Raw genomic sequence first — 72089 nt, 5'->3', positions numbered from 1 at the left:
TCGATTCATCGCTGACCGTTGCTCCGTTTTCGACACCTCCCGTATCATCGTGTTCCTTGCGTCGTCCCGAGTTCACCGATATCCTTCTTATCTCCGTTGTCGGCGGCGTGTGAGGGGGTGAGGAATATCAAGTTTCTCAAGTTTTGAAATCGAGGTCTCTGTCGTTCACCGTTGTGAACTGAGTTTGGTAAGTGTCTTAAAACCCCTTAAAATGCATTTACGAATTTTTTTAAAACTTTTCCGACCCACTATAGCCTCGCACGCGCTCTCACGCGCCACTCCTGCGCGTGGGGAAAGTCCATCGCCTGGTGGACTTCTTAGAAATGGGCCTATCCAACCCGACCCACTGACCCGACCTGCCTTCTTAACCCAGTCCAATGTTGACCGTTAACCGTTGAATTTGACCAAAAAGTCATAATTTTTGAAAAATCATATTTTATGTTTTTCGACGTCCTGAGTCCGATTTCGAAGTTCGTTTTACCAAATTCTGACCCCGAAAGATCTGAACCGAGCTTGTTAACCAAAAAATGCTTAGTATTTTTAGTATTTTTCCTTATTTATTTGAGATTTGTTTATGGAATTGATCCAATAAGATATTTTTTATGAAGGTACTCGTGTTTCACCTGAATGAGGGTTAGTTAGGTCTGATGTTTCCCATCCGTTAGACCCGCTCGATCTACGTCCAACGAGAGTTACCCGTAGGTTTCCGTAAATTATTTAAATAAAGGTTAATATTATTCATGTTATGATTCTTGTATGGATTTTTTGATACGTATGATATAGCGCTACCGTTGATCGTGATCGAAAAACTCAGTGGTAGGCTTCCATAGCAGACTAATCAGATCGATACAGGTGTGTTTCCTGTTAGTGTTACATTATTGTTTTCAACTATCTGTTATGATAATATTGAATCTTTTTACGAGACAATACATGATTTTCTGAACACTGTTTATATAATATCTGATTTACTGCATATTTCTGATATGATCTCTGGATTACTGTATTTTTGTATCTGATTTTTGAAAATGAAATATTTTCATGTTTTAATGGGTTAAGCTACCATTTTTATTCAACTACTTACATGTTATTTCTGTCATTGGGAGTTTTATTGGAGGAAGTATCTCAGGCCTAGTCTAGGACTTGTGAGACCTTACTGCTTTTCGCAGGCTTCTCGGCTTTGTGCTCATGGTAAGTCCTTACTGTAGGCTCCTCTACTTTGCGCTCAGGGTAAGTCCTTACTGCAGGCTCTTATGCTTTGTGCTCAGGGTAAGTCCTTACAGAAGGCTCCTCTGTTTTGTGCACAGGGTAAGTCCTTACTGCATGCTTCTTTGCTTTGTGTACAAGGTAAGTCCTTACTGGGTGTATGGTTCTGGGAACCTACACATTCAGATGATCGGACGTGGGTAGTGTTCATGTTTTTAAAACATGTTTGATAAACTGATTTTACTGAAATATTCTATATGTATATTTTTATACACTGTAAGGAGCACACTGAGCTTTTTAGCCCATTCCGTATATTTTAACATTTTCAGATAATAACAGACTATGCTAGTAGACTTGGTATCAGGAGGACCAACTTCTCCTAATTTTGTACCACTATATATTTCTATATACATTCCTGTTATATTTTGGTGACATGTGTATTACTACTATCTTGATATATATTTATTATATGTATTTTGTTCCATAAATGTTTTATACGATTTTTTGTTATATTTTGATACGTATATGTTTTATACAGTTTTCTGACATATGTATACATATATGTTTATCATATGAATATTCCTTATGGATTTTAACGTTGTTTTAAATATGAAAAAAAATGAATGCTATATGTGACTGCCTAGATTTAGGCCTAACGTCTAGGCGGGTCTGGTGGTTATACTTTGTGGTATCAGAGCCTCCGGTTTTAAACACTCAGACTGTGGATGAGTCCAAAAATCTAGAGTTTCAAGATATTTAAAAAAAAGCATGTCACCTTATTTTATTAGTTTAAATATATTTGAGGTTCCTAATGCTAGTATAACTTAGGTTCAAATTCTTTCTGTAGAGCCTTGTAGATTTACTCGATGAGTGCAACTAGAGGTTGTAGGCCAGGTCGTGGCCGTGGTCGAGGATGAGTGACTTGACCTTTTGTTTCAATAGACGATTCCATGTCACCTCGAGATCATTCTGTCCCTCATATAAATACGTCTATTTCTAGAGATGACCCAGTTACTTTTGTGAGAGACCCTCCCGTCACTGAGGATGAAGACACTGATATGGATGAGGATGCCATTAATAGAGCTGTCTTTCGCAAGTTCAGGAGAGTTGTTAGAGTCCATGGTAATATGTTTGTTGTTGAGATTTCGAAGTCTTTAGTAGTTGCTGGAGTAGGTCATTTCGAAGGCATTACTGGTAGACCTCCGACTGACGTTGAGTATTGGTTAGAGGATACAGAGAGGATTAAAGATGAGATGGATTTGAGGCCTAAGCAAAAGTTAAAGGGGGCCCTAGCTATACTAAAAAGAGAGAGTTTTCGATGGTGGCAATCAATTTCTAGTAGTATTCTGGGAAATCAGTTGACTTGGGATCTTTTCAAGGTATGTTTTCAGAGTTGCTACATCAGAGAGAGATATCTACAAAGGTGACGCTAGAAGTTTCAGAATTTGGAGCAGGGTGATATGTCTATTATGAATTATGAGATTGAGTTTATCAGAAGAAGTTGTTATGCTACTGGACTTATTGACACTGAATCAAATATGTGCTTAAAGTTCGAGAATGAACTCAGGTATGCGATTAGGAGTAGAGTTGCTACTCACCAGGAAAGGAACTTTGATGCCTTGGTTGAGATAGCCAAGACCGCCGAGGAGTGGGTACGAAGCACAAGAGAGATCGAGATTGAGACCGATTCAGGAGGCCTTCTAGTTCCATTGATTCTTCTACACACCCCAGCAAGAGAGGAAGGGGCAAGTCTTTTCATAGAGGCGGTACGAGTATCAGGCATGTGGCATCAGGTTCTTCAGTTGTTTCGCTTTCTAGACATGATGGTTCTTCTGGGTCTCATCCTTTGTAGTCAAGTGATCATTGTGGGAAATGTCATTTTGAGGAATGCAGAAGGAAATTGGGTACATGTTTTAGATGTGGTTCTGGTGACCATATCTTGAGGGATTATCCAAAGCCAGCTCCTACAGTTCAGGCACTAGCTTGTACTCCTACTAATACTCAGAGTACATTTCAGACTCCTACAGGGGGTCGTAGTTAGGAGAGAGCATCGGGATCGACTAGTAGAGATTGAGCTTCTCAAAGTAGGGGTCCAACCAGATCTGAGGCCATACAGCCTGCGTTGGTTTACGCTGCTAGACGTCGATAGGATCACGATGAGCCTGATGTGATTGTAGGTACTGTTACTATTCTTTCAGTTCCCTACTTTGCATTGTTTGATAATGGTTCTACCCATTCCTATGTTTCGCATTCCATTTATGAGGATCTTAATATCCATGTTTAGAATATTGAGAATTTGGTGATAGTTTAAAGTCTTGTATGTCAGTTCATAGAGTTAGATCGTATTTTTAGAGGGTGTCTTATAGAGATCCATGGGGAGATTTTTCTGGCCGACCTGATGGAGTAACCTTTGGAGGAGTTTGACTTGATTCTTGGCATGGATTGGTTAAATAGGCATCGAGTTAATCTCGATTGTGAGACTAAGAGAGTTGTTCTAAAGACTTCGGATAACCGAAAATTGTGATGATTAGGAAGGGTTCCGAGGCTTTTCTAGCCTATATTCTGGACACTTGGAGTTTCTAATATGATATTGAAGGCATCAAGATTGTTAATGAATTTATTGATGTTTTTCCTGGATAGTTGTCTGGATTGCCGCCATATAGAGAAGTTGAGTTTGAGATTGAAGTCTATTTCGATTCCACCCCGATTTCGATGACTCCTCACCGTATGGCTCCCAAGGAGCTTAAGGAACTGAAAGTCCAAATTCAGGAGTTGTTGGATAAAGGATTTATTCGACCTAGTGTATCACTATGGGGAGCCCCAATTCTATTTGTCAAGAAGAAAGATGGGACATTGAGACTTTGTATTGATTATAGGAAACTGAAGAAGCTCGCGACTAAAAACAAATTTCCTCTTCTCAGGATCGATGATCTATTTGACCAATTTCGAGGGGCTTCTATCTTTTCAAATATAGACTTGAGACCTAGTTATTACCAACTCAAGGTGAAACATTTTGACGTCCCAACTCAGTATGGGCATTACGAGTTTTTTGTGATGTCATTTGGGTTAACTAATGCCCCTGCTGCTTTTATGGATATGATGAATTGGGTGTTTTGACCCCATCTGGACCAGTTTGTGGTTGTGTTTATTGGCGACACACTGGTGTATTCTCGAACTGAAGTAAAACATGATGAGCAATTAAGGATTCTGCTGCAGACTCTGAGAACTGAATTTGAGATAGCTTCACTAGTTGGAGCTATTAAAGGACTATGATTGTGAGATAGAGTATCATCCAGAGAAGACTAATATGGTGGCCGACGCCTTGAGCCGTAAGGCGATATCTGATCTGAGAGCCTTGTTTGCCAGCTTGAGTTTATTTGATGACGACAGTCTGTTAGCAGAGTTGAGAGTTAAACCCACTTTGGCCAAGGAGATTAAGGCCAAACAGCTCCTTGATAGCTCCTTGTTTCCTATTATTAAACAAATTGAGCAGTGATAGAGTTCAGAGTATACTTTGGATTAGGATGGTATTTTTTGCTTTCACGGTCGTTACTGCGTCCCTAAAGATGATGAGTTGAAACGGGATATTCTTCAGGAGGCTCGTAGTAGCTCTTATGCTATGCAACCTGGCGGGGATAAAATGTACAAGAATCTTACGGAGCGATACTTTTAGACTGATATGAAGAATAATATTTCAGATTTTATGGCGAGGTGTCTGACTTGTCAGCAGGTTAAGGTAGAGCACCAACATCCATCTGGATTGTTATAGTCAATTAAGATTCCTAAGTGGAAATGGGAGTGTATTACGATGGACTTCGTTACTGGTCTTCCTATGAATCCTTCCAAAAAGGATTTTGTTTGGGTGATTATTGATCGACTCACCAAGTCAGCTCACTTTATCCCTGTTCGGGTTAATTATTCTTTGGACAAGCTGACTAGATTGTACATTTCTAAGATCCTTAGACTTCATGGTGTTCCGTTGTCTATCATATCTATCCGAGATCCGAGGTTCACTTCCAGGTTCTGAAAGGCTTTGCACGAGGCTCTGGGTACTCATTTGAATTTTAGTACAATTTTCACCCATAAACTAATGGTCAGTCTGAGTGAGTGATCTAGGTACTGGAGAATATGTTACGGGGTTGTGTGATTTACTTCCGTGGAAGTTAGGAATATTTCTTGTCCTTAGTCGAGTTTGCTTACAATAATTGTTACGAGGCAAGTATTCGCATGGCATCGTACGGGGCTCTATATGGACGTAGATGTCGTACTCCTATATGTTGGACAAAGTTGGATGATAAAAAGACTTTGGGTCCTGAGTTAGTTCATGAGACTGAGGATACTTTTCGATTGATCTGTGATCGCTTGAGAGAGGCAATTGATAGGAAGAAATCATACGCAAATCAATGACAGAAGGATATCGAGTTTGAGGTTAGGGATCAGGTCTTTTTAAAAGTATCTCTGGGAATAAAGTGTTGAGATTTGGACATAAGGGTAAATTGAGCCCAAGATTTATTGGGTCATATCGTATTTTGAAGAAAGTTAGACTTGTTGCTTATCAGCTTGAGTTGCCTCCCAAGCTCAGTCAGATTCATGATGTTTTTCCTGTATCCATGTTGAGGTGATACCGTCCAGATCCAGGTCACATTACTCAAGTTGATGAGGTAGAGTTAAGACCTGAATTGTATTATGAGGAGGAGCCCGTTCATATATTAGATCGAGATGAGAGAGTACTTCGGAATAGACATATTCCAATGGTCAAAGTTCAATAGAGTAACTGCGGACCGTCAGAAGTTACGTGGGAGACACTGGAGTCAATGGTGGCGCAATATCCGCATATGTTTACATCCGGTAAATTTCGAGGATGAAATTTATTTTAAGGGAGGAGAGTTGTCGCACCCCAAAATAGGGCCTAAAATGCTCTTAAAATTTTTTTGAGGACTAAATTGAATTTTTATTACATTTGGGGACCAAAGTGAAATTTTGATTAAAATTATCTTAAAGAGGGAGGCTCTACGGCATGATTTTGCCATTTTCTTTTTAAGTGTTTATATAACCCCATATCTGGAAAAAATAAATTATTTTTCTCTCTATTTAATATTTTCCTTTTTTAGAAATAAAACTTTGATCGTCGATTCGTCGCTGACCGTTGCTTCGTTTTCGACACCGCCCGCATCATCGTGTTCCTTGCGTCGTCCCGAGTCCACCGATATCCTTCTTATCTCCGTTGTCACCGGCATTGTAATGGGTGAGGAATATCAAGTTTTCAACTTCAAAATCGAGATCTCCGTCGTGAACCAGTTTGGCAAGTGTCTCAAAACCCCTTAAAATGCACTTACAAATTATTTTAGAATTTTTCAGACCCCCTACAGCCCTGCACGAGCGCAGCGCGTGGGGAAAGTCCACCTCCTGGTGGACTGCTTAGAAATGGGTCGATCCGACCTGACCCGTTCCGACCCAACTCGCTGACCCGGCTCGCCTGCCTGGCTCGATTTAACTCGGTCCAACGTTGACTGTTGACTTTTGACTTTGACCAAAAAGTCAAATTTTTTTAAATTTATATTTTATGTTTTTTAACATCCGGAATCCGATTCCGAAGTCTGTTTTGCCAAATTCTAACCCGAAAGCTCCAAATCGAGCTCGTTAACCCAAAAATGCTAAGTAATTTTAGCATTTTTGCTTATTTATTTGAGATTTGTTTATGGAATTGATCCAATAAGATTTTTTATGAAGGTACTCATGTTTCACCTGACCGAGGGTCAGTTAGGTCCGATGTTTCCTGTCCGTCAGATCCGCTTGATCTGTATTCTACAAGAGTTGCCCGTAGGTTTCTATAAATTATTTAAATAAAGGTTAATATTATTCATATTAGGATTCTGATAATGGATTTTTCGATTCGTAGGATCTAGCGCTGCCGCTGATTGTGATCGAAAAACTCAGTGGTAGGCTTCCCTATCAGGCTACTCAAATCGAAACATGTGTATTTCCTGTTGGTGTTACATTACTGTTTTCAACTATCTATCTGAACTGTTTGAGATTTCTGATAATATTGAATATTTTTACGAGACAATACCTAATTTTCTGAACATGGTTTATCTGATATCTGATTTACTGTATATTTCTGATATGATCTCTAGATTACCGTATTTTCGTATCTGATTTTTTAAAATGAAATATTTTCATGTTTTAATGAATCAAACTACCATTTTCATTCGACTACTTACATGTTATTTATATCATTGGGGGTTTTATTGGAGGAAGTATCTCAATCCTAGTCTATGACTTGTAAGACCTTATCGTTTTCCGCAAGTTCCTCGACTTTATGCTCAGGGTAAATCCTTACTGCAGGCTCCTCTGCTTTGTGCTCAGGGTAAGTCCTTACTGTATGCTCCTTTGGTTTGTGCTCAGGGTAAATCCTTATTGCAGGCTCCTCTTCTTTGTGCACATGATAAATCCTTACTGCAGGCTCCTCTGCTTTGTGCACAGGGTAAGTCCTTACTGGGTGTACATGTGGGTGTATGATTCTGGGTAACCTACATATTCTGGTGATCGAATGGGGGTAGTGTTCATATTCTTAAAACATGTTTGATAAACGGATTTTACTGAAATATTTTATTTGTGTGTTTTTATATACCAAAAGGAGCACACTGAGCTTTTTAGCTCATTCCGTAAATTTTAACCTTTTCAGATAATAGCATACTAGGCTAGCATACTTGGCATCAGGAGGACCGACTTCTCCTAATTTTGTACCACTGTATATTTATATATACCTTTTTGTTATATTTTGGTAACATGTGTTTTGCTATCGTCTTGATATATCTGTATTAACGGTATTTTGTTCCATAAATGTTTTATACAGTTTTCTGCGGTATTTTGATATGTATATGTTTTATATAGTTTTTTGACATATGTATACATATATGTTTATCAAATGAATCTTTCTTATTGATTTTAACGTTGTTTTAAATATGAAAAAAATTTATGATTGCGATATGTGACCGCCTAGATTTGGGTCTAACATCCAGGTCGGGTCTAGGGTTACATACACCACCTTTGCCTTCTTCGATACCCTAAAGAAACTTACTTATAATCTCTCAATTTCTAAGAATACTCGTTTTGGGATAACCGTTGATTGCATCGTGTAAATTGAGAGAGCTGCTAAAACTTATTTCGCAAGCGTAATCCTCCCAGCTAGAGAAAGAGATTTCATTATCCAACCACTCAATAATTTCTTAACCATTTGGACCAAGTATTGATAGGACGATGTCTTACTACGACCATGTAACAAAGGAACTCCAATGTAATTTCTCATATCTGTCACCACACTAAAACCAAACTCGTTCCTTAGTTGATCTTTAACCTCCAGATTTACGTTCTTAGAAAAGAACATTGTGGTTTTCCCCCATTCACATTTTAGCCCGATGCAATATAGAACTTTGACAGTACTGAACGAATCACTCTTCCATGTTCCGAGGACGCCATCGCGAAGAGAAGCATATCGTCCCCAAAAAATAAATGCGATATTCCAGGTCCAGACTTTGATGTTATAAATGGTTGTAAATGACCTAGATTGACCTCAACTCTAATTACATGCGCCAATCTTTCCATATAAAGCACAAATAAATACAGTGATATTAGATCACCCTGACAGATACCCGTGAAGGCGTAAAGGCTTCAATTTGCCCTCCATTCCATAATATACGAGTGCGCATATGTGAAACACACCTCATAATCACCCTTATTAGAGTTCTCGGGATACCAATATCGAATAAAGTGTCTTCTAGAAATGCCCACTCCAATCGATCATAAGATTTTGCTAAATTGATCTTAATAGCCATCCAACCGTTACGACCCTGTTTACCCTTCATTGAATGTATAACCTCCTGCGTGAGAACTATATTATCCACAATCGATCATCCTACACAAAGCATGTCTAGTTTTCAGATACCCACTGAGGAAGAAACAACTTTAAGTGGTTCGCTATTATCTTCGTAATGGCCTTATAAACTACGTTGCACAAGCTTATTGGTATTGTCACACCCTTAGAACTTCGACGCCTAGAAACGTGCAGCCTTAGTCGCCTTCTTACTGATTGCGGCTAAGTAAGCCTGAAAATATCCCAAGCAAGGATGCTTAGAACCTCGACGGAAGCTAGACAAGAGAACTAGCACAAGAAGGAAGATAAGAAAGCTTTGAGAGAAGAATGCTCTTATGATTTCTCAAAGTGAAGGAGTGAGTAAAAATGAGGAGGGGAGGCCTCTATTTATAGCTAAAGCTCTCCTCAATGAACGTCTAAGATCTAATTACATCGACGGTCTAGATTGATTCCTACCTACCAAAAACAAGTGGGCATTATCTATACAAATTTAAATGCCACTAAAGTCTTTGTGGCTTCTAGAAGGTCCAAACCACCATTTGGGCTGCTCTTCATGGGTTAGCCTCAGTTGTGGGCTCTTGGTGTGTGACATTCTCCCCCACTCGTTCCGGTGACGCCCTCGTCACTTGTTTGGCATGGAATTGGTCTATATGGGTTTTGAATTGCCAAAGTCTCTCGGCATGTTCCCAACTCCCTTCGCACTCGGGTTGTCCCTTCTATAGGACAAAGTACTCGTGCCTCGGGCGGTGTCCTGGCCGTCGAATAACTCTATCCGCCTGTATATCTTGGATCTTCTTGTCATAAGAGATCGCAACTCCGACTGGCGCTCGGTGTGACCTGCCTTTATCTGGATCCTCTACATCCTGATGGTACGGCTTGAGTAGGCTAACATGGATAACGGGATACGCTCGGATGATTGGAGGCAACTCCAATTTATAGGCCATGGTGCCTACCCGCTTCACGACTCGGAACGGACCCTTGTATCATCGCACAAGCCCCTTGTGGACATCCGCATGGCGTAAAATATTGGCCAATTTTGCAATGATAAGGTCGCCAACTTCAAAGTTCACGTCCCTTCATTTTCGGTTTGCCCACTTCTTGGTCCGCTTTCCCGCCTTGTGCAAACAAGCCTGGGCTAAGTCGTGTTGCTCGTGCCACTCCTTGGAAACGTTGTGTGCTGATGGATTGGGCCCTTCATACTTGGTAACAACCGTGTTAGGTGTCAACGGTTGTTTCCCGGTCACGATCTCGAACGGACTTTGGTTTGTCGCCTCGCTCCGTTGCAAGTTGTAGGAAAATTGGGCCACATCCAACAACTTTGGCCAGTCTCGTTAGTTGGCACTCACGTAGTGCCTCAGATAGATCTCTAACAGAGCATTCACTCGCTCAGTTTGCCCATCGGTTTATGGATGAACTGCAGTGGAAAAGTTCAAGCTCGATCCCATCAGTTTGAACAACTCCATCCAGAACCTCCCTGTGAACCGCGTGTCTCGATCACTAATGATGGTTTTCGGCATTCCCCAATATTTCACCACATGCTTGAGAAAAAGTCGAGCCGCCTCCAAGACTGGAAAAACTTTAGATGCCGGTATGAACGTCGCATACTTTGAAAACCTGTCAACCACAACCATTATACTTGAAAGTCCATCAGTTTTGGGCAAACCTATGATAAAATCCATGGAAATACTCTCCCATGGACGCTCCAGAATGGGCAATGGTTGCAGCAGTCCCGCCGGTTTCTTTGCCTCGATTTTATCTTGCTGACACACAAGACAAGTCTTCACATAGGCCTGCACATCTTCAGCCATGTGCGGCCAATAGTATTGCTCTGAAAGTAATGCCAAAGTCCGATCAACTCCTAGATGTCCCGCCCACTTGGAATCATGGTATTCCTTCATGAGCTCCCTGTGTAACTTCCTATATCGAGGTACAAAGAGTCGATTTCCTCGATAATATAGTAGTTCACACTCGAGCTAAAACTCTCGGGTTCTCCCCTCTTTAGCTCCCTCAATAATTCACTCGGCCGCAGGATCATGGGGCAAACCTTCTTTGATCCTTTCGAGCAAGGTACCTTCCACAGTCTCGATGACGTACCTCCGACTTAAGCCATCTGCAACACAATTCACCTTTCTTGGCTTGTACTCCATGGAAAAGTCAAACTTCGCAAGAAACTCTTGCCAACGAGCCTGTTTGGGAGAAAACTTCTTCTGGGTGAGGAAGTAACTATTGGCAATATTGTCCGTGAACACCACGAACTTGGACCCGAGCAAGTAATGTCGCCATGTGCGCAAACAGTGCACAACTACGATCATCTCTTTTTCATGAACCGAGTACCTCCTCTCGGTCTCATTGAGCTTTCAGCTCTCGTATGTAACCGGATGTCCCTCTTGCATGAGGACTCTACCAATGGCAATATCGGACGTATCAGTGAATACTACAAAAGGCTTGGTGTAGTCGGCCAACAGTAACACGAGCTCATTTACCATGGCCTCCTTGAGCTTTTCAAAAGCATCCTAGCATTTCGTGCTCCATTCCCATGCCTTGTCCTTTCTAAGTAGCTCGGTCAGAGGCGTGGCAATCTTGGAATAGACCTTAACGAACCGTCGGTAGTAGTTGGCTAATCCTAAGAATGATCGCAATTTAGTTACATTGGTGGGTGGCTTCCACTCATCTATTGCCCGGATCTTGTCTTTGTCCATCTGGAGCTTGCCTCCTCCAACGACATGGCCTAGGAACGACACTTCTTTCTGGGCGAACGAGCACTTTTCCTCTTTAACATAGAGTTCATTTTCTCGTAAGACTTGGAACACCCTTCTCAAGTGTTCAACATGTTCCTCTAAGGTCTTACTATACACCACAATATCGTCAAGGTAAACTACAATGAAATAATCTAGAAAGGGTTGTAGTACCTTGTTCATTAATGTGCAGAAGGTGGCCGGAGCATTCGTGAGGCCAAAGGGCATCATAAGGTATTCGTTAGAACCATACCTGGTCACATAAGCTATCTTCGGTTCATCTCCCTTGGCTATCCTGACTTGGTAATAGCCTGATCGTAAATCTAGCTTAGTGAACCACCTTGCACCACCAAGCTGATCGAACAAGTCTGCAATGAGGAGAATGGGATACTTGTTCTTTACCGTGAGCTTATTTAAAGCTCGGTAATCTATGCACATTCATAGAGAACCATCGTGCTTCTTTTGAAATAGTACCAGTGCACCATAGGGGGACTTGGATGGTCGGATGTATCTGACATCGAGGAGATCCTTCAATTGTCTGTGCATCTCCTCTAACTCGGGTAGAGCCATTCAGTAAGGGGCCCGAGCGGGTGGCTTCGCATTCTCCACAAGCTCAACCTTGTGATCCACTTCCCCTTTTGGAGGCAACTTTTTGGGTAACTCGACAGGCATCATATCTTTGAATTCTGCCAAGACATGACTTACCATGTCGGGAACTTCCTTGGTCATGGTTGGTTCGTCACACACCAAGGCAGCTAAGAAGGTCGGTTCTTCTTTGCGTACCGCCTTCGAGAATTGGATTACGGATAAAATTTTGGCCCCTACTCTGGGCCCTCGGCTTACTGGAACAATGCATTGTTGCTTTGGATCCAGGATGCACAAGCAATCGAAAAAAGGCACTGGAAAAGCATTTATTCGGTCCATGAAACTTAACCCAAGAACAAATTCGAAGTCATCAAGAGGGATTACCTTGATGGCTTCTTTTCCGGACCAACCTCCAACGGTTAGCTCGATTCCTTTTACGACCCCCACAGTCGGAACTTCTTCAGAATTCACGGTTTTGATGGAACCACTTGCCTTCTCCACATAAAGGCCAAGTCTCTTGGCAATTTGTTCGAACATGAACAACTCTGAGGCACCGGTGTCCACTAGTGCAGTCATCTTTTGGCCTACCACGGTGATGTCTACGTACATCAGTCCCTTCTTCTTGTGCCCCTTCTTGACCTCCATGGTGCTAAGGATGGAGCCAAGCTTGAGAGTCTCACTCTCTACCCCATAATTCTACTTGATGGCAGCAACTTTCACAAGTTGAGGACAATCTCATTTCATGTGATTTCCTCCACAAGTAAAGCACGCTAATTCCCCCTTCTTCTCCCAAGGATTGAAGAGCTTTTTGGGTCGATCATTTGGCTTCCCATGATTTCTCGTTGGTTTGTGAAAGTTTCCTTTGGTCTTCTCTCCCCCACTATTACCTTTAGGTTTCGACCTGGATTGGAGAGAGTCGTTCTTCTTTACTTCAAACGAGGCAATGGCCTCGACTGCATCTAATGCCTTAGAGAGTTCAGTCACTCCCCTCCTTTGGATCTCCATGTTGGCCCAACATTGTAGTCCATCCATGAATGCGAAGTACCCTTCTGACTCTCCCAAGTCTGGGATTTGCATCTTGATCTCCGTGAAGTTTTTGACATACTCCAAGATGGACCGATCATGCTTTAATTGCTTCAATTTTGCTCGATCCTCGAGCACAGCATTCTTCGGATAGAAATGCTCCTTGAGTTCTCCCATGAACTCCTCCCACGTCCCGATTGGTTTCGTAATCTCGGAACACCTACGACTCCACCATAACATAGCAACATCGGTAAGATAATTGGAAGCAACATTTACCTTGGTGGTATCATCCCCGATACCCATGCCACGGAAGAATTGCTCCTTGCCCCAAATGAAATTCTCCACATCTTGGGCATTTCGACTCCCCTTGTACTCCTTTGACTTAGGGACGTCGATCCTGGGTCTTGGTGCTTGTGCCTCCCCAGTCACTCCATTCAACACGGCAGCCTTGTAGATGAGCAGCTCGCTCTTGAGCTCCTTTACCTCCCGCATTATTTTGGCCCTCATGGCCAAGTACATACTCTCGAGGCCTCTGGTACGCTCGTCTACGTTCTCCGTCAACTCGCTGATGAGTGCTTGGGTTTCTTCACGGAGTACATCCTCTACGGACTCCACCTTCTCCAAGAGAGATTCAACTGAGTCTTGAGTCTCTTAGACTTCATTATATTGGTCTTCTAACCTACCGACCCTTTGCTCGAACGAGGCCACCATATTCTTCGAGTTTGCTTACTTCTTCGGTACGACAACACGAGTCACTTCACTTGCTGAGTTCTCATCTTGGTTGTGTTGTGCCATTTCTCGTAGAACTAGCTCTGATACCACTTGTCACGCCCTTAGAACTTTGACGCCTCGTAACGTGCGGCCTTAGTCACCTTCTTAGTGATTGCGGCTAAGTAAGCCTGAAAATATCCCAAGTAAGGATGCTTAGAACCTCGACGGAAGCTAGACAAGAGAACTAGCACAAGAAGGAATATAAGAAAGCTTTGAGAGAAGAATGCTCTTATGATTTCTCAAAGTGAAGAAATGAGTACAAATGAGGAGGGGAGGCCTCTATTTATAGCTAAAGCTCCCCTCAATGATAGACTAAGATCTAATTACATCGACGGTCTAGATTGATTCCTACCTACCAAAAACAAGTGGGCATTATCTATACAAATTTAAATGCCACTAAAGTCTTTGTGGCTTCTAGAAGGTCCAAACCACCATTTGGGCTGCTCTTCATGGGCTAACCTCGGTTGTGGGCTCTTGGTGTGTGACAGTATGAATTGACTCATCGTCTTTGGCGCTGAAAACATCGGTATTAATACAAAAAGCATTTGATTGAGCTCATCATGCCATTGATCTCTTTCAAAAATTCCACGAATATACTCACATACCGCCTCACCCACTATATGCCAATTTCTCTGATAAAAAGCTGCTTGTATCCAGTGTAACAAAAAATAATGAAACATTACTATACCCCAACTAAATATCCTCACATACCGCCATTTACCTTCTCAACTTTTATTTTATCATCAGATCAGCTGTTAAAATCCAATCATGCATGTCACGTGTAACAAAAATAATAAAACATTAAAAATCTTAAAAAGTAAAAAAAATAATAAAGAGAATTCATTTAAAAAAAACTTTTTGATATTTTAGGAATATTTTATATTGTATATTTTTAATGTTTTATGTTTTTTTCTACTTTTTTAGAACAAAATTTTATTTTATAAAATCTATTTGGTATGATTATATCCAACTAAATATCCTCTGTAAACAATCTTTGTGTCTCACAACCATCGAAGGACCCTAAAAATACCTTACCCTTCGGTACCAAGGAAATTCTTGTGGACATAAATGGAACGTTTCTTGAAAAAAGGGTCTCGAAGAACTCAATTTCAAGAAGTCGTGACCTCTAAGAGGCCTCAGTGACTTACTAAAATCACATTCACCGTCACTTAATCGTATTCACTTAGTCTATTAATTTACGATAATCATTATGATCCTATAGGCATTAAGAACTATTTATAAAATCTCTCGATCGGGATCGAGAGATGGGATGCGACCTCAATGAAACCACCTCACTTTAAATCTTCCTTGCTCGACCTCTTTATGGAGATAGAGCACCCTAACACCGACTAATGATTGATCTATCACCGGATACGACTGATCATCCAAACCATAAGGGTGAACCACTAATAATCACCATAATCCATTTGATCCCATCGAAGTTGTTTACTAACAATTCTAGATGAGTCCGATTTGCTCAGAATCGTTCAGTTTTCTTATCTTCCATTTCCATGATTCTTAGGTAGCTGTTGTAGAATAGTTGAAGTGTTTGTTGTTTGTTTTTTCTTGTTACTTATTGTGATGGCTTTGATATTTTCTATGAAAAAAAACGTTTTGGTTTCACTTTTTGATTTGGAATGGATTAGAATTTGGAAGTTTGCAAAGAAACGACTTAAATTGGTTCTTCTTTGTTTTGGAACTTTTTAGTTGTCATTATAACAGTATGTGGTAATATGAGTGGGAGAACTCTATTGTTGTCAATTGAAGGAAAGGATCACATCTAAAATAAGAAAGATGAATTTTGTAACTCAGTTACTGATCTCAAGTACGAGTTCTTCTCCAAGTTGCTTGATAAAATTCGGTCCGCGCTTAATTCTGAGATCACTTTCCTTATCGACCTTTCCAAAACCTCAAGCTTGATTAAAAGTACTCGAATGATCACATATTCTTTTCTACTTCTCATAACTGATAATAAAATACAAAATAAAACTATGTTATGGTCGGATTTGGGGTGCAAATGTCAAATCTATATATTGGAGAGATGGTAAAATGCATCAATTGTTATTGAAGTAATGCAAACAAATTACAACGCAAGGATATTGTTTATATACAACACACACAGCTCATAACCGTACTAAAATAGAATAACCAATCCTAACAGCTCAGCAACTTCCAAACTTCCTCTTAATAGCTATTGTCAGCGTGGCATGGTAACAGGACTTGCTTCTTTCCTCATTCTGCTAATATTCACCCTACTTCTTCTCGTCATCCAAACTAGACTTGATGAACACATATCTTGGATCGAAACTCTTTAAATGCAGTTCTTACCATTGGCTTAGTGAATCCATCGGCTATTTGATGCATGGTTGGAACGTAGTTAACGGTTAGCTGGTCCGCTGGAACTTTCTCACGCACAAAATGGACATCAAGATCAACATGCTTAGATTGAGCATGGTATACTGGGTTTGCATTCATAGCCACAACACTGGTGTTGTCGCACCAGACAACTGGTTTATGGTTCTGATGAATGCCAAGGTCAGATAGAAGTGCTTGAATCCATGTTATGTCAGTAGTTGTGTCTGCTATACTCTTTTATTCAGCCTCCATTGTTGATCGGGAGACTGTTCTTTGTTTTTTAGCACCAAGTAACAAGAGACTTGCCAAGAAATACCCCGTATCTAGTGATAGGCCGCCTGTCATCAATGATGGTGCCCCAATCTACATCAACAAAGGCAGTTATGTCTGATCCATGACCAGCTGGTGAAAACATGAGTCCAAAATTGAGTGTTGATGATAGATACCGCAGTACTCATTTTACTGCAACAAAGTGAGTCTCTCTTTGTGCATACATATATTGAGCAACATGTCCCACACTGAATGAGATATCAGGTCTTGTATGGAAAGTATACAAGAGTGAGCCAACTATACTCCTGTATTCTCTGGTATTCTGAACTAGTTCACCCTCTTCATGAGAAAGTTTATGAGACACCACCATTGGCGTAGCACAACTTGTTGCATTAGACATTCCAGTTTTTTTCCAACAGTTTCAAAACATATTTTCTTTGGCTTAACATGACCTAGTTGTTGAGACATTTGACCTCAATCCCTAGGAAGAAGCTTAACTCCCTAAGGTCCTTTAGTGATAAACGGTCCTGTAACATCGACATAACCTTTTGTATAGCATTAGGATCCTGTCCTGTAATTACTATATCATCTACATATACAAGGGCATAGACATAGCTACCATTTGCATGTTGTACAAATAAGGATGAGTCTGCTTGAGATACTATAAATCCCATCTGTAGTAGGTTGTCCTTAAGTTTAGAATGCCAATTGCGAGGTGTCTGTTGAAGACCATAAAACGCCTTTTCCAGCTTGTACACAAGCGGTTGACCAATTTCATCATTTTGCTTAAATCTAGGGGGTTGTTTCATGTACACCTCCTCACTTAAATCTCCATTGAGGAAGGCATTATTGATATCGACATGTCTAAGTTTCCATCCATTAGAGACTATTATAGCTAGTATTATGTTGAATGTTGAAAATCAAAATACAGGACTGAAAGTGTCCTTGAAGTCCTAGCCTAGAATCTGTGAGAACCCTTTACCTACCAAGCGTGCTTTATACATGTTTACTGATCCATCAGGGTTATGCTAAACACAAAAAAAGCCATTTACACCCCACAGTCATCATATCCTTTGAAAGTTTGACTAAAGTCCACGTGCCATTATTGATCAAGGCATTGTATTCATTGTGTACTACTGCAGCCCAATGAGGGGATTGAAGAGCATCATGAATTGTAGTGGGAAGCTTATCATCCAAGGTAGTTGAATACACCTTAGGTTTGAAAATTCCACAATGACTGTGTGTCATTATATGATGAACAAGAGTTTAGAGAGTATTATCAACAGTTTCAGAGGGCTCAAGAACATTAGAGGGTTCAGGAATATTAACATCTGGCTCAAAAGCATCACCTTGTATATCATCAACTGGTGTACTGCCAGCATCTGCATCCATATCTACACCTCCATCAAGTGCAGCTTCTTCTGACTCAGTAGTATTAGAAGTATGTTGCAAAGTGTCTTCAAGAATGTGATGAGATCCATTGTTGTCCATCTCGACTTCATTGGGAACTACTGCACCATTATCTTCTTCATTGGGAACCATTGCACCATCTTATTCTTAATGTACTACAATTGTACTAGGTAAGTGATGTGGAGATTGAGAGCACGAGTTCCTGACTGTTGTGACAATTCGCAGTGACTGGGTATTTGAACTGGAGTTGGCTGCTGAATTCAAGGAATCAAAATTACTTTTCCCTACAAATGGAAATACAGATTCGTTAAACACAACATGACAAGAAACATATACTCGTCCATCAGATGCCAAGCATTGGAACCCTTTGTGCTGAGGGCTAACTCCCAGATAAGTGCACACCTATGATCTGAATTACATTTTGTTCTTTTGAAACATCCTCAGGTGAGGAAAGCACCGACAGCTAAAAATCTTCATCATAGTGTACTCAGGTTTCTTCCTAAAGAGCTTTTCAAATGGTGAAGCATTTTGTAGGACTTTGGTAGGCAGCCGATTAATTAGATATATTGCATAAGTAACTGCATATGACCAATACTTTATTGGTAAACAGGCTTGAGCTAACAACACCAATGCCAGCTCAACAATGTGACGATGTTTTCTCTCTACTATACCATTTTGCTCAGAGGTGTATGGACATGTGAGTCTGTGCACAATGCCATCTCGAGCCAGTAAGGGTGAAACACTACGAAACGCACCACCCCAATCTGTCTGTAGTGCTTTAATGGTACTGCCAAAGTTTTTGGCTACCAATTTCTAAAATAATTAGAACACTAGATATGTTTCATCTTTATGTTTCAAGAGATAAATCCAGGTATAACTTGTAAATGAATCCACAAATAAGATATAAAACTTAAATCCATTTCAAGACACATGTGGAGGTCCCCATAAGTCTGAGTATACAAGTTCAAACGAGGAAGTTACCATTGTATTCGATTCATTATAAGGTAGTTTGTGGCTTTTGCCCAAACGGCATACCACACATTCTTTATTTATATGAGGATGAACTTTAAAACCTAGTTCAGAAGATATTCTTGATAGAGTCTCAGCTACTGGATGGCCAAGTTAACGACGCCATAGCTCATCCAATGGAGTTGATTCCAATTTGGCATTTGCTTGTGTTACATTAAATTCTGGTGGTTCGTTATTCATGGCAAATGAATATAAGCCATCAGTCTCATCTCCTTGAAGCAACAATCTTCCAGTAACTTCATCTCGAACACAACATCGATTGGTATGAAATTTAATGAAAATGTCGTTATCCCTAGTAGGTTTCAAAACCAAAAGTAGATTCTTTTTTATTTGTGGCACATGCAACAAATCATTCAAAACAAATACACATGAGGAAACATTTATGTGAGCATGGCCAACCAAGGCAACATCAAGAGGCATATCATTCCCTATTAAAAGCTTACCTGAACCATGATACTCAGAGGAATTCAACACCTTATTAGCATCAGCGATAACATGATGCGTGGTGCGTGGCTCCTGTATCAACCACCCAGCTCTCAGATTGCATAGCAGCAGCATGTGCTTGTGGCTGATCACCTACAATCGAAACATTTCTTTTCTTGGCACAACACTCATAGCCTTCATCAGTGGATGAAATTGTAAAGCTGCCAGAAGAAGGGGTAGCTTTGTATTCAGATGGATATTGGCCTTGCTGAATAGAAGGAACACATGAGAAGTATTTATCATATCTATTCCAACATCGATCAACCAGGTGGCCAATCTTTACACGTAGTTGGCACTGAACCATGGACCTACCACGACCTCTACCACTGGATCGAGAGTTATAAGAATAACCAGCCCTCTAATTAGAGCTATTGGTCACCATTGAAGTATTTCTTACTTCACCCTGTGCAACATTCGCAGCCATGGGCAACATTTCAAGCTGATCATCAAAACTGGCTAGTTGAGTTTCTGCGTCAATTAGCATAATAGAAATACTGTCTAATGACAGAGTATCCCTCATGGACATGATGATTTCCATGAAAGGCTGGTATTCTCGAGGAAGTCCTTTCAAAATGCTAGCTATTTGTTCAACTTGAGGAACGGTACTACCACAAGAGGCTAGAGCATCGTATACCTCCTTTACACGCGTAAGGTAAGCTCACATGTTGTCACCTCCATTATTTAAGGATTGAAGTTTGTAGTGAAGGCTCATAACTGCCATTGTTGAATAGTTTGAAAAGAAATGAAGGACAGTGTTCCAAACAGTTACTGTCGTTTCAGCGCCTACAAGTTGAGAAATGAGATGTGGGTTGATCGTGGACAGTAACCACAAGGCTAGAGCACTGTCTTAATGATAGGGAAGCGGTGGCGGATTGATGAATGTTGCTCTTGTTGAAGAATCAAACCTAGAAAAGATCTAAGACTCGATCAAGAACAATAATGGATGAATGGGGAAGGTGGCGGTAATAGATAGGGTTCTTTAGGGTTTCTTTTTGGTGCTGGAAATAAGATAAGAAATAAGATTAAAACAAGATAAAGAAAAGATAAAGGAATTGCAAATAAAATAAGATAACCAAGAAATCAAAAGATCTCCCTTATGAAGGTGAACGGTAAAGATGATCGATGACATGGATAGATATGTGGAAATCGATGGATAATGTCCTATCGAGCCCTCCTAGTCACAATGAAAAGGAAAACACAATAATATGGCTCTAACCAACCCTCCTAGTCGCGATGAAAAGGCAAATTGGAGTGTGAAGATTAATCTCCCTCACAAGAACTTGAAAGAACTCAAGGAGAAGAAGCTTCGAAGGCACAAGGCAATCAGCACTTGCAAAAACGAACTTCCGTTGTATTATTAATCAAAGAAATCTTGAATTACAAAGTTTAATGAAGCCTCCTTTATATAGGGGTTGAGTTCTAAAGGTCCTAAATAACTAATGAATAAAATAATAATAAACTAAACATATCTTAACTCTAATTCCTAATAAAATAATAAATCTAATCCTAAAAGATAATGCATCATCCTATATTAATTTATATTACAAATAATCAATAAAAATATTGAAAATTCGTAATATTTACAAAATCCCGTATAGGATTTTCTGCATGCACCGTCTTCAGTAAAATAACAATATCTTGAGTTCCCGATATCAAATTGATGCGATTCAAGAACCGTTGGAAAGATAAGAGACAGAAGGTCGTATCTCCATAAGACATCTTGACTAAATAAGATCAGGATCCAATTCAAAAAGTCATTGTAAGTCTGCTTCTGTTCTGATCATCTTTTCCAATGCTTGGACGAGTGGATCATTTGGAAGAGTTATTACTTCTTCCTTTGATATGAGCCTTGTGATGCATGTATCATCCTCCCTTTCTTCAAAAAGATTTGACCTCGAATCTGAAACATTAAAGGGAGCAACATTAGAATCGTTTAATGATTCATTCACATTATACTTACCGAATAGATATGCTTTGAATCTTCGAGACTTTGTTCTTCTAATAGGTTCAAGTAGAAACATTAGTCCAAAGAAGCATGTATTATGGAGTCTGGTGCATGTATCATTCCCCCACTCAAAAGGATTCGTCCTCGAATCTGAAAATCCAAGAGAAAGAGACTTAGATGTGTTGAAAGGAAAACTTGTGAAACATTTACCAGGATCAATGTGATGTGTCTTTATGCGTTTCAGTCGAGGTTTCTTCTTTGTAGGAACTGATTTCTTGTAGTCTTGAAATCCTCTTTTGCATACAAGTCTTGTAATCTGATGCTTAGGTTGAAATTCAACATGGTGTCAACCACTGTTTGATTTCTGTATGATTTCTTCAGATAATTTCTCCATGGTTTTATTCGTGTGTGGTGAGAATGAATGTTTAAAAACCATGCCAACTGGTTTGTTAAAGTAATTCCTTAAGTCTCCTAAGTGTGGTTCATGAATTAATAATTTTCGGCATGAGATTTTTGGATTGTAGAACCTGTTTAGTTGGAAAGGAAACTCATATACAAGATAAAACTCATTAAAAGTACTTTTAAAAGTATGGGTAGAAATATCAAAAATATCTGAGTTATCGTGATATACATCTTTTATATGTTCAATTCTTGGAATAGTAGCATGCTTAAGAGTATACCTTCGTGGTAGTGCATCGTCTAATGTGTTTTGCTTACCTCGGTCAGCTACGCACTTAAAGGAGTTGTGTTTAGTATGGATGACAACTTCACGAGCCTTACCTTGTAAGAAGGAGAAGAAATATGTTACAATGTCATTAAAATGAGTAATAAAATACTTACCTTTGGACTCCCGTAAATCGTTACTCTTCATTGATATGGCACAGTGATTAGGGCTTTCAGGTGGTAACCCGTCAAGAGGGTCACTTAATATTATTCGACAACTCTTGGCTATGGAAAATGGTGTGGGCCAGTCTCGTGTTGCTTTTACTGTTTCATCGTTTACATGGATTTCCTGTGCACGAACTATAAAGCCTGTAGAGTTGTTCAAATCATGTTTCATCATTAAGATGGCGTCACGACTAAGGCTTTCCTGGATGTAGCCTTTTTGTAACAAATCCAACTCTTTGGTTTCTTCGAGATTGTATGTTTGACGAGGTATGATTGAACCTTGAATTAGATTGGTTTGGCATTGCTTTCCTCTTTTCAGTGGTAGTTCGTTAGGTAGATCACCTAACACTTCTCGAAAATCCTGTAAAAGAGATGAAAACACACTAGGAAAATCCTTGTTAATGTTAGAAATCGAAACAATTGATTCCCTAAAGCGAACAAGGATGCAAGGCTATTTGTAAAGAAGGTTCTCTCTCAATTGTTTTATGCTTGAGTCACTCTTTTCTTCTCACATTTAGGTTCACTCACCTCCCATGGGTCATTATTCTTTTGGCTTTTATAACTAGTGACCTCTTTTGCTTTTGCCTCTTTCTCAATTTTTTCTTTTTTTGCTTTCCGTACCTCCTCACAAATTATCATTTGATCTTTAGGGACTGGAAGTGTGTCATTCTTTGCTGGTCGTTATTTCTCCTTGTTAGGGTTGTCATCTCTTGGCTTTTTTAGCAAAGATGGAGTAGAAGATGAGGAAGGATTTGAAGGATTACCTTGGTAAGATGATGAAGTACCTTGGTAATGTTCATTGAATCGAGATCTCCTTTGGATTTGTGCTTCGATTGTCATTGCTTTCTTTAGTGTGTCTTCAAGGTTTTCGTACCCTTGTAGATCAAGAAGATCAATGATGTTTGAGTTTAAGCCGACGATGAATCTTGACACGGTGACCTCTTTTTTTTCGGTTATGTTAGCCCTATTGAGTAAGGACTGCATCTCCTTATAGTACTCTTCAACTGAACTTCTACCTTGTCGAAGTCGGTCTAGTCGTAGTTTAACTTCTCGTGTATAATGTGTCGATAGGAATTGCTTCCTCATGGTTTGTTTGAGGTCGATCCAAGAAGTGATTGTTGGAATTTGGAAGTTCTGGATCTTTTTCCTTGTTTGCATCCACCAAGTTCGAGCATATTCTTCGAATTGTGTGGTGATGAGGTGAACTTGTTTAGCTTGGGGCCAGTCATGGTATGTGAACATGAGATCAACTTTTCCTTCCCATTCAATGTACCTGTCTGGATCATTGTCTCCTTTGAAAGATGGGATCGTGAACTTTGGTTTTGCAAAGAGTTTGGGTGCTTGAAAACGTGGTTGTTCTCGCCCGGGTACCAAAAGTTCAGCATTGTTTGGTCTTCGATTCTGGTTTGGTAGATCAAGTTGTGGTATTTGTCGTTCTCTCACGATTTCATCAAATCTTTCAACTTGAGTCGTGAGTCGGGTAAGTGTGGCTAAGATAACCGTAAGTGTCTTGTTGTTATTGTCGCCCATCCTGAAATCATAACACTCAAAATAAAATTTTAAAGTAAAATAAAAATAAAATGAAGAAAATTCAACAAAGCAAGAAACCTCACAAGTCACTCCAAGAAAGTAACACAACGAGAGGCAAGTAAGCCGATCTTATACTCTTTAAAACTCACTTTACCAAGTAGTCTTCCACAGTTCGTATCGGAGTTTGATTACTAGCAAAGGCGATAAGAAAAAACTTAAAAGTTCTAAGAGGCCAAACAAGGGTTAGACTCCAAGAGAACGAGAATGCAAAGAATGAAGAAGTATGCAAACTCTTTAGTCCTACCAGAAACCTGGAAACGTTGGATCAACTTGAGCAACGTTTTTGAGGGGGTTATCGGTGTCCAAATATTTTGGGAAAATTCTTGAATGTCTTTCGATGCGTCAAGCAACCACCTGTAAAATTTCAGAACCAAATACCTTCAGTAGTATCCAGTGTACTCTGTTGAACGGTGATTCCTCAAACAATCTGTTTTTCTTGATCACTTTGTTCGAAAGTGTTCTTGATCTCCAAATATTCTGATTTTTTGTGTAAATGATCTTCAATATATGAAGTTGCAATCTGAAACGATGTATCTTTTCTGGACTAGCTCCGTTGGGATACCTTGACGGTTTTGTGTGCAAGAACAAACAAGATTTCTTGCTTATTTCCAATAATCGGCCCAAATCTGATACCAATTGATAGGGAAGCGGTGGCGGATTGATGAACGTTGCTCTTGTTGAAGAATCAAACCTAGAAAAGATCTAAGACTCGATGAAGAACAATAAGGGATGAATGGGGAAGGTGGTGGTAATAGATAGGGTTCTTTAGGGTTTCTTTTTGGTGCTGCAAACAAGATAAGAAATAAGAATAAAACAAGATAAAGAAAAGATAAAGGAATTGCGCAAATAAAATAAGATAACCAAGAAATCAAAAGATCTCTCTTATGAAGGTGAACGGTAAAGATGATTGATGACGTGGATGGATATGTAGAAAATCGATGGATAATGTCCTATCGAGCCCTCCTAGTCGCAATGAAAAGGCAAATTGGAGTGTGAAGATTAATCTCCCTCACAAGAACTTGAAAGAACTCAAGGAGAAGAAGCTTCGAAGGCACAAGGCAATCAACACTTGCAAAAACGAACTCTCGTTGTATTATTAATCAAAGAAATCTTGAATTAAAAAGTTTAATGAAGCCTCCTTTATATAGGGGTTGAGTTCTAAAGGTCCTAAATAACTAATGAATAAAATAATAATAAACTAAACATATCTTAACTCTAATTCCTAATAAAATAATAATAACTAAAGATAATATTTTTAACCCAACCTTAATTCCTAATAAAATAATAAATCTACTCCTAAAAGATAATTCATCATCCTATATTAATTTATATTACAAATAATCAATAAAAATATTGAAAATTCGTAATATTTACAAAATCCCGTATTAATCTCGTATAGGATTTTCTGCATGCACCATCTTCAGTAAAATAACCATATCTTGAGTTCCCGATATCAAATTGATGCGATTCAAGAACTGTTGGAAAGATAAGAGACAGAAGGTCGTATATCCAGAAGAAATCTTGAGTAAATAAGGTCAGGATCCCATTCAAAAAGTCATTGTAAGTATGCTTCTGTTCTGATCTTCTTTTCCAATGCTTGGACGAGTGGATCATTTGGAAGAGTTATTACTTCTTCCTTTGATATGAGGCTTGTGATGCATGTATCACTTAAGCCACAAAGTCTTCATATTCGTCATTGACATGAATTGTGCCATCATCATCAACCACTGTCTCTGGTGGAGTTGTTGCTGCTCCTGTAAGCAACCGTTCCAGCTGATGACTTCTGACGGTGAGCAAAATCTGCTGTTTCCAAAGAATAAAATTCATTTCATCTAGAACTAAATTTACCTTCTTATTGGTAAATGATTTCGAACCCATGGTGAACTCCATGAAGAACAGCTCAAGCAGTAGAAGTTGATCTTGAAACCCCAAGATCAATGGCGAATGATACCATATTGGAGAGATGGTAAAATGCAGCAATTGTTATTGAAGTAATGCACACAAATTACAACGCAAGTGTTTTTATACAACACACACAGCTCATAACCGTACTACTTCAGAATAACCAATCCTAACAGCTCAACAACTTCCTAACTTCCTCTTAACAGCTATTGCCAGCGTAGCATGGTAGCAGGACTTGCTTTTTTCCTCATTCTGCTAATATTATGTGTCTCATTTTTTTTCTTCTTTATGGTTTTTGATCATATATGTATATTGTTAATAACTCATACACGGGAAAAAATATCAATATGATATTAACATACAAAATGCACAAGAGATAAATTTAATGTGATTCAATTTTGTCTACCTCTATAAATTAGAAGAATAATAATCTACTATAAATGTAGAGATCATGAAGGTAAAAAATATATGATATCTTATATATCCTAAAATCATGTGTTTATACCAAAACTTTGAGTATATCAAATTATTCTCTCAATATTCCTACAAAACTCAACTCTGCAATATAAATGGCAAAAGTTGTAGAGATTACAAATTGATTATATCTTTCCAAAATAACTCTCTCTCGTAATTCTAAAGGTAGGACTTCATATTTATAAAGTTAAATAATTGATCACCAAGAAACCTCATTTCATAAGACTTAATTCCAAAAATAAGTATTTACTTATTAAATAAACTTAAATACCAAATAATTTTCGACCATTAGAATTACATTAAAATATAACTTAATTATTAAGTAGAATTTGGGTCATGATAAATGTAGTGATCATCGTTGCTGGTTCATTTTCTCACGTAAAACAGAATACTATGAGAAACAATTTGGCATGTTGAGATCTTTTGAGGAAGTTGACTCTCTAGAGTCACCTAATGCCATTGATGAAATCAGTGGTAGAGCCACAATTTGGTCAGATTTTCTTTTATTAATTATTTATTTTATTGATGGTGTCCATTCTATAATTTTATTTGTGCCCACCCCATTAAAAAATTTTGTGTTGCTAACATATGTGTGCATATCCTCAAAAATATTTCTGAATTCGCCACTGGATGAAACATAAGAGCTTGCAGAACAATCCCAACATGAAAGAGCAACGAACATTTCAAACTGTGCAAATGCCTTTTTTTTTCTTGCTTCTAAGGTCATAACCTTCCTCATTTCTTATACATTTCCAAATTATTTAGGTATTTATTTTTTCATATTCCTCTGTGATGGCCTTCAAAACATACATATTGATCGTTTGATAGTGTTGGTCTGTCTATTTCAGCTGAATTTGCTGCTCTTGTTTTGTTTTCTATTGATCAAACCCATGTCGGATATACTCACATTCGAATCTAAATAACATAGATTTGTTCCATTAACAAGTTAGGCTAGCTCATTTTTAGACCTTCGACAGCCTTAACTTGAATAATGTCATTGATGAAATCAGTGGCAGAGCCATAGTTTGGTCTGATTTTCTTCAATTAATTATTTATTTTAATGATGGTGTCCACTCTAGAATTTTATTTGTGTCCATTCCATTAAAATTTTTGTGTTGCTAACATATGTGTGCCTATCCTAAAAAATATTTTTGAATTCGCCACTGGATGAAACATAAAAGCTTGCAGAAGAATCCCAACATGAAAGAGCAACGAACATTTCAAACTGTGCAAATGCCTTTTTTCTTGCTTCTAAGGTCACAACCTTCCTCATTTCTTATACATTTCCAAATTATTTAGGGATTTATTTGTTCATATTCCTTTGTGATGGCCTTCAAAACATACTTATTGATCGTTTTATAATGTTGGTCTATCTATTTCAGCTGAATTTGTAGCTCTTGTTTTGTTTTCTATTGATCAAAGCCATGTCGAGTATACTCACATTCGAATCCAAATAACATAGATTTGTTCCATTAACAATTTAGGCTAGTTCATTTTTAGGCCTTCAACAACCTTAACCTAAATATGCACCTACAGATATATGTGACCATAAAGAATGGATCCCTAGACATGTTGCATCACCACTAAATTAATTGCTAGATCTTTTACAGGGGTATATTGTAACTTCCTAGACCCAACTTATATGATATGACTAGATCTAATGGATTACAATAAATTTTTTCAAAACATTTTTCAATAGTTTAAAACCATATTATTACTAAAAACATAAATATCATAGATAATGCAAAATACTAAACAACAATAATAAAATATGTCATAAAACAAGTATTTAAAAATATAGGCATATGTCACCGAAAATAAAGGTAGTTCGAAAGATAAAAATATTACAACAAAATATTTTGTATGAAATGTGCTAATCCTCTAAGTGTCAGGTCCGAGATGTCTATCCAAAAGTATCTAAAAGGGAAAAAGTTTGAGGGAGTGAGCTAGGGAGCTCAGTGTGTTCCAACAATGCAAAAATAAAACATACATATATGTTTAATAATCAATTTAATACCAAAGTATGAAAACGACAATAAGATTTTTAGCTAAAACATAGAATTACCCTCCAATCGTACATTGTATGCATTTTCCCAAAACTGCATCCATAAGGGTTTACCATAGGCCCAGTGGGCATAGGAGCCAACCTAAGGGAGCACCTTGAGTCTATAAGGTCTTACCTTAGCTAAAGCATAGGAACCCACCTGATGGGAGTTCCCTAAGGTCCATAAAGACTTACCCAATGCACAAGTAGATGAGCCACCCTAAGGGTGTGTCTTAGGGTCTATAAGGTATTACCACTAGGTCCATTGGGCCTAGGAGCCCACCCAAGGGCCAGCTTAGGTCCATAAGGAATTATTAGCTAGATCAGAGTTGAACCTGCAGAGACTTCATATTTATTTTTCAGTTTTGGACAGTAAATAGTAGTATCATAAAATCAGAATTCTGACATATTTATTTTTAGTCAAAATAATAATCAAAGAACGTATAACAAACAAGCATGATTTAAAATTCAGTAAATCAGGAACCAGACTTTAAATCACATAAATAAATAGACAACCAAATCATATAAGAGATTTCAAATTAGAGAAAAAAATCATGTGCACATGATATTTTAGACACATTTAAAACAAATATATAGCGAACAAGGAACACACCTTGCTGAAAGAGTCAGTTCGGGAGATCTACTTAGCACCGGCTTCACTATATTTTTCAACGGTATGTGAACCTAGGTCATATCAGAACAGAGTTACTATCGGATTAAAATTTTTAACGGGTTATTAAAAAGGTTTTCGGATCTATATTGGTAATCACACTCACGCAGACTCGATGAACAACTTTGAGTTCAAGCTTCTAACATTTTCCTTATGATCCAGAACATCAAAAATTACTAACTCGTATCAAAATAATTTTCCTTGCCATAAAAATAACTTATTAGAATTTAAATAATAATTTGGAAACCCAATTTTCATAATGGAAGACTTACAGAGCTATTTTTAAATTTAATCACTAAATTTAGGGATTAAACCGAATTAATTTGCACTATTGGGCCATAAATTAAAACTAACTGAAACTAGGAGACAAGGCCAAGTTCTTACCAAACTTGGAGGAGTGACTTTGTAATTTCCCCATTTTTTTTCTTCTACCACCCAAAACCACGTGATATTACTGTTAAAATATTACCCAATTTTTCAGGGGTTATCTCAGGAAAGACGGACTAACATACGGCTAAGAAATGACTTGACCAAAAATATAATAAGATACTTAACAAATTCGGTTTAGCGCTACCTGAAATATTGAGTAATAATAATGTTGTAGGTGGAAAACATGAAGAAATATTAAAAAAATGATGAAAACCAGTTAAAAGTAGACATGTATCGATACCTTTATAAGTATATGTATAAAAGAATCAATACTTTAGTAATTTAAAAGAATTCCAATAAAAGTGCCTATAAAGTATCGTTACCTTACACACATATATCGATACATGACAATATAACAGGTTGAAATTTGATAAATTTGGTTTCAATTTGACAAAACAAGTAACAAATTTGACAAAATCAATTGGAAATTGACAAATCCGGTTTTAATTTGAGAAAATCGGTAAAGCGTTACCGGAATTATTGAAATTTGTATCGATACGTTTATAAGTATATGTATCAAAGTATCGGTACTGTAGGAATTTAAAAGAAATGAAAAAAGGAAAATGTCTCAAAAGTATGGATACTTTACACACATGTATCGATACATGACAATATAACAAGTTGAAGTTTGACAAAATCGGTTTCAATTTGACAAAATTGATAAAGTGATACCGGAATGGTTGACGTTAGTATGGATACTTTTATAAGTATATTCACCAAAGTATCGGTATTTTAGGAATTTAAAAGAACTGCAATAATAGAGCCTATAAAGTATCGATATCTTAGACACATGTATTGATACATGACAATATAACGTGTTGAAATTTGACATAACCAGTTTCAATATGACAAAATTGGTAAAGCGCTACCGGATATGTTGACGGTATCGAAACTTTTATAAGTATATATATCATAGTATCGGTACTTTATGAAATGAAAAGAAAAGAAAAAAAATGAAAACATCTCGAAAATATCAATAACTTACACAAAAATATCGAGACTTGGGTAATAGTATTGATTAAATATAAATAACATAACTGGTTAAAATATAAAAGGCATTGCTAACAGATAAATTATAGAAGACAACCGTAATTTTTGAAATCGAAACGTATTAGTTGCTGCAAAATAGAAGCAATACATTTTCCAGACCCTAGTTTTTTAGTATTATAGTATTCAAAAATAGGGATTAGGTTTATGAGTTTGGGGTTTTCAAAGTAAAGAAGGATTTAGGACCGATTACATGTAGAAAGTGATATTCCAGGTAGAAAATAAATATCGATATTTTTATATAATATTATAGGTAGAAATTGATACTATAGGTTGTATAAATGTACCGATACATGTAGTAGAGAATATTATCATCCCTTTGAAAGAAACCGGTCACTATAGGATTAGTTATCGATACTTCTATATTGAATAAATTGTATGTAACTTGTATTTGATTTGATTTGAGTTAATTTAATGCTTGAATGTTCATAAACTGATATATGAAGGAAAACTGAAGCCAATGGATCTTGCAATTGTTGTTCGGGAAGATGACATTGACATAGAGCCCGAGAGTATCAACAATGAAGTAAATCGAAAGCAACCACTGGGTGGACATATGTACTTCTAGTAAGTATCAATGTATTTGTGTAATTATTGTTGAAATGGTAATTGAATTAAAATATTTAAGAACTTTAAATTGATTACAAATTTCAAATCATGATAGTATGACTGAATGCCAAAGGATGAAAGAAACTGGTAATTACAACATCGGTTCGATATGTAAATTGAAATTGACATTAAGTATTATTTAGTGTTAATTTATTGATTGCGAAACGTTTATGCTTAATTTCAGGTGAAACATGAGGTGTTGGGGAAATGTAAGTCGATGAGTGATGCTAAGAAGGAACCGTATGTGACATTGTCCAAAAAGGATAGACAACAATATAAAGCTTGGAGGAAAGCACATAAAAAGAAGGTATTCATTAAACTTATAAATAGTGTGATAAATGATATATAAAAACACTAACATTAGATATTTTTTTAAATGTAGGAAGTGTTGACAAGGTGCAGCATAAAAAGAGTGAACTCCATAATTGAACACCTGAAGGAGAAGAATAAAGTTCATGTGCTAGAAGAAATGAATTTTGGATCTTTGATCAGAGTGAGGGATCGACCAATTCGGAGGGAATTGTGTCAATCTTTGATGGAGGAATTTGATGTAGAAAAATATAGAGTTTGATATGGTGATTATTCATTTCCTTTTGGGGTCCCATGTTTTGTACCCGTAATGGGGCTAGAAGATAAAGGCAATAATGTTGAAGAAGTTATTAAGTCGAAGAACTGTAAAGCACTTTGTGAAGAAATATGATTTAAAGCCCAACGTGACATATATTGGACTTGAGGAGGAAATTAAAAGCATAGCTTATGACGGTGATAACCTGAAGGCCCGAGTACTATTGTACTTTGTCGAAATCCACGAGCAATGACAATATCAAGTTGACTTGCAATGAAAGGTTGAAAGGTGAATTGAATTGGGTTGAATATGTCCATGAAAGATTGATTGAATCAATAATTAGCTTTCTGAAGGTTTGAATCCAAACATACCTTAAAGGGCGCATAGCAATCTTAGAGGTGAATGAGTTGAAGGATGTGTTGGGTTAGAAAACTTTTAAGTATAGTTATTATAGAAAATGATAAATTTCATTATAAATACAGGTTGTATTGTTTGATTTTTGGTCTGATTGTGCAAGTATGTTGGCATTCCAAAGAACCAGAGTGGTACGCATCCGTGCATTAGAGAAAGAAGAAGTAGTTCGAGTGATGACAAAATTGAAGTTGAAAAGACCAAGCAAGCAAGAAAGGGTAATAAAAGTAATTATATAATATTAAGAATATAAAAATGTATTAATATTGTAATTTAATTTTAAAGGTTATTGGCAAGGAGAAAAATGAGGAAGATGATGAAGAATAGAAGAAATAAGAAAAAGTAGAAGATAAGGTAGTGGGGGGATAATGGTCAGGGTAGTGCAAGTAAATTTGACATTTTGATGTTTGAGTTGAGGAAGCTAAAAGAGTCGTTTCTGATTGTTTACAAAGACAATCCAGAATCGAAGAGGCAATTGATAACCTTAAGGGGAAGTGGGAGAGTGGTGAAATAAGTGGTGGAATTGAGGGTGGATTTAAGGGGGTGGTGGGAGAGGTTGAAAAAATTGGTGAAGAGGAAAAATATGGGCTGAAATAAAAGATATAAAGAGTTATGTGGAGAAAAAATTATGATGAATTTAATAAATATGAAGAATAAAAGTTGGATGTAGTGCGGAGGAATGATGTTAATGTTATGCAGACACTGGAGAATGTAATCGATACTGACCTGGATTCAGAATATGCTGCACCTAAGAAGAAGAAACAGAAGGTAAGATGAATAAAAGAAAATTAAATTTTATTTTTATTATTGTTTTGTGGCTAATATTTGTAATCAAAATTGTAGGTTGAAAAAGTGAAAATACAAAAAAGAAATTGGTGCATTTGAAAGTAGAATGTGTGAATATGCATGGAATAGTGGGTTACCATTGAGGTCAGTAATATATATTACTTTGTGAGTGATATTTAAATATTTCATGACAAAACATTAATCCAAATTTATTATACAAGTATATTGTAATCGAATTGGGAAATCAATTTGCCACAGTATCCTACGTTGCAACGTTAAAACATATGGCATGGGTTAGCGGTCTAGCAAGTAGAAAGTATAATTTGTTAAAACCTAGTGAATATGTTGTAATTTTGTAATTAATTTTGTTAGGTTAGTGATTTGGTTAATTGAGTGTTGGGTAACGATTTAAAGAAGATACCGGGGAAGTGGAAGATTGCATACCTTCCATACAATTTTACGATGAGTTAAATTAATAAATGTTGAAAATTAGTGTTATGGATGGTAAATTAATAATGATTTTCGAGGAAATGCAGACAATGGTGTTAGAACGCAAGCCAAGTGTTGATGATGTTGCATGCTTTTGGGAATGTATATTGAAAGACTATTCGAAATTAACCAATTGTAAAACGATAAGATACCATATGATTTGTAAATGATGTTTTGTATTTAAATATTTATAAAGAAATGTTTTATTTTGTTCAATTGAGTGTGACATTTATTGTAGATATTTATTACAATAAACGACATTCAGAGCCATTGGTATCTGTTGGTGTTGGATATGGTTTCTCGTGTTGTAACGGTTTATGATAGTCTATTAACAACGCCAATGGCCAAAAAGAGAGTGCAAGATGCAAGGAAATTTGTATGTATGTAAGGAAACGATAATTTATAATGCATAATTTGTTTGTAATACAACATGAAATTTTTTCATGCATATGACCGTATTAGATTAATATAATAAGGAAGAGATATTTGTGAATGCATGTGGGTAGCTAAAGGTCCCATTGAAAGGTTTCAAATTTATAGAGCATAAAATGAATGCGTAATTGAATGGGTATGAAATTTGAGCATAAATTGAATGCGCAATTTATAAGGGTTTTATATTTGACATTTGTGGTATTCAATTTTTTTAACATACATGATTGTGGCATTTATGTGATGATGCGGATGGAAGGGGTCGTTTTTAGAGGGTTAACGGAAGATTTGGTAAGTAGAATGAAAAATTACTTTGCAGTTAAAAGTCATAGATTGAATGATGTGGTTAACATACTGACAATTTGAATATAGGTTATTGGAGATTGAGATAGTATGAGAATATTAAATGATCTCATAAGCCACAATCAAGATAAAAGGAGACATGTGTTGACAATTTCTTACATGAGACACATGAAAAACATATGTGATGATGTAAGCCAAATTTTGTATGTGAATGAAATTATGTATGTGATGAGCAAAGTTAGCAATAGATTGGTGTACATGTTTGTTATACATATCATGTGTTATGATATTTATGATATATGTAGATCGGTACTTGTAGTATTCCAAATGTCTTCGTTGTCCTGAGACGTAATAGACAAATTGAAATTATAAATAAGCATGGAAAATAAAAGACATCATAGTAAAATAGACATAGTAACTAAAGTCATTGTCATCATTTGTGGGACCGTGTGACCATTTAATTTCGTCTTCAAAAAAATATGTTGATGTAGGATGTTTGCTTGTTTCCAAACTGAACTTAACTTGAGGGCATGTTAGTTTGTTATGTCCCTCACCATTGCAGAACGTGAAGTTGATGGCGACATGGAATTCTTATGGTCTCGAATTTTCTACACGAGCATGTTAGGGTTTTCGTATTGACATCAAAACTAATTACAAATCTCTTGTTTTTTTCTTTGTACTTTATCAAAATATAATTTTGAGATTCATCTGATAAGGACTGAATCTATTCCTGAAGTCGGTTCAAGGTCTCCCGTTGAAGTTCTTCTTGGAACAAACGAAATGATTCTCGCATATAAAGTTCAGCAACATGGCTTCCTAGGTCAATCAGTTTTGTGATCTGGAAGGGCTTTTTCTGGGAACTTAAGTAATCTGCTTTCAACTTGTTGATACACATTTTACTAATTCTTTCTTCAGTTGCACGAACAACATCTAAATATGTCTTCATTTTTTCAGTGCAATCGCGAGTGAAGCATTCATAGACTCGAACCTTTGTGTAGAACGAATATTTGCAAAGAAATTACCGGTGAGATATGCTTGTACCCATAAGTGCCAACTATTTCCCTTCTTAATCATCCATGTATGTTTTTCGACATTGAATTCTAATATAATTGAACGCCATTGAATATCAAATTCTTCTGTTGTCTACCAGGAAGCCATGCATATAGAAAATGTTGTTGTAAATTTGCGGACACCAATGTTAGCTTGTGTATTGCGAGAATGATGCCAAGAACATATTATGTTCTTAGCAAAAGGGATAATAGATTTGATAGTCATCTGCATTGCCTTATCCCCATTGGTGAAAACTGAAAGAGGTGATTTATTCATCATGGCTTGTAAAAACAATTTAGCATCCACTCAAAAGATTGGGACGTTTCATCAGCGATGATGGAAGTAGAAAATACTATTGTGCTATGGTGATGATTGACACTGATAATATGCATAATTGGTTGACCATACAAATTATCTTTGTAGGTTGTATCGAACGTAATTACATCACTGAAGCATGTGTAATTTTATCTCGATGTTGAATCAACCCAAATAAGATTATGCAATGCCCCTTATTCATCTACTGAGTATGTCATAAAAAACATAGGATCATCATGTTTCTTATAATCAAAGTAAGTAATTAGTGCATTGACATCCCCATTGATGACCCCATTGATGATTTCCTTTACTTTACCTCTTTGAAGTGCAGTGTATAGGTTTTTATGTGTAAATACAACATTGTGATAACCCCCTGCCTGATGCGTGAAATAATTCATTACTTGTGATGTCCCAACACTAACATATTTTAATGATGTTCCCTCATCCACATCATCCTTATCCACATCTCTATTTAAACGCATAAATGGTGTCATAACTGATAACTCCGTAAAAGGTCATATTTTGGGACCTTTTTACTTAATTTATTGAATGTTTAAGATCTCATTTAGGAGCATATAGATGCATTTAGAAGCATTTTGTTGCATGTGGTGAATTTTGGTATGGCGTGGCATTTTATTTTTACTGTGTTGCTGCTTTATGGGAAAGGTACTTGTCTGATGATGTGCAGGTATTAAAGCAAGGAAAGAGGAAAGAAAATGCCGTGACATAAGGAGATTACTGAGCTAAATAAAAATGCCAAGTTTGACTGGCATTTCAAGAGTGCACATGGTGAAAGAAGATATTTTCCAGCCAACTGTCCCCGACTCTCTGTGCCCTCTTCCCGAGAAATCCACCTCGAAGATACGCCTAGAGGGATCAGTGCTTTACCCACCGGTTCTACTGATGACATCGTCTGACCTTGCAGATCTTATCTGTCCTTGGGTGCTTACGACGGGATTATGTCGGTCACTCAGCCAGCTGCCCAGGTTGCATCATAGCATGCTCAGCCCGACTCCCAAGTAACTCAACCATGGTTTTAGGGTTTCCTAGGATAGTTAACACCAAGTCCTAGGATTTTTTTTCCCCTATAAATAGAGGATAAAGACACTTTGAAAGAGACTTTGGTTCCACCCATATTTGAGCTTTAAAAGTTAGAGAGTGAAGGTCTCTTCTTTCTTTGTCAATCCTACTTGTCGTGGCATTTCTCCTTGACAAGCCTGAGGGAGTGGCGTTCTGAGCGTCCGAGAGGAGGCAGTCCGTTGGGAATAGTTCTTAGTGGCTGAGGAAAGCATTAGGTAGTGCACGTCGAAGGCTTTCTTTCCTCCCCTTAGTTCTTTGCTTTCATATTTTGTTATTGGGTTGTAAGGAACGAATGAAACTTGTTTTGTGCTTGTTTATTTCGAACCCCACCATGAACTAATCCTATTTAGTGGGAGTTCACTTGGATGTTTAAGTTTTATTTCAATGAATGGTTGTATTTATATGCGTTAATCTGTTTTGTTTATGAAACTTAATACTTTAAGGTTGTAGGAGCTACGAGAGTAGCCTTTCCTTAGAAGATGCTTAGGGTTTGAGAGAATGCCTCGGCTAAATATCTTTAGTCTTCGAGAGAAGCTAGGGAGGAACTACATAAACAAGGGCTTCTAGGTAGTAACTAGGCCTAATCCACCTTAGAGATAAGGCTAGGATTTCATTCAACTAAAAGGAGTTGTACAATAATGATAGGTTAGATGTTAATATTACCACAAAAAAGTATTGCTGAGACATATCATGTTATCTAAACCAATAGTATCACTGCAGGGGCTTACGCCAATCGATTTTTCCAGTGCATCTTAAATCTGTTGAGTCCCTAGATAGAGATAGAATAGGGCACCTCTGTAGACTCTGTCAGGCAGGTTAGCCATAGAAGTAATACCATTCATAGAAATAGACTTAGATTGTCCTAGTGACTCCTACCACTCATTCCCATAGCAGCTTGTCGTGTGAGAAAGCTAAAGTCCTACATATTAAATACTGTAATTGCATTTCAATTTGCCTTGACATTTCCATTTGTTTGCACTTATCACAATTTAATTTGCCACGACATATCCATTTGCTACCATACCACTATTCCATTTCCACAACATCCATCTCATTTTGCCATAATATTCTCATTTGTATATACCATCACTAACTTTACTTAGGTGACAAAGTAAAGTGCCTTGAAAAATCTATTTGATTTCTCCAATTCCCTGTGGAGACGATACTTTACTTATCACTTTATTACTTGTTCGATTGTATATACTTTCACACATATCCGCACTCATTTTATAGTACCCATAAGAGCGGACAAGTTTTTGGCGCCATTGTCAGGGAATTGGCAACTGGAAGTTAAATTGATTTGTCATAGCATTTTTATTTTACTTGTTCATATTTTCTTATTTTTACTTGTTATTTTCCTTAATTTTTCTTCATTTATTTTTCTAGGTACATGACCAGAAGCAACCCTGAAGAGCCATTGGAACCGATTGATCCTGAAATCAAGAGGCTTTTTAGGCAAAGAATATGCTCTCAACGTGTAAACATGTACCAAATCGGAAATCAAGGTATTGGTCATGAGGAGGATTAGAATACCGGGGCAAATTTAAATGTTGGAAACGCAGCCAGACCTCATGCCATTCGTGATCACTTAAACCCGATCTTAGAGGATTTAAATCCTGGAATTATGGCCCCAGATATTCAGGCAGCCCACTTTGAACTCAAACCCGTCATGTTCAATATGTTGAACTCCATAGGACAGTTTGGGGGCATGCCAAATAAAGATGTCAAGCAGTATATTCGTAACTTCTTGGAGGTATACGATTTTTTCCGCCAACAAGGGCTTCATGAAGATGTTCTAAAATTAAAGTTGTTTCCGTACTCCCTGCGCGATCGAGCAAGGGCGTGGTTGAGTGGCGTTCCAGCGGGTTCAATGGAGTCGTGGACAAATATGTGCAAAAAAAATTACTACGGTATAATCCTCCGAATATGAACACCCAATTGAGGAACGACATTGCTTCCTTCTGTCAAGCTGATGACGATTCGATGTATGAATGATAGGATCGATACAAGGCATTGCTTCGCAAGTTTTCAAACCACGGTTTTCAAGATTGGACACAAGTGGTGATATTCTACAATGGAATTAATGCGCCCATGAGGATGATGCTAGATGCCTCGGCAAATGGGACGTTACTTGACAAATCACCAGCAGAGGCATTTGACATTATGGATAAGATTTCCACTAATGATTATCAGTTTCCATCTACACGGCTTGGAGCTGGACGCAAGTCACACTAAGCTTTCTAGCTAGATTCTAAAGATAACGTGTCCGCCCAACTTGCTGATATCACCAACATGCTGAAAAATTTACAAAGGCCAAGTGATGTGAGAGAAGTGAAGGCAACCCATTCAGCTTGTTTATTATGCCACGGCAATCACAATGAGAGTGACTGCCCGACCAATCAAGAATCCATCAACTTTGTGGGCAATTTTAATCGAGGCAACAATAACCCCTATTTCAACACGTATAATCCTGGATGGCGTCAGCATCCAAACTTTTCGTGGGGAAATCAAGGATCCAAGAATGCCCATCAACCATCTCGGTAGTAGAATTACAATGACTTTCAGGGTTATCAATCGAATATGCCATGGCATAATTCTAACAAGGGAGGGCCATCTTCATTAAACACAAGTTCTTTGGAAGCCACAATGCAAGAGTTTATTGAAACAAAAAAAACAATGTTGTAAGACCATGCAACCTCCATAAAAAATCAAGGAGCCCTGCTTCAAAGCCATAGTTCATCGTTAAGGGCGTTGGAGAGTCAAGGTGGTCAAATTGCCGTGGCATTACAAGAACGTAAACCAAGACAGTTACCGAGTGACACTGAAGTCACCAAACCTCATGGCAAGGAGAACTGCAGTGTGCTGACCCTCCGAAGTGGTACACAAATTAATATTGAAGACAAGTTTAGGGGAAGACCGAAGGATGAGTCACCCCCTATAACCAAGCAAGCTGATGAAGAAGTGCATAACAAAGATATCCAGTTTAAGAAGTTCGTTGACATTCTGAGTCAACTGCAAATCAATGTTCCTTTTTTAGAGGCAATGGAACAAATGCCCACCTATGCCAAATTTCTTAAGGAAATTGTTACCAAGAAGAGAAAGGTTGAGTAGTATGAAACAATTGCCACTGTAAAAGAATTTTGCTCTTCCTTAAGTAAGCTACCACCAAATAGACATGATCCGGGCAGCTTCATCATCCCATGTTCAATAGGAGCCAAATTTATTGGGAAGGCATTATGTGACCTTGGTTCAAGTGTAAATTTGATTCCTAAGTCAATATTCGTCAAGCTTGGGATAGGAAATACGAGACCCACCTCGGTTATCCTGCAATTAGCCAATTGTTCACATGTTCGACCAAAGGGGCAAATTGAAGATGTCATCGTGCGGGTTGACAAGTTCATTTTTCATGTCGGTTTTTTGATTATGGACTGTGAGGTCGATGCCACAGTGCCCATCATATTGAGGAGACCCTTCCTAGCTACCGGTCGTATTCTCATCGACCGTGAGAGGGGCGAGCTCACCATGTGAGATGCCGATCAACATATCACTGTGAATGTCTTCTGATATCTCAAGTACATGGATGATTCTGAAGAATGCCAGAGCATTTTAGAAGTGGATACAGTAATAACAAAAGAAGCAGATCAATTTTTCCAGGAGAATTTCATTCAGCTGGGACCTGATGAGGGGCTAGTGGAAGACTTAAAGGCCGGGGAGCCTAATGATTTTTCATCCAAGGAACAACAAGCTAGCTTCTTTAAAGTTAGCCAAGGTATCTGTTTTGAACCTCTTAATTTTAAAGAGTTTGTTCCTTCCAAGCCCTCATTACAGCATGCTCCTACCCTAGAACTTAAGAATTTGCCACAACATCTTAAATATGCTTATCTGGGTAGTGATGAAACTTTTCCTGTGAATATTTCCTCTGCCCTTACTCCTAACCAAGAAACCAGTTTGGTAAGTGTTTTGTCACAGCATAAGAAACCATTAGGGCAGACAATGGCAGATCCGAAGGGAATGAGTCACGTTCAATGCGTGCCCAAGAAGGGAGGCATGATCGTGGTGACGAGTGAAGACAATGAATTAATACCTACTCGCACGGTCACCGGTTGGTGGATCTGCATGGACTACCGCAAGCTCAATAAGGCGAATAAGAAGGATCATTTCCCTTTCTCGTTCATCGATCAAATGCTGGATTGACTTGCTGGCAAGGCATTTTATTGTTTCTTGAACGGTTACTTGAGGTATAACCAGATTGCCATCGCACCAGAGGACCAAGAGAAGACCACATTCACGTGCCCCTATGGCACTTATACTTTCCGAAGAAAGCCTTTTGGACTCTATAATGCCCCGACAACTTTTCAGCGCTGCATTCAAGCCATATTCTCTGACATGGTTGAGGATTATCTTGAAATTTTCATGGATGATTTTTTTGTTTCTGGTGACAACTTTCAAAAATGCCTCGGTAATTTAGAAAAGATACTAAAGCGATGTGAGGAGGCTGCTCTCATGTTGAATTGGGAAATATTCCACTTCATGGTAACATAAGGCATTGTTCTAGGCCACAAGATTTCTGCAAAGGGAATTGAGGTAGATAAGGCCAAGATCGAGGTGATCGAGAAGCTCCCCCCACCAAATTCTGTCAAGGGCATTCAGAGTTTCCTTGGACATGCTGGATTTTATCGAAGATTCATCAAGGACTTCTCTATAATATCCAAGCCCTTGTGCACCCTGTTGCAACAAAACCAACCATTTTTGTTCGATCAGAAATGCCATGGCGCTTTCAAAGAGCTTAAGGAAAGACTTATCTCTGCACCGATCGTAGTTCCCCCAGACTGGACGGCCCTATTCGAATTAATGTGTGATGCAAGTGATTTTTCCGTGGGAGTTGTTCTTAGGCAACGTAGATGTAAAATCTTTCATGTCATATATTATGCTAGTCGTACCTTAAATGATGAACAATTGAATTACACGACCACTAAGAAAGAATTACTTGATGTGGTAGTTGTATTTGATAAGTTTAGGCCGTACTTGATAGGCGCCAAAGTTATAGTACACACTGATCATTCAGCTATAAAATACTTAGTGAATAAGAAAGATGCCAAGCCTAGACTGATTAGGTGGATATTACTATTGCAAGAATTTGACTTAGAGGTAATTGATAGGAAAGGTACTGAAAATCAGGTTGCAGATCACTTATCTAGGCTAGAGAACATTTCAGAATGCCATGACATTTTTGATATTAAAGAAGAATTCCCTAACAAGAAAATTTTATATGCCACGGCAATTCCGTGGTACGCTGACCTTGTTAATTTTCTTGTTAGTGGTGTTTTTCCTTATGAACTAAACATCCAGGGAAAAAAAAGGTTTTTGCATGATGCTAAGTTCTATTTTTGGGACGATCCATACTTGTTCAAGCAATGTGCCGATCAAATGATTCGACAGTGCATCCCCGAAGAAGAGCAAAGTGATATCTTACACCATTGCCACACAGCAACCTGTGGAGGGCATTTTAGAGGTTCAAGGACTGCTGCAAAGGTCCTTCAATCGGGCTTCTATTGGCCATCGCTATTTAAAGATGCCCACAAATTTTGCAAAGCGTGCGACAGATGCCAGCACACTGGGAACATTTCCAGACGACACGAAATGCCGCTGCAAAATATTCTTGAGATAGAACTTTTTGATGTTTGGGGCATCGATTTCATGGAACCATTCCCATCTTCCTTTGGAGCCTTATACATTTTGCTTGCGGTGGATTACGTCTCAAAGTGGGTTGAAGCAATTATTATGCCGAGGAACGGCTCGAAGACGGTGCTCAAGTTCCTTCACAAGAACATATTCACTCAATTTGGAGTACCGAGAGCTATCATCAACGATGAGGGTACCCACTTCGATAACAGATTAATTGCCAAGACATTACAGAAATATGGAGTGCGACATAAGATTGCCACGGCATATCACCCACAAACAAATGGGCAAGCTGAAGTGTCCAATCAAGAAGTCAAGCAAATCTTTGAGAAGGTGGTGAACCCTCGAAGGAAAGACTGGTCTCCCAAGCTCGATGAAGCATTATGGGCCTATAGGACGGCATTCAAAAGACCTCTGGGAATGTCGCCTTTCAAGATGGTATATGGAAAAGCCTACCACCTCCCAGTTGAGCTAGAACACAAGGCATATTGGGCAACAAAATAGTTAAACTTCGACGCACAACTTGATAGGGATAAACGATTGCTCGATTTGAATGAAATGGAGGAGTTTCGAGCACAAGCATATAAAAATGCCAAGCTCTACAAGGAAAAGACTAAGAGGTGGCATGATAAAAATATTTTGCCACGTCATTTTCATTTGGGTCAGAAAGTGTTGCTTTTCAACTCAAGGCTCAAACTCTTCCCTGGTAAACTAAAGTCACGTTGGTCGGAACTGTTTGAAGTTCACCATGTTTACCCCTATGGCGCTATTGATATTAAGAACATGGACGATGGGTCCATTTTTAAAATCAATGGTCAGCGCTTGAAGGCTTACCAAGGAATCCCATATGCACGTAACAAATCAGCGTTGCTCTTACACGATGTCAACACTGATCTGGCATCTTAAGGATACCATTGCATTTTAATTTTACTTATGTACTTAAATTATTCTTGTCTTGCCGTTATTTTATTATTTCTTATTTTAATTAAATTTTTTTTATTTTTTCAATGATTAAATCACATGGAGAGCACGTGAGTTGTATGGAAGAAGCTTGGAAAATTTGGGCGGCAAAAAACTTGAATAGTAAAATGAGGGAACTTTTCACTTTTTACTTAGGATTAATTTTTTTTTAATTTTTCCTTTTTGTTTTCTTCCCGCCTAGACCCCACCTTTTTATAACATGCCCCCATAAAATATTCACTTTGTTTGCATCCCTTTTTAACTTTTTACCTTATCTCTTTCAACTTTCACTTTCTATCTTCTTCTTTTTCTTTCCGTTTGACCGAGCCTCCATAGTTGACCACGCCAACCTTCTTCCATCTCTTTTATTTTGTCTTCTTAGGATGGTCCGATCAAGACCCCCTCCACCACCCTCGTCACCTCGATTTGTAGATGATGCCGCCCGAGAATAGTTCCAAACTATCAAGAATTAGTAAGTCTTTTTTGAGTTGGGGTTTATCTTCCCCGAGGAGAAGGATGCCGATTTGGGGAGCGAAGTGCTTGATGTGGTCACCAAACATAAGTGGCAAAAATTTGCCAAGGATCCTGCCGCCGTCAATGCAACCATAGTGAAGGAGTTTTATTCAAATATCACCGAGCCAAATCAGCATGCCGTGGTGGTTCATGGCATTTCTATTCGTTTTACTCCTTCTGCCATTAATCGATATTTTAAATTGCAAGTTGCTGAAGACCACCATGTTAGTTTCGCTCAAGAAGCTGACAATGAAACTTACCAAGGCATCTTGGAAGACCTTTGTCTTCCTGATACTCAATGGAACGGTCAGTAAATGAGCCGCAATACCGTGGATCGGGAGAGGCTACTTCCACAAATGAAGTTTTGGAATCATTTCATGAAGCACAAACTCTTACTCACTTCCCACAACACCACCGTGTCCTGCCAACGAATGCTCTTGTTACATTCAATCATATTCGGGCGAGCCATCGATGTAGGGAAAATTATCGTGGACCAGGCTCATTTATGCCTGAAGCGACCTGCAAGTGCCCTGGTATTTCCAAATCTTATCACCGCTTTATGCCATAAAAAGAAGGTTCCTGGAGAATTGTTTTATGAGGTTTTACCGGGTATTGCTGGCATTACCAAAGCCAAATCCCTCTGTTGTTGGGTTACAAGGAAGCCAAAGGGAATGAAAAAGAGGCAACCACATCTCACGCTACACCATTTCCACATGCCACGGCAACTTCAAATGCCATGGAACAGGCCGTTCAACGCACTCAAGAGCATGTCGGGCGGCTGTCCGACAAACTGATGACATATTTTGCCTATGCTAAACGTCGAGATGAATTTCTCACCAGCGCTTTGATGGAGTTCCTCCTGCACACAAACTTTACCATTCTTATCTTCCCTGACATACTCGTGCCAACGAATGAGGATGCCGAGGCATTTGCATAAGCACCGCACCCTGCTCCAGCTGCTACTCAACACTCATCCAGAAAAGACAGTCACCAGTCCACTGAAGCAGAAGAGCCCGTTGATCCTGATCCAGTCCATTTTGTGTCTCCTGATGCAGACCGAGAAGCCAACCTCCAACTCGCTAATATCCCAGAACCAACACAACATGTTGAACCATTGGCGGAAGAACATCCTGATATACCGCAACCTGCTGCACCAATGGAAGAAGAACACCCTGAGGTACCATAGCCCACAGAGTCAACTGAGGAGTCACAATTCGAGATGTCATGGCAAGCACCTTTGCGTAGGAGCCGACGTCGCCTTTGGAAGGCATCTCAGCATCATGAGCCCCCGCTCCCAGCCGTTCTAGAAAGACCTAGCACTCCTCCAGCTGCACCTACGTCTGACTTTGAACATTCTATCCACGCCAAGCTAAGAAAACGCACTCGCCATGCAACCGCTCCACCACCACCCACGTAAAGCCAAGGTACCTTGCATTTGCATTGCATTCATAGCTCCTTAGTTTTTGTAAGCATTGAGGACAATGCTTCTCTCAAGTTTGGGGGAAGTAGGGTTCTCGCATCACTGCATGATAGATGTAGCAAAATAAATATGCCATGACATTAGTAATTGCCTGAATAGTTTTCTGGAATTAGTTAAGGATGTCCGATGATGATGATTTTGATGGCTAGGATAGAATGTGCATGACTGGTTGGGGATGATAGAACCAACTCTAGGAGTTACTTCTTTGAAACTCTTGATTACACGATTGTATGTTTTCCATGCTTGAGAAACTTAGAAATTTTTTATAAGAGAATTCTTAAAATGTTGTGGCATAAAACTTTGACTGTTGAAAGCCCCTTTAAAAAAGTTTGAAGTTATAAATAAAAGCCTAGGCATATCTGTATAGGGACACTCCACTATGCCATGGAATATGAGTGAATGAAAGATGTCACGGGATGACTCTACCTGACTAGCTCGGAGGTGAAAGGTATGCTCCCTTTCACCTAGAGTGTGGGATGGTAAAGAAATGGGATGACTCCCCTCGTAGCAGAATTAAAGAAAAGAAAGCAAGGTGGGAGTAAATTTTGTGAATGCCATGGAAAATTAAGAAAGCTTGCTTAGAAAATTTTTAAGTTTGTTAAGCATGGACTGGATACAACACGTATACACCCACACAAAGAATCTTGCCCTAGGGGATAGTACTAGATTTCTCAAACCTAGTCTAGAATGTTAAAGCCATATGTGTTGAGGGCTGAAATTTTATCCCATAAGACTATTCTGCTTCTGAACTTGTCATGGTATTTTTGTTTTACTTATCACTATTCATTGCTTGAGGACAAGTAATAGCTTAAGTTTGGGGGTGTGATAACTCCGTAAAAGGTCACATTTTGGGACCTTTTCACTTAAGTTATTGAATGTTTAATAGCTCATTTAGGAGCATATAGATGCATTTAGAAGCATTTTGTTGCATGTGGTGAATTTAGGTTTGACATGGCATTTTATTTTTACTACGGTGCTACTTTATAGGAAAGGTACCTGTCTGATGATGTGCAGGCATTGAAAGCAAGGAAAGAGGAAAGAAAATGCCGTGACATAAGGAGATTGCTGAGCTAAATAAAAATTCCAAGTTCGACTGGCATTTCGAGAGCGCACATGGTGAAAGAAGATATTTTCTAGCCAGCTGTCCCCGACTCTCCGTGCCCTCTGCCCGAGAAATCCACCTCGAAGATACGCCTGGAGGGATCAGCGCTCTACCAGTCGGTTCTACTGATGACACCGTCTAACCCTATAGATCTTATTTGTCCTTGGGCGCCTGCGATGGGATTATGCCAGTCACTCAGCCAACTACCCAGGTTAAATTATAGCCTGCTCAGCCCGACTCCCAAGCAACTCAACCATGGTTTTGGGGTTTCCTAGGATAGTTAACACCAAGTCCTAGGATTTGTTTTCTCCTATAAATAGAGGATGAAGCCACTTTGAAAGAGACTTTGGTTTCACCCAGATTTGAGCTTAAAAAGTTAGAGAGAGAATGTCTCTTCTCTCTCCGTCAATCCTACTTGCCGTGGCATTTCTCCTTGACAAGCCTGAGGGAGTGGCGTTCTAAGCATCCGAGAGGAGCCAGCCCGCTGGGAGCAGTTCTTGGTGGCTGATGGAAACATTGGACAATGCACGTCAAAGGCTTTTTCTCCTCCCCTTAGTTCTTTGCTTTCATATTTTTTTATTGGGTTGTAAGGAATGAATGAAACTTGCTTTGTGCTTGTTTATTTCGAACCCCACCATGAACTAATCCTATTTGGTGGGAGTTCGCTTGGATGTTTAAGTTTTATTTCAATGAATGGTTGTGTTTATATGCTTTAATATGTTTTGTTTATAAAACTTAATGCTTTATGGTTGTAGGAGCTACGAGAGTATTTCCTTAGAAGATGCTTAGGGTTCGAGAGAATGCCTCGGTAAAATATCTTTAGTCTTCGAGAGAAGCTAGGGAGTAACTACATAAACAATGGGTTCTAGGTAGTAACTAGGCCTAATCCACCTTAGAGATAAGGCTAGGATTTCATTCGACTAAAAGGAGCTGTACAAAAATGATAGGTTAGATGTTAATGATGCCGCAAAAAGGTATTACCGAGACATATCATGTTATCTAAACCAATAGGATCACTGCAGGGGCTTACGCCAATCCATTTTTTCAGGGCATCTTAAATTTGTCGAGTCCATTACTAGGGATAGTATAGGGAACCTTTGTAGACTCTGTCAGGCAGGTTAGCCATAGAAGTAATACCATTCAGAGAAATAGACTTAGATTATCCTAGTGACTCCTACCACTCATTCCCATAATAGCTTGTAGTGTGAGAAAGCTAAAGTCCTACATATTAAATCCCGTAATTGTATTTCAATTTTCCTTGACATTTCCATTTGTTTGCACTTATCACAATTTAATTTGCCACGACATATCCATTTGCTACCATACCACTATTCCATTTCCACAACATCCATCTCATTTTACCGTAACATTCTCATTTGTATATACCATCACTAACTTTACTTAGGTGACAAAGTAAAGTGCCTTGACAAATCTATTTGATTTCTCTAATTCCCTGTGGAGATGATACTTTACTTATCACTTTATTATTTGTTCGATTGTGTATACTTGCACACATATCCGCACTCATTTTATAGTACCCACAAGAGCGGACAATAACAGTTGTGCACAATGTATGATTATGTTCCTGAAAATACTTACTTAGAACCCATTGATCGTTTGTATTTGTTGTTGTCATCAAGACTTTTACCTCGCATCCGGTTCTTATGAATGGCGATTAGCACATTGACGATCAACAGTATTGACTTTGGATGACTGAAACCCTTCTTTTGAACAACAAAATTCTTATGTCTTCACATTCCCTTCCCTATCAAGTTGTATTGTTCCCCGATGTGCACTAAAATCTTGTTTCTGTGTGTATTCCTTGTAAAAGTCCCAAGCTTCCTCACGTGAAAAGAAGAGCTTACCAACCAATCTTTCAAATTCATCAACAATAAGTACTTCATAGCATTCCTCGCTTGGCTTAACATCGTCTGATGCAGTATGTTCCATAAATAATGGTTCAAAAATACGAAAAAAGTATTTTTTTAGGAAAGTTCAGTGGTCCGAACAGGAGTAGATACTGAATTTTGATGTTAGAAGTTGAAGTAGAGGTTCTAAAACAATATACTTCAGTGGTGCTTTCAATTATATTCGAAGGTGGTAGTTGAAGGGTGGGTACAACATTTATTTCTTAGGACATATTTAGGTCAGTACAATAATAAGTACCAAATTCAATAAATTAAACTGGACGTATTGATACCACTAATATAAATATCGATACTTTAATTATAAGTTTATACACATTTTCTATAAGTATGGATACTTGTTGTGCCGATATTGATAATTTTATTACAGTATGCTTGTAATTATCGATACATATTATTAAAGTATCAATTTTTATAATTTCAAAACAATGTATGCAAACTATGAAAATGTCCAATTTCGATACTTTTTATATATGTATCGATATTTTATTCTAGTATGGATATCAAACAATTTGCCCGCAACAAAGTATATATACTCATATATAAAGTATTGATACTTGTAATTTCAAAACCTATTACTTTAGAGTATTAGGTAAATATATGTTCATAACGGTAAAAATCTATCGGTTGAATGATAATAGGCGTAAAAATAAAGTATCAATACGTACTAAATATGTATTGATACTTTTAGTCTAGTATGCATCTCAAACAATTTGCACGCAAAAAGTATTGATACACGTATAACAAGTATCAGTACTTATAATTTTGAAACCTATTTCTTTAAAGAAATAGGTAAATTTACAATGAAAACGGTAAAAATCTACTGGTTTAATGATAATAGGCGTAAACATAAAGTATCGATACTTATTATATAAGTATCGCTACTTCTATTCCAGTGTACATCTAAACCAAATTGCACGCAAAATAGTATCGATGCACGTATAACAAGTATCTATTACCGTAATAGGTAATTTTACAATGAAAATTTTATTACTTTAAAGTAATAGGTAATTTTACAATGAAAACGGTAAAAATCTATCGGTTTAATGATAACAGGCGTAATCATAATGTATCGATACTTATTATATAAGTATCGATACTTGTATTTAAATATTCAACACAAACAATTTGCACGCAAAAGTATTGATACACGTATCACAAGTATCAATACTTATAAACCATAAACCTATTACTTTAAAATAATATGTAAATTTACAATGTAAACGATAAAAATCTATTGGTTTAATGATAATAGGCGTAAATGTAAATTATCGATACTTTTTCCATAGGTATCAATACTTTTAGTCCAGTATGCTTCTCAACAATTTGCACGCACAAAGTATCGATACATGTATAACAAGTATCGATACTTATAATTTCGAAACCGATTACTTTAAAGTTATAGGTAAATTTACAATATCAACGGTAAAAGTCTACTGGTTTAATGATAATAGGTGTAAACATAGAGTATCGATACTTTTTATATAGGTATCGATACTTTTAGTCTAGTATGTTTCTCAAACAATTTTCACGCAAAAAGTATCGCTGCATATATCACAAATATTGATACTATTAATTTCGAAACCTATTACTTTAAAGTAATAGGTAAATTTACAATGTAAACGGTAAAAATATATTGGTTTAATGATAATAGGCATAAACATAAGTATTGATACTTTTTGTATAGGTATCGATACTTTCGATCTAAAAAACAGTGATACTTTTAACATAATTACCAATATTAAACCAATAAACATGTTAGGTTAACAATATTTTACTAGTTACAGTACTATTAACCTATAAACAAACCGGTACCAAGCTTCAATTATTCGGTTGCGCCTCTTTTTTATTCGGTAGACGTGTTTTTTTCTTATTTATTTAATAAAGAATCGATCCTCTATACTTGTAATGGAAACGTTGCTCCCCCAAAAGGAAAAAGAGAACTCATCCAGTCCGGCGAATACCACTATTTAGAAAAATTGCACCATTCAAGATTCCTAAAATATCCCTTCCACTCTACACATTTCTTGCAACTATTACGATAAGATTTGCAGGTAAATTTATTCAGATTTTGCCCTAAATTAGGGTTTTAGTGATTTAGGGAATCGATAGTTTTTTTTCTTAATGTGTTTCTCTTCCATGTAACAACCTTTATACCCACTCCTAAAAATGGCTCCAAAATGTCCGAAGCACAATTATTCTCAACCAAAACCATCTTTTCAACCAAGGTCTTCTTCTCAAGTAAGAGCTTCTAACAAAATTAGGTCGTTTGATACAAACAACTTTAGAACCAATTAAGAGAAAGAAAACGTTTATCGGTATTTCAAAGCAAGAAAGATTAGTCCCGAACGTGTTATTGACATGGATTTCATGTTCAACGAAAAATATAAATTTTATTTAAATAGATATTTACATATTGGGGTTGACTTGAATTTCTTGGTGTAGAACCAAAATATTTCCCAAACCTTGTTCGAGTGTTCTACAATAATCCTTCATTCCACAATTAGCCTAATAGGAACAACGTCATCGGAATTAATACTTATGTAAATGGGAAGTATATATATATCTCCATTATCTATTGTTGTGGGTATAGGTGTTGATAATAAAGGGGATTCCGATGAAACTGGTTTAAACCCTACAATTAAACATGTGGATAGAAATAATCCCACTCACCTAGATGTGGAGGCCAGAGTGCTTTACAAAATTCTCACTTGGTTTATTCGACCTTCTGTGGACAATTTTCCATAATTCGAGATATCGATTATTGGTGGTTAGCGAAGTATAGCTCAAAAACCACTCCAAACATTGCACAACTAATATTTGAGACACTTGTTAATTTAGCCAGAAATGGTGAATCCATTACTACTTCACTACCATATGGATGTGTCATTACCCATATGTTGAAGAATAATGAAGTGGATTTTTTTATTGATTACCCTATTCGCTTATCCTATAAGATTGACATGTTATCCATGACTAAATTTGGGTACGAATTTATTAAAAAAGATGGCATTGGAGTAGAATAAGAGAAAGAGGAATTGGACCCCATTGACAATGACGACCAGCAATCGATGGAAGACACTCCAATAGAAAATTCTAGAACTAAAGAGGATATTACAATGAAGTCAGTGATAGAGTACATGGTTAATTTTTGGGAGCATTTTGACTCTCATGTGGGGCACATTAATGACCAACTCGGGGAAATGTTCTAAATATTTTCATGTTGTAAAATATATTTTCTTTTCTTATAACAGCGGTTGACAACCAAGTGTTGAATGAAGAGGATGACATTACAGATGATGACGATGATAAAAATCCAAACAAATATATGATGTCTGCAACACCACCGGAAAGAAAACTTGACATTTTTTATGTCAATGGAGTCCTTACCTACTTTTCAAAAAATCCTAAGGGTTTTAAATTTATTCATTTCTATACATTATTTTAACCTATAAATGTATAATTTTAATGTCATTTTGTTCATGTTGTAGATGTTATACTGAGACCAGGTGTATATAAATTTCTTTATTTTTGTTTAGAAAACTTTGTTGTTTCCATTTGGTCTTCAAAGTTGAGGTAAGCACTGTTAAGCAATTGAATTACTATAGATAAATGGAAAATTTACAATTGGATGTTAATCTTAGAAATTTTTAACAACTTCATGCATAATATTGATCATGCACTTGAAAAACTACTTTTGTTGTGTACCAGATTATATTCATTTGGGTAAGATGCATGTCATTTTGCGTTGCTTACTTTTATTTGTTTATGATTCCTACAAATTTATGTTTGACTGTTTCTATAAACAGGATCAAGGAAAGTGCAAAAAAGATGAAGTTACCTACTATAAATATTTACAAGATGTTTGAAATGCGTTTCGTCAAAACAACCAGGGAAATACACTGTTGGTATATGATTCAGCAGAAAAAATTATTTATAATCCAGTAAGTTACATGTTTTCCATATCATTTTTCTATTAAGATATATGTTCATACATTGGTTCATTCACATTTTATGTATTTATAAAGCAATACAGTTATATATGTCCACATCCCTTTGACACTTCATCTTGGAACGACAATGCTTTAGGTATGAGAAAAATTTATACCTACTTATATTAAATTGGTTTCTTATTATATTATTGAACATGTTTCTTTTTCTAATTTCAATTATTTATATATGTCCTCAGTAAAAGGTGGAAACATCCGCAAGTATTTGGAAAATTTGTCGAATGCGCCTAATGTTCCGAACTTTGTCAGAAATAACCCTTTATCTTCGGTTTAATTTCTTTGTGGGTAGACTATTAGAACATTGTTATGTATAGCATTGTTTTGTATGTTTGGTCTACTTATATTGTTTGTATATTTTCTATCCATACACGTAATGCATTATTTTCAATTTTAATGTACTCAAACATATAAAACAAAAACTGTGTATTTTAATATTCCACAATACAACATGTGACTTACACAGTAAAGATTTCATTCTGATGGGGCAATATAAAGAATCCATTACAATATCTGACTTTCTCATCTTGTCTTCCATTCGCCTGACTACTTTATTTCTGTGAATCAACTCAGCTTGAACCAATATTGGTTGTGTGTCTTTCCCTGATTTTTGGATGATAACACATGTTACTTGAACAGTAGGAAACAATTATACAATTTTCAATTTCAATTTGAGCTCCACTTAAATAGTAGCTTTGTAAGCTTTGTTCCCTTCAAACAACAACATGCTCATTGCCTCGGGAGGTTATGTTGCTGTGAGGCTCCTGCCAAATGTTGTGATATATGCGGAGATGTTGGTTGGAATCACCTAGTTAATATATGTTGTGTTTGTAACATTAAATGTCATCTGTAAGATTCTTTTCTTATTGACTTACACAATTTTCTTGTTAGCATTGATTAATCCTAATTTCCATTTTTTTCCTATATGAAAAGCGAGGGAAATCCCGACCATCATAATTTTGAGGCATAAGCTAGAAGATTTGATATGTGAAGAATGCCTTTTAAATAGAATCCATTTCATCCAGCTCGTGAAGATAGGATAACCGTCAAAGAGAAACATATGTGATGTAGAAGCATGGCAGATTTAAAATCTCGACGGTGATGTATCTGGTTCTCAAACAGTTAAAGCGTCAGAAATGTATCAAACTTATGATTTGGGTGGTATACGGAAAATGCAACCAAGGGCAACCAAAAAACCCGAGAATTAAAGGCTACAACTTGTAATAATAATAGAAATAATTGAAAGATACACATGTATAAAGTATCGATACTTAACTAAATTAACAATGTAAATGGTAAAAGTTTATCGGTGTAATAAAAATAGGTGTAAATGACAAGTATCACCACTTGTCATTTACAACTATTTTCATTATATCGGAACACTTTTATCTGTTTACATTGTTAATTTACCTAGTACTTTAAAGTAATAGGTTTCGAAATTCCAAGTACCGATACTTGTTATTTACGTGTGTATCTTTAATTCTTTTTATTATTATTAAAAGATGTATCGTTCATTTCTCAAGAATTTTGGTTGCATTTGGTCGTATTTCCCGTGTACCACCTAAATCATAAGTCCGATATGCTTAAAATACTTTAAATGTTTGAGAACCATATGCATCACCTTCGAGATTTGAAATATGCATATGCTTCTACATTAATTATGTTTCTCTTAGACGATTTCGGTTTACGGTTATCCTATCTTCATGAGTCAGATGAAATGAATTTGATCCGGAAGGCATTCTTCACATATCCAATCTTCTAGCTTGTGCCTCCAAATTATGATGGTCGAGATTTCCCTCACATTTTATGTTGGTTGATTACTTCGAATATATCACAACATTTTATCTCCGAAGCATTATTGGTTGATTGGTCAGGGTTTTCCGAAGTGTTGTTGGTTAATTTTTCCGTAGCATTTGATAGAAGATGAATGAGTTATTACAATATTATACACCTACTCCAAGTATCAGCAATATTAATTTTGAAACATAAATTTCATAGTTTCTATATCCATACTTACGTTTCTGTATAGATACCCATACTATAAGTATTTGTATTTTATATTTGAGGATTATTGAAATTTCAATACTAGTTATTAAAGTATTGTACACCTACATCAAATTTCAGTATGCTTGTAAAACAATTTACACACAAAATGTATCAATACACATTATTAAAGTATCAATTTTTAAAATTTCGACAACAAAGTTTCGATACTTAGAATTTTGAAATGTATTACTTTAAAGTAATACGTAAATTTACAATGTAAACAGTAAAAATATATCGATTTAATGATAATAGTCGTAAACATAACGTATCGATACTTATTATATAAGTATCGATACTTTTATTCCAGTATGCATCTCAAACAATTTGGACGTAAACAAGTATCGATACATGTACAAAAAGTATTGATACATTCGAAACTGATTACTTTAAAGTTATAGATACATTAAAAATGTCAACAGTAAAAGTTTACCCGTTTAATGATAATAGGCGCAAACATAAAATATCGATACTTTTTATATAGGGATCGATACTTTTAGTCCAATATGTTTCTCAACAATTTGCACGCACAAAGTATCGATACACATGTATAAAGTATCGATACATGAAATTTCGAAACTAATTCCTTTAAAGTTATAGGTAAATTAAAATGTCAACGGTAAATATCTATTGGTTTAATGATAATAGGTGTAAACATAGAGTATCGATACTTTTAGTCCAGTATGCTTCTCAACAATTTGCACACACAAAGTATCGATACATGTATAACAAGCATTGATACTTATAATTTCGAAACCGATTACTTTAAAGTTATAGGTAAATTTACAATGTCAACGGTAAAAGTCTATCGGTTTAATGATAATAGGCGTAAACATAGAGTATCAATACTTTTTATATAGGTATCGATACTTTTAGTCTAGTATGCTTCTCAAACAATTTTCACGCAAAAAGTATCGTTGCACAAATCACAAGTATCGATATTGTTAATTTCGAAACCTATTACTTTAAAGTAATAGGTAAATTTACAATGTAAATGGTACCAATCTATCGGTTTAATGATAATAGGCATAAACATAAAGTATAGATACTTTTAATCCAGTATACTTCTTAAAAATTTGCACGCACAAAGTATCGATACATGTATAACAAGTATCGATACTTATAATTTTGAAACCGATTACTTTAAAGTTATAGGTAAATTTACAATGTCAACAGTAAAAGTCTACCGGTTTAATGATAATAGGTGTAAACATAGAGTATCGATACTTTTTGTATAGGTATCGATACTTTTAGTCCAGTATGCTTCTCAAGAATTTGCACGTAAAATGTATCGATACACATGTATAAAGTATCGGTACTTATAATTTTGAAACCTATTACAATAAAATTATAGGAAAATTAAAATGTCAACGATGAAAGTCTATCGGTTTTTTGATAATAGGCGTAAACATAAAGTATTTATACTTTTTGTATAGGTATCGATACTTTTTGTCCAGTATGCTTCTTAACAGTTTGCACACAAAGTATCGATACATGTATAACAAGTATCGATACTTATAATTTCGAAACCGATTACTTTAAAGTTATAGGTAAATTCACAATGTCGACGGTAAAAGTCTACCAGTTTAATGATAATAGGTGTAAACATAGAGTATCGATACGTTTTGTATGTGAATCAATACTGTTAGTCCAGTACGTTTCTTAAACAATTTGCACGCAAAATGTATCGATACACATATATAAAGTATTAGTACTTATAATTTTTAACCTTATTATTGTAAGGTAATAGGTTAATTTACAATGAAAATGGTAAATGTCTTCGGTATAATGATAACAATGTATACGGTAAACGTTTCTACTGGTATAATGAAAATAGACATGAATGTACAAGTATCGATATTGTCATATAAGTATCGATTCTTATAATTTTGAAACCTATTACTTTAAATTAATAGGTAAATTAACAATGTACACGGTAATATGTTGATAATATTGATAACAAATCAAGTAATTAACCTATTTTGTTATCATCGAATTTCTAAGGCCCCATCAGCTTTAAACAGGCGCTACCTATTACATTAAATAAGTTATTTGTTATGTTATTATGGTTGATAATGTGTCCAGTAATTAACATATTTTGTTATCGTCTGATTTCTAAGGCTCCATCTACTTTAACTTTGGTAACATTTTTGGCGCTACCAAATATATTGATAATATTGATAACAAATCAAGTAATTAAACTATTTTGTTAAAGTTGGATTTCTAAAGCCCCATCAGCTTTAAACAGGTGCTACCTATTACATTAAATAAGAGCTACTTATTATGTTATTATGGTTGATAATGTTTCCAGTAATTAACCTATTTTGTTATCGTCGGATTTCTAAGGTTCCATCAACTTAAAATTTGGTAACATTTTAGGCGCTACCTAATATGTTGATAATAATGATAACAAATCAAGTAATTAACCTATTTTTTATCGTCGGATTTCTAAGGCCCTATTAGCTTTAAAAAGGCGCTACCTATTACGTTACATAAGCACTACCTTTTGTTATTATGGTTGATAATGTTTCTAGTAATTAATTGGTTATGTTAAAGTTGGCGCATTTTACATACGACGATAACATTCCCGATTATTACCATTATTATTACCAACACAAATAACATTTTCGATGAAATCATATAACATTTCCGGTTGCGCTTTTAAACGATCACCTATTTAACTAGTCATGCCATTTTTTAGATGTATTTTAAAGGCCTCACGCAGAACCTCCCCATTTTTCATCCTTTTTTCTATTTTCTTTTCTTCTCCCGTAAGCTCCCATATCTCAAGCATAGTTGCTCTATTGGTCGGCCACCTCTGACTGTCGGTGATCACCACGTAGGTCATCGTTCGGGACCCAAAGCACACCATCGAAATCGTTTCGCTCTCTTTGTCATGGATCTGACCTTCGATCGCCCAAAACCATCGTCGATCATCGTACGTCTAGCAAAATTATTCAGTTCTCTCAACATAAAAGACTTTCATTCACTACCAATAACCATCCGATGGAGCCATTTTCACAATATGTTGTTCCCCGCCTCTCCTACATGCTTCTTGTCGTAATCGTTTTTTGTCCGGGCACGAATTTTTTACTTGGCGGGAAAAGTGATATGAATAAATGGTTTTTTAAAATAATTTGGGAGTCGCCATCGGCCTTTGGGGTCAGGTAGGTCGATTACCTAAAAATCATCCTTTAAAAGAGTTTTTAAGAAAACATCGATTAAAAGATAAACTGATCTGCGTTTTAACCAAAAATTCGTTCTTTTTAATAATAAAAAGGGATTCATGGTCGGTTACGTTTAGGGAAGGATTAGCACCCCTACAACACCCAAAATTGGTACTTTTTAATTATAAATTGTCTCTATTATTATAAATTTAAAAATTCAAAATATATTTAATTTATAATCCTATTATTTCAAAATTATAATTATAATAAAAATATTAATTTATATACATATTTATAAATAAAATATTTATTTATTCAAAAATATCAGAAAATGACTTCTAGGTGCCTTAATACAGCTCTTTTCTTTGATATTAAAAAATAAATAAATAATTACAACAATTAATATAATTTATAAAATAGGATATTTATTTATTTAAAAATATCAGAAAATGAACATCCAGTTATTTTAAGACTGTCCTTTCTTAATATTGAAAAATAAATAAATATTAAAACAGGATTAAAAGTTATTTATAAAATTAATTAAATATGATTAAAATAAAATAATAATAAAATAATAATTAAAGCAATAATTAAAATATAAAAATAATAAAATAACATTTCAAATAAATAATGATTAAAATAAAAGGTATTAAAAATATAGTTTAAAATGTAACATATTAAAAATTCATAGTCAAAAATAAAAATTAATGATTAAAATGTAAAATTATAAACCTAGAGTCCTAATTCGAAATATTATAAAACTTGAGTGCTAACAGTGTGATTTAACCTATATTAATTATTAGGTATTGAAATATTAAAATCTGATGGACTAATTATAATATATACCCTAAATTATTAATCAGGATTAAAATGGAAAATATTAAAACTTAGAACTATAATTCTAAGTAATAATGTAATATGGACATTAATAATAATTCTAAATATATATGTAAACATATCTAATAAGTGACGAAAATATAAATAAAATAAAATTAAAATACCAAATTAAAAGACATATAAATTGGTTTTAGTGGCTAAAATGGAAGATTATAAACTTCTGGTGACTATGCGTATGGTTTAACCATACATGAATTTACACAAATACCCCTCCACCAAAACGACGTTGTTTGGTGGAGGGTATTTGAACCCAAACGACCGGCCCTTCGGGCCAGTCTCTCATTTTCTTCCTTCTCTCTTCTCTCTCTAACTGAGAGAGAAGTTTTAATTCTCTCGCCTCTCTCTAAAACAGAGAGAGAGACCACCGGCCGACAGCCGTGCTCCGGCGTCGGTCACCACCGTCGGCCACCACCCATGGTGGCCGAAAAATTAAAAATATACTCAAAATGAAGCTCTGAACCTCCCCTGGCCGAATCCGACCTCTTTTTCCCTTAAGCAGCCCCGAAATTACCTAGATCTACAGAAATACCCATTGTATTTTGGTTTCTTTGGGAGTGTGTGTGAAGATTCTGACGACGGCGGAGCTTCCTCGGTGGTAAGTCTTCTCGTCTTCTTCTCTTACATAGTTGTCTGGGATCGTTGGTGTAGTTCTTACTCTTGTCCTCGTTGGTTGCTTCCTCTCTTTCTGTTTTTTTTTATGTCTCCCCCTTTTTGTTTGCAGGGAACCAGTGGCTTTTATAGCCACCACGGAGCCATGCTCGGACCGGTCCGGAGAGGGAAGTTCGGTGAGTCACCGAGCTATGTGGTGACTCACCCCATAGCCGCGACGTATGGGGGGCAGTTGGCCTTCTGGAATCCTCTGTTGGCGTCATCGTGGCACTGAAGCGTCGGCAAGGCGGCTGGAGGTTTCTGGCGAGGCGGAGGCTGAACATAGCCCTAGGGTATCATACCCTAGGGTTTTCATCTAGAAGCATCAAGGCCGTTGGATCAAAGCCAGATCCAACGTTGGAGCTGAGACGGCTGGAGCTGAGAAGTGTGAAACTCCAGTTGGGTTTAGGGTTCTGTTGGGCTAGCTGATCGGGCCTGTACTGGATTGGGCCACCGTGTCTTGGCTTGTAATAATTATTTAATAATAATATAATATATATAATATAATAATAATATTTATAATAATAATAATAATAATAATTAAGTAAAATTAAAAATAAGTGTTTACAGCTGCCCCTCTTTGCTCATTCTTGTGTTAACAAGAATAGAGCAAAGACGAAAAAACAATAATTTTTCATTTGACTTCTTTTGAGTAAGACTGAAATGTTGAAAACATCATTCCAGAGGTCTTAAAAACATCATGCACTGAAGGGCTTACAGATGACCCGAAGGTTTTTGAAAACATCATGCACTGAAGGACTTACAGATGACCCTAAGGCTTTGAAAACATCAAAAAGCTCCCGAAGGTTTTTTTTGGAAACATCATGCACTGTAGGACTTACAGATGACCCTAAGGCTTTGAAAACATCAAAAAGTTCCTAAAGGCTTTTTGGAAACATCATGCACTGTAGGACTTACAGATGACTCTAAGGCTTTGAAAACATCAAAAAGCTCCCGAAGGCTATTTGGAAACATCATGCACTGTAGGACTTACAGATGACCCTAAGGCTTTGAAAACATCAAAAAGCTCCCGAAGGCTTTTTGGAAACATCATGCACTATAGGACTTACAGATGACCCTAAGGCTTTGAAAACATCAAAAAGCTCCCGAAGGCTTTTTGGAAACATCATGCACTGTAGGACTTACAGATGACCCTAAGGCTTTGAAAACATCAAAAAGCTCCCGAAGGCTTTTTGGAAACATCATGCACTGAAGGACTTACAGATGACCCTAAGGCTTTTAAAACATCAAAAAACTCCCAAAGGCTTTTTGGAAACATCATGCACTGTAGGACTTACAGATGACCCTAAGGCTTTGAAAACATTAAAAAACTCCCGAAGGCTTTTTGGAAACATCATGTACTGAAGGACTTACAGATGACCCTAAGGCTTTGAAAACATCAAAAAGCTCCTGAAGGCTTTTTGGTAACATCATGAACTGTAGGACTTATAGATGACCCTAAGGCTTTGAAAACATCAAAAAGCTCCCGAAGGCTTTTTGGTAACATCATACACTGTAGGACTTACAGATGTGGGAAATAGTTTACTAAGTAAGAAACTATGAAAATCGTTTTCTTACTTTTCAACAATTTTATTTTTAGAAAAGATTGAATGAGAAACTATGGAGATCGTTTTCTCATTATTTTTCAAAATAACATGTTGATTGGGTAACATGACCCAATCTCAAGATAATGTTCATTCTTGTGGATTGCGTTCATCTATTCTTCAGATGTTGGCATGATTCCTGCATTAGAGGTTTTGAATTCTACCTTCTTCTTGTAAGGTATTGTAAATCATGAATCTTCTTTTTCATATAAAGATCTGCAAAACCTTATGTTTGAATGCAATCATATGTATCAATGCAATGCATTGTCTATTGTGTAAATGATATTCTTATGAATGCATGAATGTTGATGCAATCTTCATTTGACTTCAAAGTGGTGAACTTGGTCTTCCTTCACTTCATCATTTATTGCCAGGGTTACCTCTAGATATCAGTGTAGAAACTTATGCTATCAAGCTTGCATTTCTGCAGAATCATCTGGTCAACTTGTATCTTTGCGTCTTCTTGACTTCATTTAAGTCTCATAAGAATTGTTTCATTTGTGGAACTCCTGCCGTAGTCAGAACTATGACTTTGATGCCCCATTTTATCTTTGATAACACCGGCTTTCTTTGTCTGGACTTGTGTAGAAATCCAATAAAGCTTTCATCTTTGAAAAGAGAATCTATCATCTTTAAAAAGAGAATCTATCATCTTTGAAAAGAGAATCTATCATTTTTGATGAGTGAAGATGTAGATATGCTTGACTCAGCAGGGATTAATTAGGAGAGTAGAGTCTGTTCTAATTTAACTCTTGAAACACATCACAAGGAAGATTTATTCCAATTCCTTTCATGTCTCCACATATAGTCAGATCTCGAATAAGGCAACTTGGACCATATCATGTCGATATGCTTAACAACAACCTGTCGTTCAACCTTTCTTGTTGTTAAAATTTCAGCTCTCCTTCTGTGGAAAGAAATCTTCATCATATCTCACTTTTAATCTTAGGGCTGAAAAAAAAATAGACTTCATCTTGGATTAATAAATGGAAACCATATAATTGCAACATTGGTTCAACACCAAAATCACTGGTTCGTAAAACATTTGACAATACATTCATCTTTTCCTGTGGTTTCTATCGAAATGTCTCAATCATTGAAGCTCCTTGCCTAGTGTTTAAAGCTTTTGTATGATGTCACAAGACCATTTGAGAACAAAACTCAATGGGAATACAAATGAGATGTTGGTGTGACCAAAAAATTGGTCAAATTCACAAAATGTGCTAGTGATGAATTGAATAAGAGATACCAATTGATCTTGATATTGTCTCAGGCAAGGGTAAATGTGATATTGATCACGTTTTCTTCTATAATGAGCATTGTAGAAAGTAGAAACACTTCAGATATAGGATCCATGTACATAACGATATTCATAGAATTCTTGATGTTGGGGATGAAACGTATATGATAAAACCAAAATAGATGAAAACTAAGTTCATTCTAGCTGGCAATGATAACCCCAGTAACATCGGGAAAGAGCAATATACATGAGCTTCTCTCTTCAATGTCATCAAGTAAAAAATATTGATGTGAAAAACTGCTTCGTAACCTCAACAATATGGTTGAAACTAACTGACAAGAATCTCACAGAAATATTTTCAATTATCACTGACACACAAAAGGCTAAATTCAGAGTTCGAGGTCTCAAGGAACTGATCATTGGATCGAATGGTCTACAAGGGGACCATCTTTATTCATGCAACCGTGATGTAGCTTAACAAAGAACACAATGTCATGTGACACATGGTTTTAAGAAGATTGGGTATTTGAAACCATACTTGTTGAATAAATATTTATTCAACAACAGGACCCTAATACAACTGCCTGATGAACGAAGCAATTATGTGTAGTCAGCTCGACTATCACTGTTTCATTATTTTCATTCTTCATATCTTTCTATCTCATTGGAAATATTTTCTCAAATCAATGATTTTAACACATGATGATGTGGGCCTTCAACATGCCCCAGCATTTGCTAATACAAATATTCAAAAATGCATCAACAATCCTTATTCTGATTGAAATGGGCTTTCATCCTGCCCTATCATTTGCTTCTTGCTGATCTGAGCCTTCAAAATGCCCCAACATTTGCTGATACAGATGTTAAAAGTGTGTTTACATTATTTCTTGTTGAGATGAGCCCCCAAGAATGCCCAAATATTCATATTGTTGTGAGCCTTCAAAATGCCCCAATATTCTATTTCTGGTTGAAATGGGTAGATCTGTCTGAATTGGGCTTTCGAGATGCCTCAATTTTCTATTTTTGGTTTACTCTCGACGTCTGTTTGACTTGAATATCATGATCCCTACAAGGTTCAATTTTGACAATGCACTGTGGTGGATACTTGTGGCTTTATTCGTGCTCCAAATCTGTTTATTTTGAATACTCTCATATTGGTGTCACTAAACAGCAGTGTTGTCAGGTAACTAGAAGAATTTTCTTCATGTTGTCACAAACTTAAGAAGTACTCAATCATTCTGACAGAAACGTCTAAGATATGTGTCTTTTGAATGAGGTAACCATTTTCTGTATCTGGAGGGATTTAGTCAGACAGAGCAGTATAAATAGCTTGGTAATCCGTTCCAGGATGACACAGTGGCTTATCATCTTTCCGTGAAGGTTATCTCTAAAATATACTTTTCTGTGGGAGAGAAACCACTTTATGCGAATAGTTATCTGATGCAATAGCAAGACTACATATACAGTGGTACAGGCTCATCAAAAATCCACACCCATGCAACATGTTGATTCTGATAACAAATCATCTGATTATGAAACGATCTTTCAGGATGATTTCACAGATATTGATAGTTCTTTCTGATACCGAGGAAATCCTGAATTCTGATTCTGATGAGGAGAATAAATTGTTATACTTGACAAAAATAGGATATTCAGAGGTTGAGGCTTCAATAGCCATGGAGAAATGTGGTCCGAAATCATCATTAACAGAGTTGACAGATTTTATATGTGTTGCTCAAATGGCTAAGGCTGCTGACACACTTCTTTCAGTAGAAGATAGGAAGTCATTATGTAATGACCCCAATTACAAGCAAAGGCAAAACTTGGGCTATGATTTTTGAAAAGGAAGAAGCAGAGGAAGCTTGAAAAGAAGCTTCTTAATGAAGACGATCATGCAGTTCATCTTTCAATTCCAATGATTGGTTTTGGGGTTCATACCAAACCAGATCAGATAACTCAAAGAACACTTCTAGAAGATGCTATTGGGTCTCCTTATTTCTACTACGAGAATGTGGCACTTGCTCCAGTTAATGTTTGGACTGAAATATCACAGTACTTATTCGATATAGAGCCATAATTTGCAGATTCGAGGTATTTTTGTGCTGTTGTACGGAAAAGGAGCTATATTCATAATCTGCCAATTGAGAACATATTTCCTCTTATTCTGCTTTCTCCATGCACCATACATGATGCTTTTCTATTGACAACAAACTAGTGACCTTCCTGGGATAAAGTTGAACTGTTTATAAACATGTACAGGAAGTGCCAAATTGACAGAAAGGATCTGTAAGGCTCTTGAAACTTATGACGATGAGTCACCTTCGAGTGTCCAGAAGTATGTTCTTGATGAGTGCTGAAAATGGAATCTGGTATGGGTTGGAATGAGTAAAATTATTCCACTTGAACCTGATGAGGTGGAAATGCTTCTAAGTTTCCCTAAACACCATACACAAGGATCTGTATAGAGACATGTTCCATGGTGGTATCAATGTCTTGTCTCTTTTCTCTGGAATCAGTGATGCAGAGGTCACCTTCTACTGTCTTGGCATATTTTTGAAAACAGATGTGCAAGAACTGAATGATGATCTGTTGAAGCAATTGATGAGTATATTTGTCGAATTCGACCTTGTTGTCGGTGGCATCCAGCGTAACAACCTTACTGGAAGAAATAAACATCATCAGGATGAACTAGAAGATTTTTATTGGTGCATTTTCTTGCCATGATTGCTACGACAATTGTCTCTTCTGCTGCTCCAATATATCCCACTCTTTTCGAATCATGGAACGGTTTAGTTGACAGTAAAACTGGTCATCTTCAACTTTTGGAATCATGTAACCAATATTACCCTATATAAAGGCCTATAAGGGTAAATTCTGTTCCAATGTCTTATTTTGTGCCATAAGTCCTCAAATTCAAATTCAGTAATCTTCTGAAGGACATAATGAATATCATCTTGACAAAGAAAATGATAGGCATATAAGAAGTAGCAATGATGTATCAAGACTTGAGCCAGCATCACGGTATAACCAGAGTGCATGTAGTGACTTGTTCATGGCTCTATGATGTAATCTTCTAGAGAACATGAATTGATGGTTGGGGAAAATAATTTGTCTGGTGATGCTTATTGCCCTCAGCATGAGATAAACGATAATCTTTCTGATGGATTGCTAATAATGTCATAGGAGAGTATCATAAGTTCAATTCTCCAGACTTTCTGGCTTCTTGGACCACTTGCCTTCAAAAATGTGAAGTGCTTCATTATTCTGGCCTCGTTCATTCTTTTTCTACAGCAGAGGTAGAATTGCTTCAAGGACCTTCCTCATTTGAGACTGTCTTGTTTGAAAATGTTTTTTTCTCCTTTCTTTATTAAAGAATGAAAGAATTTTGTAAAGTATTACCCCTTTTAGGTTCACAATATAATCAAATCATAAGACATGAAATTAATAAATATCAAATAAATCAACTACTTTTTTAACTCATTCAAAAAATTATAGTCCTATGGAAAGTGTCAAAACTATTGACTGATTTAAGGTGTAGGTTGATTTTGGTAAAGTAGGTTCTTTCAAGTTGGTTCAGTATGTCGCTTCGGGCTTCCACTAACTTGAAGAAATGGTTGTTATGCTCATCTTGTAGAGATACTTCTTGATTTCAGAATCTCAGGAACGTGTTTTTGGATGTGCGGTACTTCATTTAAGAGCTTAAGATCATCTCTTATGTCGTTTGTTGCACCATTCAATATTCGAGCCGCCTTTTTAGGTTTTCAACTTGAATCCTCCTTTGGTTTCAAGATGTTATTTAAAAATTTACATCTTGAACCCCCCTTTATCATTTTTCATATCATGCATTAAGGATTTTAAAAACTAATTTTTGCAAATAAAAATCAATCTTGAGAGGCGGAATGAATTCTGAAGATATTCTCTCTTAATTGGATGCCTTAAATCTTGTTTTGCTTGACTTGGATCTGCCTTGCTGGGGATTTTTCCATCATCTGGATCCCTCTAGACTGCCAAATTTTGGATTCATTTCCATTTTCTCATATCTCCAGCATTTCTTGCTCTTCTTGTTTGTACTTGATCAACCTTGTAACTTGAGGCTCAATAAGTCGCCCATCTTGATTCAATTTTCCTTTTTTCATTTTTTTTTTCTTTTTTCTTTTTCTTTCTTTTTTCTTTCTTTTTTTTTCTTTCTTTCTTTTTTCTTTTTTTTTCTTCTTTCTTTGCTGGATGAGTATAAGACTTCAATTGCTTTGAACACCTCCTTTTCCTTTTTATCCTTTTTTCTTCTTCAAGTATAATATTTCTTGACAGAATCTGAGTTTATTTGGTTTCTCAGAACTTTCCCATCCGTTTTTGCCAAGATCAACGCTTCTCGGGAAAAAGCCTTTTTTACAACATAGGTCCCTTCTCAATTAGACATTCGTTTCCTACAGAAATCTTTATGTATAGGCAAGATTTTTTAAACACTAGATCACATCTAAATCACCCTCTTGGAACTCTCTAGGATGTGATCTTTCATCATCTGTTTCTAATGCATTTGCTCATGGTAAATAGCTTTCAATTGATTCTTATCAATAAGGTTTAATTAATCAAATCGAGCTTGGATACATTCAGTCTTCTCTAATTTGTCCTCCTTTAGGATATAAAATGATGGGATCTCAACTTCAATTGGTAATACTACTTCTATCCCATAAACTAAACAATGAGGTGTTGCCCCAGTAAATGTTCGCACAGAAATTCAATATGCATATAAGGCAAAAGATAGCTTCTCGTGCCAATCCTTGTAAGCTTTAGTGGTCTTTGTAATGATCCTCTTAAGGTTCTTATTTGCTCTTGCAAATGCCCCATTTATCTTTGGGCGATATATTACTGAATTTGCATGATTGATCCGTGTGCGAAGTTCAGTCATCTCATACATAGAAGCCCTTGTAAAAAGAGGTATCTCCAGGGGGATGAATATTCAAGATTAACTTTATTTACATGAAAATGTAATTAATGCATAATATATTTATTTCAATTAATCACTTTTTCCTTCTTCTTGAGTATGCCCTAATCACTCGAAATTATCTTCAATGAGTTGGTCCATGATGCCTCATCTCGTCTCTTCTTGTAGTAAGATTCACGGATAATTGAAAGTTTGGTTCTATTGAGGTCTTTTGGTTTATGATGGTTTTGTGTTTGGAAGGACAAATGTGTGACTTTTGAAGTCATGTATATGGTAGAATGTAGTGTCATCAATCAATTTTACCCAAAAAGGTAAACATCTGGAGTAGGTGTCTTAAGAACAGGTAGAGACATTCTTTAGAGTCTCAGATAAATGTACGGTCAAAATTTAGTCTTTAGTAAGGATCAAGTAATTGGCATTGGATGGAAGGTATAAATTTATCACTTGCCAAAGATCTATAACTCTTGAAAAATTAAAAGAATATTTAATCTACTTGATACTCAATAATCTCAAGGTTAAAACTTGATTCCTTGCTCATAACCATAAAAGCAATACACATTTATTTATTGCACAAAAGGTGGAGAAAGGAACAAAAAAACAAGTTCAAACAAGATGTTGAAAATAGAAAGTACTACAGTGGTAGATAACACTTCCACTTGTTTATGCATCATGCCTCATTATTCCTATAATGTTGGGTATGTAATAGGATCAGGGTTCTTTTCTTCATTCGCCCCCCATTTCTTGATTATTTCTTGTGTCAAAACCCCTTTGTCAACAAGCATCTCAATTTCTTTTAACAGTGGCCTACAATTGCCTATAGAATGCCCCTTTACCCCCAAGTGGAAATTACAAACATTATCTTGATCATAGCTATGAGCAGAAGTGTTTGATGTCACTTTAGTTGGTCTTGGTGTGATGTATTGACCTTTAACCAAATGAGTATACAAGTCTGAAATGGAAGTTTGGAACACTTCCAAAGTTTTTCTTGATCGCATAACTTTCTTTGGTCGATCCGAACAGTTACTTGCTCTTTTTCTTTTGCAAATGAGGGAACTCTGGATACGACACTTATTTACATCATCAGTTTTCGCTTTTTGATCCGTCGGGCTCTTGGATGTGACTTTTGAGTTTTCTTCACTGATTACATTCTCAATTATATCTCCACTTGTCACAAGATTCTCGAATTCCTTTGTCGGATTTGCCTGCATTATCTCGAAGAAAGGCGCTGGAAGGGAATCACGAAACATACGTGATATTTCTTCTTCTAATATGGGAGGTTGAACTTGTGCTGCCACTCCTCTCCATCTTAAGGCATATTCTTGAAATCTTTCATTAGTTTTCTTCTTTACTCTTCGAAGATCCATACGTGTTGGAGCTAAGCCTTTAACATACCGATATTGTTCCAAAAATGCATCAGCTAGATCAACCCATCTCTTGATCTGTTCTTGTTTCAACTGATTGTACCAGACTACTGCTGGGCCAATAAGGCTATCATGGAAAGAGTGAATTAACAGATCATCAGAACTTAAATATCCTTCCATTTTTCTGCAAAACATTCTCAAATGGATTAAGGGACAATTGGTGCCATCATATTTCTCAAAATCAGGCATTTTGAAATCATGGGGAATAACCAAATCTGGAACCAAGCTGAGTTCTCTTGCTTCTAGTTCTTTGTGGAAAGTATCAACACATTTCATACTTCTGATTGCTTCATCCATCTTCTTGAATCTTTCCTCATACTGTGAATAATTAATGAGGCTATTCTTTGGGTTCGAGTGGGATGCCCCAGGGTATATTATCTTTCTCGACTCTTCATTCTGATAGCATGGTTGCTCTTTAGCAGTTATCTCTTCTTTATCATATGCCATCCTCTGACTAATTTGATTTGATCCATCTGGTACTAAATCTGATGCTTCTTTCCTTATATCCTGAGGTAACCCTGTCAATACTTCTGGCCACTGATCTCGTAGTCCCTCATAAGATTGCTCCATTGTTTTCATGATGATGGTAAAGTAAAATGAATGAATGACCTTGGTTTTACTGTTACAAAACCTTTCATTAATTACTTACATGTTTTTATATTTAATGTATATAACAATACTTTAAATAAAAAAATGTAATGTAAATGCGAAAATGCATAAATGCCAAAAATAAAAAATGCAAAATGTGCAATTCAAAGATATAAAAAGTAAGAATACAAAATGAAAATGCACAGATACAAAATGTAAATGCATGTATGAAAAGGTGTTACTCAAGAGTGATCATCTTAGAACATATTTCATTGAACACAAAAGCTTCGGTACATTAAACAAAACTTTTACATGTAGGGGATAGCTTTCACTCCTAACTTCTCTATTTCCCTTAAAAGCCAAACTAACTTCCACTCATGCTCAGGTGTGAAGTTCTCAATCTGCTTTAATTCTCTTACGAAGCCAGCTATGTCCACCAGCTTATGAGCCACATTGTTTGCTTGAACAACAGCTTCCTTCATGATAGTGTCTTTTTTCTTCATATTCTGTGTCAATTCCCGGAGCTGTAGGCACTGTTGCTCATTTTCCCTTGTAAGGGAATCTTTATGGTTACAGAGTTCTCGTACAAGATCTCCATAATTATCTAAACATTTCTTCAATGTCTTGTTCTTGTCGATAGTAGCTTTTAATTCAGTATCAATCTCATACTGATGAATCTGATATGATGCTTCCATGTTGGTCATAGCACTATTCAACCTTTGATTGTCGACTTGATATTTTCTCGATTTCATGACAATTGTATTGAGTCTTTCTTCTGCAAATCGTAAATCATGAGAAAACTTCTTGACTCGTCCTTCATTTATGTTGCAATTCTTTTTCAGTTTGGTGATCCCTGTTATCCACTCTTCTGGGGTATTTCCTATGCCAGTATTTTGAAAGGCTTGACTGACCTCCTGGAAATCTTCCTGTATGCTTTCTATTTCGGTGCTCAATTTATCGTTTTCAATCTTTAAATGACGTATTTGAGCTTCAAACCTCAGCAAATCTTCTTCTCTCTGGGCGCCCCTACTGATACTCTTACCTTTGAAGACTTTTGGTATTAATCTAGCAGGACCTTTGGTTACCAAACTAGGTCGATCATTTACCATAAATTGTAACGTTCCATGATCCAAAAGACTTTGGACTCGACGTTTGAAGGCAAGACAATTCTCGATGGTATGTCCTTGAGCTCCGACATGATATTCACAATGAACGTTGATGTCATACCAATTTGGATACGGAGGTTGAAATGGTTTTATGTAATATGGAGCTACTTCTCGTGCTTCAAGTAACTTTTCATACAACTCTTTATATGATATAGGTATAGCATCAATATGAGAACCTCCTTTTATCTTGGATTGAACCTGAGTTTTAGACGTCGGGAGCAGACTAAACTTTGACGATTTCAAATTGCATGATTTCTTCTCATCTCTAGAAGCTTTTACAGTGGTCACCATTTCTTTGGTATCTCCAGACGATTTGTGAATACGAATGATGACTGTCTGTAATTTCTCAAGTTGGTTAAGATCCGAAGTCCCTTGCGTATCTGACATTGCAGGGTTAAGTTCATTGAGCTCTCTCTCTTTCTGTGCAGGAATCTCTTTTTTCTTTGTCCAAAACAGATATTCTATCCATCATCTTGGTCATCTGCTCTCTTATCTCACGTATCTCCTTTTGATCTTTAATGGGCATACGATCTTTGGGTGCATAGCTCTCCTCTATCCTCGGAGTTCCCTCAGGATGCCATTCTACGGTTGCGTCATATTTTGTTCGATCATAAAACTTTTTGTCCATTTATGATTTCTTTCCAATTTGATGAACAGTCTTTTCAGTTAACACCTTTTGGTTATGCCATGATCATGCAATGCAAACAAAAGAAAACAATATAAACAAATTAGAGCAAAAATAACATGCATGGGAAAATAAGAAAAAAATAAAATGGTTAGTACCAACTAATTGAAAGAAAAAAAATTTATTTATCATGGTATATAATAAATCCTAACCTCATGCTTTCTAGTTCCATGCTTTGTTTGGAAAATTTAACCTAACCGCATGATTTCTAGTTCGCATGCATTTATTCAGGAAAAAGAAAATAAAATAAATTAAAAGCTAGAGCTTATTTCTCCTTTGTGTATACCTACTGACAAAATTTCGGCATGGTTTCAGATCGGGAGAGTTTCTAGGGTTTATTATATGCAGGTTTTCAGTTCTATGAGTAAAGGTACTCGAACTGTCCTTATTGATGCCCCCTTGGGTTGTCAACCCTCAATCCTAGTCCATTACAAACTTAAGTGGACCGAGTTCAATTCGAGGGGACACATTTCTTTATGCCTGACACAGAGAATAAACTCCCACGAAGACATAGAGCATATGAACCCCGAAAGCTACTTGCTAGGTCTAACATGGAGAATAAATTCTCACGAAGACGTCGCTTTCACTCCCACTTAAAAGGGATAAATCTCAGTTATAGAGATTATATTTATGCAATGCAAGTGTTGTGTGTGAGGAGAAATGTTCAAACTTCTAACAGAAAAATAAATAATGAAAATACTTGCAAATAAAATGAAATAATATATATAAATACTATAAAAATAATAAGTATATATAAAAAATTTGAAAAGAAAGAATTATAAATTAAATATATGAATTTTTAATTTATAATTAATAGAGACAATTTATATTTGATTTTAAAAGTTTGACCAATCCCCAACGGAGTCGCCAAGCTGTCGTAACCGGTTTTCATCCGGGCACGAATTTTTTACTTGGCGGGAAAAGTGATGTGAATAAATGGTTTTTTAAAATAATTTGGGAGTCGCCATCGGCCTTTGGGGTCAGGTAGGTCGATTACCTAAAAATCATCCTTTAAAAGAGTTTTTAAGAAAACATCGATTAAAAGATAAACTGATCTGCGTTTTAACCAAAAATTCGTTCTTTTTAATAATAAAAAGGGATTCGTGATCGGTTACGTTTAGGGAAAGATTAGCACCCCTACAACGCCCAAAATTGGTACTTTTTAATTATAAATTGTCTCTATTATTAGAAATTTAAAAATTCAAAATATATTTAATTTATAATCCTATTATTTCAAAATTATAATTATAACAAAA

This window comes from Hibiscus syriacus, unplaced genomic scaffold, assembly GCF_006381635.1.
Source record: "Hibiscus syriacus cultivar Baekdansim isolate YM2019G1 unplaced genomic scaffold, ASM638163v2 tig00111769_pilon, whole genome shotgun sequence".
Lineage (NCBI taxonomy): Eukaryota > Viridiplantae > Streptophyta > Magnoliopsida > Malvales > Malvaceae > Hibiscus > Hibiscus syriacus.
The sequence above is the reverse complement of the archived record's forward strand: the minus strand, read 5'-3'. Positions refer to the sequence as shown.